The sequence below is a fragment of the Macaca fascicularis genome, chromosome 7 (assembly GCF_037993035.2).
Source record: "Macaca fascicularis isolate 582-1 chromosome 7, T2T-MFA8v1.1".
Taxonomy (NCBI): domain Eukaryota; kingdom Metazoa; phylum Chordata; class Mammalia; order Primates; family Cercopithecidae; genus Macaca; species Macaca fascicularis.
This window is the reverse complement of record NC_088381.1, coordinates 148,146,907-148,218,995: the sequence shown is the minus strand read 5'-3', so window position 1 is coordinate 148,218,995 and position 72,089 is coordinate 148,146,907. Positions and strand designations below refer to the sequence as shown.

At 37.8% G+C, this 72,089-nt stretch overlaps 1 protein-coding gene across 4 annotated transcripts; it reads left to right on the top strand.

The window, feature by feature from the left end:
* The first annotated feature begins 31,043 nt into the window (after positions 1 to 31,043).
* DIO2 (iodothyronine deiodinase 2) lies at positions 31,044 to 45,033 on the top strand. Of its 4 annotated transcripts, XM_015454047.4 has the most exons (3): positions 31,044 to 31,297; positions 36,229 to 36,336; positions 39,257 to 45,033. In XM_015454047.4, exons 1-3 carry the CDS (start codon positions 31,076 to 31,078, stop codon positions 39,854 to 39,856), a joined length of 930 nt encoding a protein of 309 aa, XP_015309533.1. In that variant the 5' UTR covers positions 31,044 to 31,075; the 3' UTR covers positions 39,857 to 45,033. The 4 variants fall into 4 exon arrangements, with proteins under 4 accessions (XP_015309533.1, XP_073854636.1, XP_045252764.1 ...); XM_073998535.1 differs by lacking the exon at positions 36,229 to 36,336; XM_045396829.3 differs by lacking the exon at positions 36,229 to 36,336 and having other exon boundaries at positions 39,257 to 39,839.
* Positions 45,034 to 72,089: the final 27,056 nt, after the last annotated feature.

Here is a 72,089-nt window from a genome sequence, read left to right as displayed (position 1 = left end):
GGTGGATCTGAATGTTCCAATCTTTTAATCACATAGTGAATTGCCCCTGGCAACCAGCCCTTATCCTGAGGCTACCCAGAAGCCCACCAAGAACTGCTTCATGAGAAGAAAATATTATCCTATCACCCAGGATATTCCAAGGGATTGGAAGGAGCTCTATGTTGGGAACCAGGGGGCAAAGGCCAAATTTTAGAACAGAAGATTCTCCCAGCACCCTGTTCTACAAGAGTATCAGGAGTTATGTCTCAGGAACCAGAACAGAGACCACACATTAGAAGAAATAATTCTAGCACCCCTATTGCTTAGGACATTATAAGAGTTTTTAGAACTCTGTGCCAAGTACTTCAGACAGAGACCATTATGTATTTTTTTTTATTATTTCACCATTGTAACTTAATCTGAATATAGTATTTAGATTAATATAAATTTATTCTTAAATTTATCCATTGGATTCTTAATTTTGATTATTGTAATTTTTATTTTGGAATTTTGATCCGATTCACTTCTTTTGTGATTTCTGAGAGGTTTTTAGGAAAATATTTCCAATCTTGATTTATTTCCTTGCACATATTTGGCATAGTTTTCAATAAGTCCACTATCTAGTTAGCTGATTCAACATTTAGTTTTGATAACTTTATTATCTTGATATTTTATTGCTTTGTTTCTATTAACTAATTTCTCTCTTTCTTTCTCTCTCTTTCTCTCCTCCTCCCTTTCCCTCTCTCTCTCCTCTCTCTCTCTCTCTTGCTGTCTATCTTGTCGCAATTTTTGTCTCTGTTTTGTGTCTACTTATTTTTGGTTGAGCACAAGATATCGTATATAAACCATTCTGGAAATAATAAACTAAGATAATGTTCTTTTTCTTCAGTGAAGCTTTACTTTTGCATCTGACAAGTGGCTGGGAACACAAACAATTGGGATAACCTTAATCTAATTTCAGGGCTTGAGATTATTGAACTTTCTTCATTTTCTTGAGGGTTGGTATATTACTGAGTTATCCTTGTTCTTAAGGTACAGCTTTTGGGGTTCCTAATATAAAGCACTGGAATCTTGGATTTCAAGTTTTGTCTTTCTACCCTATGTTGTTTAAAAATTCTTCTTAGGTTCTGAGCTGCTTAGCTACTCTTCCAGAATCTATGCACCCTCTTACATTTGAAGTTGCCCCAAATGCTAGGTTTGTCGCTCTCTTCCTTTTTCTCCTACATTTTTGGTTTATAATTTTTTAACAGCTTCCTTATTTCTCATAGCTTCAAGTTATCTTGTAAAAATTATTTTGTCTAACTTTTCTATTTGTTTTTAGTGGGAAGATTTGCTTGAATTACCTATTTTGCAAATATTGCTGAGCAGATTTTAAAAATAACTATTGTGTTAAATTGAAATTTGGATGCTTGTAACAGAAAACTCAAATCAGATACTAAAGTAAGAGAGACCTGTATTTCTTTCACATTAAAGAAGTCTAGAAATAACCCATTCAATGCATGCTTAGCATTTCTATGGTCATTATGGACCCAGGACATTTTTATACTTCTGTTCTACCAGGCTTAGCATGTGGTTTCCATTCTCAAGTTGTCATGGGGTCTAAAATGCCTGTCAGAACTCTATCCACATTTGAAGCACAAGTAAAAGAATGAAAAAAAGAAAATTTACCAGTTTTCTGTCTTTTAAAGGGGTGTTCTCTGAAGTTCCACTCAATAAATTTTACTTTTTTTCTGCTAACCAGAATGTCTCATAATCATCTAGCTATTAAAGGAAGCAGGGAAATGTACTGTTATCTGGGAAGTAGCTTCAAATAGAATTGGGGTTATGTTGCTAAGGGTAAAGTAGAATAGATATCAGACAAGTAACTGGTAATCCCTGGTATAGCTTCGTAGTATGCAGTCATGTGATGTTATAGAATTTATTTGTTTTTGCACATTCATGTTTTTTTCTAACATTTTCATTAACATAAGCACACTGTGAGGAACTTGATTATGTAAGATTGTCCATATGTAAATGTTCTTATGTCCTACTTTAAAATATCTTTATATTATACCTTAGGCATGGTTTTATGATGTTGAACATTATTAAAAAAACTATGACTGCAAATTATTTATATATATATGTGCAGACTGTAATTTACTATATTATCTTTTATTGTTGGACATGTAGTTTGCATCCACTATTTTGCCACTACAAGTATGGTAATATAAACAACATTTCCCCTACACTTTTTTACATCTCTAATAGTTTCTTAGGATAATTTTAAAAGTAAAAGTATTTGTTCATAGATATTAACACTTTTGACCCGGACATCTTTGGGGGCTGTTATTCAACATACTGCAATATTTATACCAATTGAAACTCCCACTAACAATATGATGGAATTGCTCTTAACATGATTTCACCAGGACTAAACTCTGCCTTTAAAACAATTAATTTTTGTAATTTTGTAGGTGAAAAATAATCTCACTGATTGAATTTATATTTAAAAATGTGTGTTCATATGTTTTGGTAATATCTTTCTTTGGTGAATTATCTATTGCTGTCTCTTGTCTACTTTTCTATTGGATTACTAGATCTTTTCTTTGCTAATTCAAGTAACTCTTTATATAGAAATTGTATTTACCCTTCATCTGCAGTAAATGTGTTGGAAATTTGCCCCTGCTCACTTTTTGGTTTTCAATTTAGTTGATAATAGTTTGTGTGTAGAGTTGAGCTTAATTGTAATATACTTAAATCTATAGATTTTCCTTTGTGGTTTCTTCTGTTATATGCTATAACCATCTTTCCTCCAAAACAGATCAGTTAAATATTTCCCGGTCTTTTCTTGGAGGCTTTTTTTTTTCATGATTTCATGCATTTTTAAGTAAGAACATATTTCTTTCTCATGTGTGAATTTGAGTTCACACATTATCCTTAAGATGAGGACTCCACAGAAGGCAAAGTCCAGAGTGTATATCTCTAACACCAAGTACAATGTGATATGGTTTGGCTGTGTCCCCACCCAAATTATATCTTGAATTGTAGCTCTCATAATCCCATGTGTTGTGGTAGGGACCCAGTGGGAGATAATTGAATCATTGGGGGGTGGTTTCCCTCATACTGTTTTAGTGGTAGTAAATAAGTCTTACAAGATCTGATGGTTTTATAAGGGGTTTCCCCTTTCACTTGGCTCTCATTCTCTCTTTTGGCTGCCACCATGTAAGACATGCGTTTCACCTTCTGACATGATTGTGAGGCCTCCCCAACTATACAGAGCTGTGAGTCCATTAAACCTTTTTTTAAGAAAATAAATTACCCAGTCTTGAGTATGCCTTTATCAACAGCATGAAAACAAACTAATACAATAAACTGGTACTGATAGAGTGGGGCACTGCTGTAAAGATACCTGAAAATGTGATGGTGACATTGGAACTGGGTAACAGGCAGAGGTTGGAACAGTTTAGAGGGCTTAGAAGAAGACAGGAAAATGTGGGAAATTTTGGAACTTCCTAGAGACTTGTTGATGGGTTTTGATTAAAATGCTGATAATAATATGGACAATGAAATCCAGGCTGAGGTGGTCTCAGATTGAGATAAGGAACTTGTTGGGAACTGGAGTAAAAGTGGCTCTTGCTATGTTTGAACAAAGAGACTGACTGCATTTTGCTCCTTCCCTAGAAATTTGTGGAATTTTGAACATGAGGAAGATGATTTAGGGTATCTGGCGGAAGAGATTTCTAAGCAGCAAAGCATTCAAGAGGTGACTTGGGTGCTAATAAAAGCATTTAGTTTTAAAAGGGAAACAGCACATAAAAGTTTGGAAAATTTGCAGCCTGATGATATGATAGAAAAGAAAAACCCATATTCTGAGGAGAAATTCATGCCAGCTATAAAAAGTTGCATAAGTAACAAGGAGCCAAGTGTTAATTGCCAAGGAAATGGGGAAAATGTCTCTGGGACATGTCAGAGGTATTCACGGTAGCCCCTCGCATCACAGGCCCAGAGGCCTAGGAGGGAAAAATGGTTTCATGTGCTGGGCCCAGGATTCCCATGCTGTGTGCAGCATAGGGACTTAGTGCCCTGCATCCCAGCCACTCTAGTCATGGCCCAAAGGGACTAAGGTATAGCTCGTGCTGTGGCTTCAGGGATGCAAGCCCCAAGCCTTGGCAGCTTTCATGTGGTGTTGAACCTGCAGTTACACAGAAGTCAAGAATTGAGGTTTGGGAAGGCCAGGCATGGTGACTCACACCTGTAATCCCAGCACTTTAGGAGACTGAGGTGGGTGGATCACCTGAGGTTGGGAGCTTGAGACCAGCCTGAGCAACATGGAGAAACCCTGTCTCTACTAAAAATACAAAAAATTAGCCAGGCATGGTGGTGCATGCCTGTACTCCCAGCTACTTGGGAGGCTGAGGTAGGAGAATTGCTTGAACCTGGGAGGTGGAGGTTGCAGTGAGCTGAGATTGTGTCATTGCACTCCAGCCTGGGCAACAAGAGTGAAACTCCATCTCAAAAAAAAAAAAAAAAAAAAAAAAAGGAATTGAGGTTTGAGAACCCCTGCCTATATTTCAGAGGATGTATGTCTAGGCAGAAGTCTACTGCAGGAGCAGAGTCCTCAGGGAGAACCTGAGAGAAATGTGGGGTTGAAGCTCCCACACAGTGTCCCCACTGGGGAACTGACTAGTGGAGCTGTGAGAAGAGGGCCACTATCCTCCAGACCCCAGAACAGTAGATCCACTGACAGCTTGTATGGTGCACCTGGAAAAACTGCAGACATTCAATGCCAGCCCATGAAAACAGCCAGGAGAAAGGCTATACCCTTCAAAGCCACAGAGCGGAGCTGCTCAAGATCATGGGAACCCACCTCTGGCATCAGTGTGACCTGGATGTGAGACATGGAGTCAAAGGAGAATATTTTGGAGCTTTAATATTTGACTGCCTTGCTGGATTTCCGACTTGCATGGGGCCTTTAATCCCTTCATTTTGACCAATTTCTCCCATTTGGAATGGGTGTTTTTATCCAATGCCTATACCCCCATTGTATCTAGGAAGTAACTAACTTGCTTTTGATTTTACAGACTGATAGGCAGAAGGGACTTGCCTTGTCTCAGATGAGATTTTGGGATGTGGACTTTTTAGGTCATGCTGAAATGAGTTAAGATTTTGGGGGACCGTTGGGAGGACATGATTGGTTTTGAAATGTGAGGACATGAGATTTGTGAGGTGCCAGGGGTGGAATGATATGGTTCGGATTTGTCCCCACCCAAATCTCATCTTAAATTGTAGCTCCCATAATCCCCATGTGTCATGGGAGGGACCTGGTGGGAGATAATTGAATCATGGGGGCAGTTTCCCCCATCCTGTTCTTGTGGTAGTGAATAAGTCTCATGAGATCTGATGGTGTTGTAAGAGTGTATTCATCTGTTCTCACACTCCTGATAAAGACATACCGAAGACTAGGCAATTTACAAAAGAAAGAGGTTTATTGGACTTACAGTTCACCATGCCTAGGAAGACCTCATGATTATGGCGAAAGTCAAGGAGGAGCAAGTCACATCTTACATGAATGGCAGTAGGCAAAAAGAGAGAACTTGTGCAGGGGAACTCCTCTTTTTAAAATCATCAGATGTCATGAGACTTATTCACTGTCATGAGAACAGCATGGGAAAGACTTGTCCCATGATGCAATTACCCCCTACTGGTTCCCTCCCACAACACATGGGAATTCAAGATGAGATTTGGGTGGGGACACAGCCAAACCTATCAAAAGTGTTTACTGTTTCACTTGGCTCTCATTCTGTCTTGCCTCCCTCCATGTAAGATGTGCCTTTCACCTTCCACTATGATTATGAGACCTCCCCAGCTATGTGGAACTGTGAGTCCATGAAACCTCTTTTTCTTTACAAATTACCCAGTCTTGGGTATGTCTTTATCTGCAGCATGAAAAGGGACTAATACACAATGCTTGGTCTAACAAATATGTAATACGTACATTGACATGAATGTGTACAGAATTAAGCTGTCTTTGTGTATTTATTTCTCCAAATGTTCTGTATCTGTGTCATTGATTTTCCCAAGATCCTATGTATGTGTTGAGTGTGTGCCTAAATCCTCATGGTGTCTTCCTTTGACAATTAATGTAGTCATTCTCATGTTAAAAATTTTCTGGCAGAGTCTACATAACTAACTTTCTTGCCAGTCACTTTGTGGTAAAACAAGTTGGGAAGTTTGGGGAAAATTAGGGAGAGATGAGAGTGTTGAACAGGGTGCGCAGCCTTTTCTGTTTTCCCTATAGCAGATTTGTGCTGATGCTAATGAAGCTAATCTTCAAGCCCTTCACTTTCAATGTATTTACGTAGTCATATATTTTTGCAAAATTTAGAAAAGTGAGGCATTTTGACCATAATTGAGTGAAATAATTGTCTTTTTACATCCTGACTTTTGCTCCTTCATACTTTTTGTGTTCGGTGGAGTTGAAGAGCAGCAATTTTAGTGGAAATACATTTTGTTTAGATTTAATGGTATATGTGTTATTTGCAGTCATAGCTAATATGTTGCTATCTGTTCGAGCATGGGGATCCTTCTCGGCATACTGTATTCTGTGAGAGATTGCCTGGTATTGTGACAGCAAGGTACAGAGCAAGAGGACTAAGAAATGTGGTTGTGGAGGAAAAATAAGGTTAAAAATGTATTAAAGCCAAAGCTCATACTTGAAAATCCAGACTTACAGCTCTCATATGAAAGAAAATGTAACATCCATAATAAAATTTTACATTGCCTTTAATGAGTTGTAAAGTTGAAATAAAATATTCTAAACAGCCAATAAGAAGGAACATTATTCCTATTTGCAGATTTACAGAAAAGACTATTATCCTTTTGCTCTTTCTGTAGAAGATTACATGACAATATTATTGTATTATGAAGAGATGACTGAAGAAAATGCAGTCACAAAATGTAAGAAATGTATAGGTAATTAATTTTAAAATATTGTGCATTTTTTTCTGGGCTTTGTGATGTTTGTGGTACTTCTCAGGATTTTAAAGTTTGTAATTTGTTGCAAGTTTTTTTTCACATTCTGAATAACTATAGACTTTGTACCTAATTTTTGTATTTATAAATGTGTAATATCTTTTTCCTCAAAGAGGGCTCCCAAATTATAGAAGCTTCAGGCCTCAGAAAACCTGGATTTTCCCCCATGTTCTTCCATATCCTACCGTATTCACTAAGAATCACTGTTAGAGGAATCCTAATTTGTCAACCAAAGTCCTCAGATCTGCAAAGTCAACAAAACTCAGAGTACCTGAGATTTCTATGCTCCTCACTTACTTTTGAGCAAGACGGGAAGAGGAGGAGCGATACTAGTATTGCGGCAGGTGAAACTGCTTGCCTGAGCCTTGCAATGACAAAGATTGCCTGCCTCTAAGGCTGGGACAGTCTCATCAATCAACCTGTGCTTGAACTATTAGCACTGTCAACTTCCACTTGAGAGATGATAATTCAAGGGTAGCCTTCCTCATCCACCGAAACTCCGTCCATCAACAGAACAAAACCCTTAATCAGAAGGAGGGGCAGGAGTGCCTATCTCTGGCAAAAACAACTGGCCCCGTCTACTTTCAGTCTACACTTCTTGAACTCATTTTTGCATGACTCTGAAAAAGATTCTCAGTAGAAGCCCTTGACTTGCTGGTACAGGAGTTGAGGCAGGGTTCACGTCCTTTGCCTTGGAAGGGAGTGGTTGTGATGCCAGGAACAGGAAGGTTACAATATTGCCTGTATGATGATGTCTGATTAAAAAGAATAATCATGAACACATGCCCTTTTTTTTTTTTTCTTTTTTTTTTTTTTTTTTTTTGCACATGTATTATCTTTGTGGGATGGGCAGACATGAATTGCTGGCTGAGTGTATGAGAAATGAAAGGCAGCCAATAAGCTTTGCCCTCACTTGGTAACAGGAGGAAAGACTGTAATGGGCTGTTTCTGGGAGTTATGAGAATTATTTACATCTGAAAGCAGGGTTGTAATTTTTTGACCCTAAAATAAATGGAATACGCACCTACAGAGTATCATGTAACCCCTGATATTATTAAAAATATCAAGCATTTACATGATTTGAAGAGAAATCACAGTGCAAGTAGACACTTCATAGAGTCCCAGCCACTAGGATGGTTATCATTTCTACGAAGATTCACAAAAGTTTATGCTACTGATGGATAATTTTTTTTAAATTGGGGTACTTACATAGTTTTAAAAATTATTTTGAAAATAAAGGCCTGAAAATCTGCTTCCCAAGTTTCTATTTCTCTTAAAGGTTATGATATCTTATTGCAATGGGGAGCTCTATGACCAATATCACTGAGTTTCATCTCTGTAGAAAAAACAGAGATTTCTCTTTTGGGGTGAAAACAGGGGAAAGGGATCTCAGTTGGCCTCTTTCTAAGTCCTTTTCTCCTTACCTCCACTCCTAGATCACCCAGGGAATTAAAACTCTGCCTGTTGGCCACTTAAATTAATGAAATTGCTCATGTCTAATACAGAAACATTGCCTCTGTGTGCTCTAGATACATATATGAATAGCACTTCTGTGGATGCCTCCCTGTCCTGGGCACCACGGTAATCCATGTAAATCATAGATTGGCATTTTTTTTTTTTTTTTGACAAATAACTCCATTTTATTTTATTTTATTATTTTTTTTTAATTTATTTATTATTATTATACTTTAAGTTGTAGGGTACATGTGCATAACGTGCAGGTTTGTTACATATATATACTTGTGCCATGTTGCTGTACTGCACCCATCAACTCGTCATTTACATCAGGTATAACTCCCAATGCAATCCCTCCCCCCTCCCCCCTCCCCATGATAGGCCCCGGTGTGTGATGTTCCCCTCCCTGAGTCCGAGTGATCTCATTGTTCAGTTCCCACCTATGAGTGAGAACATGCGGTGTTTGGTTTTCTGTTCTTGCGATAGTTTGCTAAGAATGATGGATTCCAGCTGCATCCAAGTCCCTACAAAGGACTCAAACTCATCCTTTTTTATGGCTGCATAGTATTCCATGGTGTATATGTGCCACATTTTCTTAATCCAATCTGTCACTGATGGACATTTGGGTTGATTCCAAGTCTTTGCTATTGTGAATAGTGCTGCAATAAACATACGTGTGCATGTGTCTTTATAGCAGCATAATTTATAATCCTTTGGGTATATACCCAGTAATGGGATGGCTGGGTCATATGGTACATCTAGTTCTAGATCCTTGAGGAATCGCCATACTGTTTTCCATAATGGTTGAACTAGTTTACAATCCCACCAACAGTGTAAAAGTGTTCCTATTTCTCCACATCCTCTCCAGCACCTGTTGTTTCCTGACTTTTTAATGATTGCCATTCTAACTGGTGTGAGATGGTATCTCATTGTGGTTTTGATTTGCATTTCTCTGATGGCCTACAGAATGGGAAAAAATATTTGCAATCTACTCATCTGACAAAGGGCTAATATCCAGAACCTACAAAGAACTCAAACAAATTTACAAGAAAAAAACAAACAACCCCATCAAAAAGTGGGCAAAGGACATGAACAGACATTTCTCAAAAGAAGACATTCATACAGCCAACAGACACATGAAAAAATGCTCATCATCACTGGCCATCATAGATTGGCTTTAAAATTCTCATCACCAGAAACCCACAGTGAGAACGGCTGAAGAGACATAAAACATGAACAAGCTATCCTTTGGCCACAAAATTGGCTGATTGAAAATAAACTCCCAATTATTCTTTTTAAAAAGCCTGTCTTTCATGTGAAGGGGGGTCCTTGTTGGCCTGCTTCACAACTTTCTTATTTTTTTAAAGCAAGACCAATGAAAAAGAGAGTTTAGTCCTCTTCTTTTTTTTCTTAACTTATCCCTTTTCAGCCAATTTGTTGTGCTGATTAGTATTAATATGTGTTCTAAATGATGGGGATAATTTTGTTCGTCAGGGGACATCTGACAATATTGAAGACATTTTTGATTGTCTTAACTGGGTTGGGGATGGGGTGGTGCTACTGGCATCTAGTGAAGAGAGACAAGGGATGTTGCTAGACATTCCACAGTATACAAGACAGCCTCGAATTATCCAGCCCAATATGTCCATAGTGCTTAGTTAGAGAAACCTAGCCAAAAATACCATACATAAAGTAGAAAGAGTGAAATCCTTTTGATGATGATATGTTGAAAACGTTTTATAGGCAATTGAAAATGCATCCTTTCTACCATGAGCTCCCAGGTCTCTTGTGTCATTGTTAGATATGGCTATATCAATTAGCTTGAGTAAAACAGGTTCTGATTTTGGAATCCTATTTTTATTTTTACTTAAGAAAGAGAAATGGGTTTGGATGGACAGCCTCACCTCTATTGGCTATCCTAGGATGGAGTAATGCAGTTGCTGTTTTAGAGTAATTAGTCAGTTGGTATAAAATCTGCCAGAGCTTAGGGCATGTGAAAATATCTGTAATTTTTATAACTTTTGTAAATAGGCTAGAGATCATGGTGTCTCCTGCATTTGTTGTTATGCAAAAGTCTTATTTACTCTCACTTAGGAAACATTTGTTGTTTCAATTTGTTATATAACCTTATAGATTAAATTCTAAATATAGAAGTCACAGATGATATTTAATAATTTCTTGAGAGTCTGGATGACTAAAAGCAACTTCATGGGCTTGCTAGGAATGCATCTGAAATATATAACCACTTGTAATAGAAGGATTTTGATGAAATTAACCTAATTGTTTTTTTTTAAGTTAAAGATCCAATATCCACTTGTAATAGAAGGATTTTGATGAAATTAACCTAATTTTTTTTAAGTTAAAGATCCAATATTAATCTTAAATCACACAACACATCTACCTCATTCAATATGTATCTTAGTCTCTCTGTTACACTCATGTTTTGAAAAAAATCAGTTAATTCAAATCTTGGGACCATTCTTCGGTTTCACAACTACACTGGGATATTAGAGGAATACTAGAAACATGATTATAATGCCAGAAATTAGTCTTGTAAGAAAGAGACCAAATGAAGGAGCATAATTCAGCCTATGGAATGTAAAAGTGATATGAAATCACTTAGAATATGGAGGCCTATTGGAAAGGGCAAAAACAAAGGTAATATCTACTTCTAAAGAAGGCAGGCAAAAGGACATGGATGATGTATTAATTACAAAGAATATTTTTCGAGAGTGAGGTGGTCAAATGTAGTATGTGATGGTTAATACTGAGTGTCAACCTGATTGGATTGAAGGATGCAAAATATTGTTCCTGGGTGTGTCTGTGAAGGTGTTACCAAAGGAGATTAACATTCGAGTCAGTGGTCTGGGTAAGGCAGACCCTTAATCTGGTGGGCACAATCTAATCAGCTGCCAGCAAATATAAAGCGGGCAGAAAAACGTGAAGAGGTGAGACTAGCCTAGCCTCCCAGCCTACATATTTCTCCTGTGCTGGATGCTTCCTGCCCTCAAACATCGGACTCCAAGTTCTTCAGTTTTGAGACTCAGACTGGCTCTCCTTGTTCCTCAAGCTTGCAGACAACCTATTGTAGGACCTTGTGATCATGTAAGATAATACCTAATAAACCTCCCCTTTATATACATCCCATTAGTTCTGTCCCTCTGGGGAACCCTGACTAATACATATTTTGGTATCAGGAGTGATTCTAGAGGAACAGAATATTAAAGATGAAATTCTTTTGATGGTTTTGGGATTTCTAGAGTTGGCTGCTTAATATGATTAGAACCAAAAATGCTAAGGACTCTACTTCTCACAGTATGGAGAACACTGATAGTCCTTGACATTAACTGTTTAGAGAGTTATGCAAAATTAATGCATTTGCCACTCCTGATTCACAGCTCATGAGAGGTAAGGAGTTTAGTGACTCTGTACATCATACCTTTGACCATATGTGGAGAGTCAAGGAACATAATGAAGCTGATTGGTTCCTCCTAAGTTCAGTGGCCAAAGTGATGAAAGAAAATGATGAATTCAGGGATTCTGTCTCCTGGCCTTAGAAGCAGATACTGAGCCTCAAATCTGCTAAGATTTCCCTGAGTGAGAGTCTTATCTCCTATAGAGAAAGAGCTGAAATTGTGGAAAAACAGACAAGCTCTTATTATACGAGCTGCTGACCTGCAATGAAAGGTGCACGCACAGCCTCACCAGGTGTCTACTGTTAAAGTGAGGGCATTGACTGGAAAAGAATGGGACCCTGCAACTTGGAATGGGGACGTGTGGGAGGACCCTGATGAAGCTGGGAACACTGAGTTCGTAAACTCTGATGAAACTTCTTTGCCAGAAGGAACAACCTCCCTATCCTCAGAAGTGGCAACATCCCCTCCTTGACCCATGCTGCCATTAGTCTTTCCACCTTTGTCTGAGGAGATAAACCCTGTGCTGCCTGAGGCAACAGCGAAGGCATCCCCTGAGGCAATTGCCGGAAAAAATAATGTTGATTCTCCTCAGGAGCCACCCGCAACACCCCTGTTTACTTCTAGACCTATAACTAAAGTCCTGGCAGACCCCTAGAGCTGAGATTGGGAGTGTGACCCCTGAGGAGGTGCACGACATTCAAAAAGAACTGTTTGAGTTTTCTAATTTATATAAATAGCAATCTGGAGGACAGGCATGGTAATGGATATGAATGGTATGAGATAATGGTGGAAGGAACATAGAGTTGGATCAGGCTGAATTTATTGATTTGGGCCCACTAAGTAGGAACTCTGCATTTAGTGTTGCAGCTTAGGGAGTTTAAAAAAAATTTCTAATAGTTTATTTGCTTGGTTAGCTGAAATACAGATTAAAAGATGTCCTACTGTGAGCAAGCTGGAAATGCCTGATCTTCCTTGGTTTAATGTAGAGAAAGGGATCCAAAGGCTTAGGGAGATGGGATGGTGGAATGGATTAGTTACTTCAGACCTACTCATCCCAGCTGGGAAGGTCCAGAAGATATACCCTTGACCAATGTCTTGCAAAATAGATGTGTGAGGGCAGCACCTGCATCTTTGAAGAGCCCTATAATTGGTCTTCTTTTATGTCAGATCTAACAGTGAGAACCACAGTCACTAAACTACAAAATTTAAGTACAATGGGAATAATTGGATCCCAAGGTGGCAGGGGCCAAGTGGCAGCACTCAACCTCAAAGGCAAGGTGGACGTAGCTATTATCATGGACAGTAGAGACAAAGCAGCAATCAGGATAGTCTGACTTGTGTAGAGCTCTGGCATTGGCTAATTAATCATGGTGTTCCTATAAGTGAAATTGGTAGGAAGCCTACTGCATTCCTACTTAATTTATACAAGCAGAAAACTTCTAGGTCGAATGGACAAAAGACTAATTTGAATTATAAAAACAGAGAATCATGGCCCCTCAATCAATTTCCAGACTTGAGTCAGTTTACAGACCCTGTACCCCTTGAATGAAGGGGAGGCTGTATCCCCACTACGTTATGGACAGTTTATGCAGTGAATCTTTCTCCCATCCTTCCCCAAGGAGACCTCCAGCCTTTTACCAGGGTAGCTGTACAGTGGGGAAAGGGAAATAATCAGACATTTTGGGGACTATTGGACACTGGCTCTGAGATGATGTTGATTCCAGGGGACCCAAAATGTCATTATGGTCCTTCAGTTAAAGTAGGGGCTTATCAAGGTCAGGTAATTAATCGGGTTTTATCTCAGGTCCAACTTATAGTGCATCCAGTGGGTCCCCAGACTCATCTTGTGGTCATTTCCCCAGTACCAGAATGCATAATTAGTATAGACATACTTAGCATCTGGCAGAACCCCCACATTGGCTCCATGCCTGGTAGGGTGAGGGCTATCATGGTGGGAAAGGCCAAATTGAATCCATTAGAGCTGCCTCTACCTAGAAAAATGTAAATCAAAAACAATATCACATCCCTGGAGGGACTGCAGAGATTAGTGCCACCATCAAGGACTTGAAAGACGCAGGGGTGGTGATTCCCAACACATCCCTGTTCAACTCTTCCATTTGGTCTGTGTAGAAGACAGATGGATCTTGAATGACAGTGGATTATCATAAGCTTAACCAAGTGGTGACTCCAAATGCAGCTACGGTACCAGATGTGGTTTCATTGCTTGAGCAAATTAACACATCTCCTGGTACCTGGTATGCAGCCACTGACTTGGCAAATGCCTTTTTCTCCATTCCTATCCATAAGGCCCACCAGAAGCAATTCGCTTTCAGCTGGCAAGACCAGCAATATACCTTTACTGTCATACCTCAGGGGTATATCAACTCTGGCTTTGTGTCATAATCTTATTTGGAGCAAACTTGATTGCTTTTTGCTTCTGCAAGATATCACACTGGTCCATTACATTGATGACATTATGCTGATTGGATCCAGTGAGCAAGAAGTAGCAAACACACTGGACTTATTGGTGAGACATTTGTGTGTCAGAGGATGGGAAATAAGTCAGACTAAAATTTAGGGACCTTCTACCTTAGTAAAATTTCTAGGATTCCAGTGGTGTGGGGCCTGTAGAGATATTCCTTCTAAGGTGAAGGATAAGTTGCTGCATTTGGCCCCTCCTACAACCAAGAAAGAGGCACAATGCCTAGTGGGTCTATTTGGATTTTGGAGGCAACACATTCCTCATTTGGGTGTGCTACTCCAGCCCATTTATCTAGTGACTTGAAAGGTTGCCATTTTTGAGTAGAATCCAGAACAGGAGAAGGCTCTGCAACAGGTCCAGGCTGCTGTGCAAGCTGTTCTGCCACTTGGGCCAGATAACCCAACAGATCCAATGGTGCTTGAAGTGTCAGTGGCAGATAGAGATGCTGTTTGGAGACTTCAGCAGGCCCCCACGGGTGAATCACAGTGGAGGCCTCTAGGATTTTGGAGCATGGCCCTGCCATCTTCTGCAGATAACTACTCTCCTTTTGAGAGACAGCTCTTGGCCTATAACTGGCCTTTGTGGAAACTGAACGTCTGACTATGGGTCATCAGGTCACCATGTGACCTGAATTGCCTGTCATGAACTGGATGTTTTCTGACCCATCTAGCCATAAAGTGGGTCATGCACAGCAGCATTCCTTCATCAAATGGAAGTGGTATATACATGATTGGGCTTGAGCAGGTCCTGAAGGCATAAGTAAGTTACATGAGAAAGTGGCTTAAATGCCCATGGTCTCCAGTTCTGCCACCCTGCCTTCTCTCCCCCTGCCTACACTGGTGGCATCATGGGGAATTCCCTATGATCAGTTAACAGAGGAAGAGAAGACTAGGGCCTGGTTCACAGATGATTGTGCACAATATGCAGGCACCACCTGAGAGTGGGCAGCTATAGCACTGCAGCCCCTTTCTAGGACATTGCCAAAGAACAACAGTGAAAGGAAATATTCCCAGTAGCTAGAACTTTGAGCAGTGCACCTGGTTGTGCACTTTTCATGGAAGGAGAAATGGCCAGATGTGTGATTATATACTGATTCATGGGCTGTAGTCAATCATTTGGCTGGATGGTCAGGGACTTGGAAGAAGCATGATTGGAAAATTGGTGACAAAGAAATTTGGGGAAGAAGTATGTGGATGGACCTCTCTGAGTGGTTAAAAACTGTGAAGATATTTGTATCCCATGTGAGTGCTCACCAATGGGTGATCTCAGCAGAGGAAGATTTTAATAATCAAGTGGATAGGATGACCCGTTCTGTGGACACCACACAGCCTATATCCCCAGCCACCCCTGTCATCGCCCAATGGGCCCATGAACAAAGTGGCCATGGTGACAGGGATGGAGGTTATGCATAAATTCAGCAACATGGACTTCCATTCACCAAGGCTGACCTGGCTATAGCCATTGCTGAGTGCCCAATTTACCAGCAGCAGAGACCAACACTGAGTTCTTGATATGGCACCATTCCTTGGGGTGATCAGCCAGCTACCTGGTGGCAGGTATTATATTAGACCTGTTCCATCATGGGAAGGGCAGAGGTTTGTCCCCACTGAAATAGACACTTAGTCCAGATACAAGTTTGCCTATCCTGCATGCAATGCTTCTGCCAAGACTACCATCACAGAATGCCTTATCCACCATCATGATATTCCACACAGCATTGCCCTTGACCAGCACTCACTTTACAGCTAAATAAGTGTGGCAGTGGGCTCACACTCAAGGAAATCACTGGTCTTACCATGTTTCTCTGTCATCCTGAAGCAGCTGGATTGATAGAATGGTGGAATGGCCTTTTGAAGTCACAATTACAACACCAACTAGGTGACAACACTTTGCAGGGCTGGGGCAAAGTTATCCAGAAGGCTGTGTATGCTCTGAATCACCATCCAATATATAGTACTGTTTCTCTCATAGCCAAGATTCGTGGGTCTAGGAATCAAGGGATGGAAGTGGAAGTGGCACCACTCACCATAACCCCTAGTGATCCACTAGCAAAATTTTTGCTTCCTGTTCCGGTGACATACATTGTGCTGATTTAGAGTCTTAGTTCCAGTGAGAGGAATGCTACCATCAGGAAACACAACAATGATTCCATTAAACTGGAAGTTAAGATTGCCACCTGGACACTTTGGGATCCTCCTACCTTTAAGTCAGCAGGCTAAGAAGGGAGTTACAGTGTTGGCTGTGTTGATTGACCCCGACTATCAAGATGAAATCAGTCTACTTCTCCATTAAGGTGTCTCTTAGTATTACCATGCCCTGTGATTAAGGTCAATGGGAAACTATAACAGCCCAATCCAGGCAGGACTACAAATGGTCCAGACCCCTCAGGAATGAAGGTTTGAGTCATTCCACCAGGAAAAAAAAACCAAAAAACAAAAAACAAAACCACGACCTGCTGAGATGTTTGCTGAAGACAAAAGAAATACAGAATGGGCAGTAGAAGAAGGTAATCATCAATACTAGCTATGACCATGTGACCAGCTGCAGAAACGAGGACTGTAAATGTCATGAGTGTTTCCTCCTTTTGTTAAAAACATTTGTGAATGTATACACTTGTACTAAGATAATATCTTCATTTTATTTCCTTTTCCTTTATCAGGTAGCATAAGATTTACTGACCTTATATCAGCATTTAAGTATTGTTAACTTCATGTAATAGTATTTGGTTTGGGATTGGTGCATGTCTGGTTGTAGGAAGGAGAGTTACATTAAGTTAGGCGTAATTATGACCTTATTATTGTCTTTATTTGAAGACTATGTATGAGCTCAGGTGATGTGTATGGGTACAAGTTGGCAAGCGGTGGATTTGTGATGGTTAATACTGAGTGTCAACCTGATTGGACTGAAGGATGCAAAGTATTGTTCGTGGGTGTGTCTGTGAGGGTGTTGCCAACAGAGATTAACATTTGAGTCAGTGGGCTGGGGAAGGCAGACCCACCCTTAATCTGGTGGACACAATCTAATTAGCTGCCAGCAAATATAAAGCAGGCAGAAAAACGTGAAGAGGTGAGACTGGCCTAGCCTCCCAGACTACATCTTTCTCCCATGCTGCGTGCTTCCTGCCCTCAAATATCAGACTCCAAGTTCTTCAGTTTTGAGACTCAGACTGGCTCTCCTTGCTCCTCAAGCTTGCAGACAGCCTATTGTGGGATCTTGTGACCGTGTAAGTTTATACTTAATAAACTCCCTGTTATATATATCTATCCTATTAGTTCTGTCACTCTAGGGAACCCTGAGTAATACATAGTACATTGCTGAAGGAAGAAATCTAAACTCTCCTCTTTAGTTTTACAAAACAGGAACATTTAGCTTGTGTTCAACAGTTTAAATATTCTTCAAATTGCAGCCCATATTAGTTTCCTGTGGCTGCTATAACAGATTATCAAAAATTGGTTGGCTTAAAAAAATCATTGAAAATGTATTCAATCACAGTTCTGGAGGCCAGAAGTCTGAAATCAGTGTCACTGGGCCAAAATCGCTTTTCAAGTCTCATTGTGTTCTATCTTCTCATTGTTGTCTTGTGTGTGCGTGCGCGCGCGTGCGTGCGTGTGTGTGTGTAATATCTCTCTGCCTCCATTTTATAAAGACACATGAGATGGCATTTAAGGACCTTCAGATAATATAGGATAACTTTCCTATCTCAAGATCCTTAACATAATCACATCTGCAAAGAGTCTTTTTCCAAATAATACCACATTTACAGGTTCCTGAGATTAGGATTTAGTGTTGGTTATAGGCGATGGAATTTTTAGCTTATCATACAAATTGAGAAACAAACTAGTTGATTGCTTCATGGTACTTCCAGCATAAGAATTCTGTGATTCAAAGATTGTGACCTTTGGCAATTTACTTCACCCTTCCCTGAGTATTGGTTTTCTCATTTACAAAATGAGTCTAATAGTAGCAGTTAGGCCATAAGATTGTTATGAAGATTACATGACTTAATGCTACTAAAATATTTAGAAGAGGGGCAGGTATATAATAAGTTCTCACTGAGAGTCAGCAATCCTTACTTGTTGGTGCAGTTTGTGTTGATTATTATCATTATTATAAAAGGAGGATTATGTGAGAAGATAATTGAGTACTTGCTTGGTGGCCTGTGATATAATCCATATTTCTTTACTGTTACTTTGTTTTGATATATTTAATCAAGGTGGATCACAAAAGTGATTACAGTACTGACTTGGCATCTAAAGAATATGTTTAACCTGCTTTGTGGATTTTGTTTAACTTTGTCTACGACATGGGCAGACTAAGCCAACTCCCAAATTGAGTAGGCAACTTAGAAACCAAGTCTTACGAAAGATTCCCTTAAGACTAATAGCCTTAGGAATAGCAGAGATATGCTGTTCCCTCAGAGAAGAAATTATATTCTACTCTAAAAATATATAATTCACTTTTTCAACTTTTTATGAATATAAACAAAAGCTCAAACTTTTAGATTGTAACAGAAGTCCTTTCCCGCTGACTTGAATGCCATACCTAACATAACTTCAGTTGAGTCCATCCCTGGTTAAGATTGCCTTTCTACCTCTAAAACTTTAAATTGTCCCTTTCCTCCCATTACTATTGCAGTATAATTCCTTCACATTTGTTAATAGCAACACAACATATTGCCTACAAAACATTTTCTAGGCCAAAATTTTACTGAGTTTTAACATGCTATGTTCTAACATATATTTTAAGTGTACTCATTTTAAAGAAGGCACTATTGTGCTTGACATACTAATTGGCAAGGTATGTAACTTCATCCAGGGGCTATATGTTAAGCTGATAACACAGTCATTGATGGGTGAGACTGAAAATATTATTAATGGGTTTTTCACCATTAGTATGATACAATTAAATAAAATTTCAAATAACAATGTCAAGCATGTACCAATAGAAACAGTATTTCCAGGCTGGGCATGAAGGATTATGCCTATAATCCCACCACTTTGGGAGGCTGAAGTGGGAGGATCGTGTGAGCCCAGGAGTTTGAGACCAGCAAGACCCCATCTCTACAAAAAATAAAATAATTAGCTAGGCATGGTGGTGTACTTCAGTAATCCCAGCTACTCAGGAGGCTGAGGCAGGAGGATTACTTGAGTCCAGGAGCTTGAGGCTGCAATGAGCTATGATTGTGCCACCGCACTGCACTGAAGCCTGGGCAATGAAGCAAGACCCTGTCTCAAAAAAAAAAAAAAAAAAAAAAAAGATGTGCATTTCACCAATAAATAACCATATATAGTTCAAGTAGAAAGGCAATCTATAAACCTTTTGCTATTTAAAATTAGCAAATAGTTAAACCATATGAAATTGCTGTTTTTGTAGGTTAAGAAAAGGTTGAATGTGATAGTTTCATATGGCACAAGGTAAACAAACAGTATCCCTGTGAAGAGGTTCAGTTTTTCAGAGCTATTAAATGAAAGTTGCTAAATAAAACATTCAAGAATAAAGGAAATTTTTGCATTTTCCAGTTACTTATATTTCTCCCAATAAATACAAACTGAGTCTTGCTTCCTGTCTTCTACTTTAATGTCAATGATTATGGGAGCAAACATTATTAAAAGAAGAAAAATAAGCAAAAGAAATTCATAGAGGGGAAGGCTAGTAGATAAAAAAAAAACAATGAAAAATGCAGATTGTTACAACTTTGTAATCATTTCTGTTTGACAGTGTTTATCTCTTTATTTTCTTACTCATTTTTATTTCATTTTTATGTGTCTCATAAAGTTGGATATCACTCAATGTTTAGTTCTTTGGTGTCTGATCATAGAAAGCAGATTGCCCTGGCATTTTTAAGTATTGTAGGAAAAGAAAGTCATTTTCATGTATTGAGATTTATTATTTGAATACATTTTTCAATATAGCAAAGCACACCTACAAAATTTAATGTACATGCATATGCAAGTGCGCTATACTTGTAGAGCATCCGGTAATATTTTATACCTCTGTTAGAGAGAATGCAGAGAATCAAATAGTTGCACACACTTCTCCCCTCCCACTTTCCACCTCTCTCTTAGTAATCGGTGATATGGGGAAGGGTATTACATTTTCCATAAAAACCTCCCAAATATCCATTCATCACTTTCTGGGCTTGGGGTTGTTCTAGAATGGTAAGTAGTTGAGAAGATGACAGATCACTGATGAAAGAGATTATTACTTGTAGGACAAGGTCAATGACTCAGGAAGGGGAATGGCTTTAGAGAGTAAGGTGCACAAACCTATTATGAGCTGCACTAAGAAGTTTGTAGTCATACAGTATTTGTTTTATGGTAAATTGCTTGTTTTTTGTATCAATGAAGTTTCATTATGAGAAGCTTCTCATTAGGAAACACATTAGTTTGGTATTGATTACTTCCATGAATTCTTATCATCTGCTTCTGTTTTATCACAGTTGTCAGATTCTTATGACCTGGATGACAATTTCTTGTCATACCTTGTAGGACATTGCATTTTGGGATAGATGTAAATGAATAAACTGAGACCACCTCATAATTTTAAAAGCAATCTTACTCTGAGTCAGCATGTGTACTGCATACCATTAAAAATGAATGGGAAAAAAAAAGGAATTGACTGTGGTTCAATACTTTATGAAAATGTTATGGTTTTATTATTATCTGTCTCTGCCTTTTTTAAAACACCTATCACTGTAGCATATAGGTACTCAGACAAAACATTGGTTTCTAGCTCAGAAATGATGGAAAAAAATTTCTATTTCCCATATGTTTCTTAGTAGCTTGATGGATGATTGTCAAAGAGTGAGCAAAAAGGTAGATATGAAAGAAAAAAAATCAAGTAGCCAGCTAATTTATATAATGCTTTCTGTAGACAATAATACTGTTGTAGATATTCTGGGAAAACCAAAAACTTCACTGGAACGTCCTTCAAATTACATAGGAAGCAAGAAGTCACTAGGGATTATAAAGATGGACACAAGATTGGTTAGGAACTTATGCTGAGTAGTTCCTTATACACATCATTCTACTTTTGCATGTTTGAAATTTTTTCATGATAAAAAGTTTTTAAAAAAATCTCAGGATTTAACTGTTTCCCAGTAGCAATTTATACTCTGAATATGGAAATAAGAATGTTCATTGTACACATATACGAGACTCTGTATTTCATAAATACTTCCTATTTTCATGAAATCTTGATCTCTACCTCTTTCTTGAGATGGCCTATACAATTCCACTACCAGTAAACATCCTCAAAGTCTCTAGCCGTGCCTCCTATGCACTGTTCAGGTAACTTGCCATGAGAGGACAGAGGTAAGAAGCACCACAAATAAAGAAGCAAGAGAAATTTCCTGAGGTTTAGACTGAGGAGAATTGGAAGAATGGAAATGTAGATTAAAATCATTTTTAGTTATAAGCCCGTTCCCCCCACAAGCAGCATTAATATTAGTTATTATATTAGCACTAATATTCATACTAATTCCAAAGGCTCTAATATTATCTAGTCACTAATTTGGAATGTCAACATGTTTTATAAAAATGTCTTGGTGAGGTACCTGGCCAACCCCAAAATGAAAGGAATGGCTCCAAATTATACAAGTGTGGCTATGGAGAACTAAAACTTAATTGGTTGCTGCTATCTTCACCACTAATGTATTCTTTAACTATAAATGAACAGCATTGCCAAGAACTGCTTCCTAGTTTCCATGCTCTGTAACATCTAGATGCTAAGACTCATTAAGGTTGTATGTACTAACTTTCTGTTAATTGAAAAGGAGACAAAGGATGTACCCAGGTCCCTGTTCCTTGCTGATACTGATAGGGTCTGTCAAAAACAAAGATTGTGTGGTGGTGGGCGCCTGTAGTCCCGGCTACTCGGGAGGCTGAGGCAGGTGAATGGCATGAACACGGGAGGCTGAGCTTGCAGTGAGCCAAGATCGTGCCACTGCACTCCAGCCTGGGCGACAGAACGAGACTCTGTCTCAAAAAACAAAAACAAAAACAAAAACGAAACAACAACAATAAACACACACACACACACACACACACACACACACAAAAGATTGTAACGAACTTCTTTCCTTTTGTTGATCTCTATCAACTTTATGCTTATTGAGAGAAGGTCATCCATTCCTAATTATGTTCTAAGGTCAAATGCCACGTAAATTCCTCTCATAGTGATTTATAATAAAATGTTACAAACACGATGTATACAAAACAATGATTTTAAACTTGTTCCATGATCAGATACCACATGAATGAATTTCATTTTGCAATATTCCATTTAGCTGGGCCTGTGCATTTTCTTCATTAACCCTTTCTTGACTCTGGCTTCACACAGATTTGGGTAATTCTTTCTCTATACTCTACGGTACGATTCAGTTCTATTATAGCACATATTATAGCACGTAAAGAAGCATCATGTTGCCTTCTTTAGTTTGTATGTCTGTCTCCTCCTACTGGTCTCTAAATTTTTTTGAGACCCAGGATTATTTTCAATGCCCAGCACAATGACTAACTTTGTAGCTTTCGACAAATGTTTGTTGTAAGTAAATGGCTAACTCAACCAAAAAAATAATAATAATAAAAATGACTTATAGTTGTCAGTCCTTTGAGTGATTTTGAGTAGATTTTCTAATGTAAGTCGATGTCTCTTAGCTTTTTCCTTTTCCTTTTCTCACATATCCCATGTCTTTACACTGGGGCTACAGATAGAAAGGGAAATATTTTGCCTATTGACTTTCAATTTCATATCTTGCCATTGAACTAACCTCTCCATTCTTTATATTTCTCTACTTTTCTAATATTTAGCATCTATTGTGATCAAGGCGATCAAATACTATTTATTATTACACTGCCCTCAAATTCCTTGTGACATCCATTCATCTAAATCCAGCCCTACCTTCCATCTTTCTGCTTTGCCATTTGCCTTTTCCAACCACTGGTACCCTCTAAGTCCTTCTAGAAGAGTGAGTCTGTTGTATAAAAAGACAATCTTTTGAGATCCATAGTTTTCAGGTCCCAGGACAGTAGGGAAACATTTCTGTGTAGGATGATTTAAGTGACCTCTTAAAGAGCATGCAAAGTAGTACCCAAAGTATTGGCAGACATTGCATTTTTTTCTTTTTTCTTTCTGAGACAGAGTCTCCCTCTGTGGCCCAGGTTGGAGTGCAGTGGCCCAATCTCGGCTCACTGCAACCTCTGCCTCCTGGATTCAAGCGATTCTCGTGCCTCAGCCTCCCGAGTAGCTGAGGTTACAGGCATGCACCACCACACCATGCTAATTTTTGTATATTAAGTACAGATGGGGTTTTATCATGTTGGCCAGGCTGGGCTCGAACTCCTGGCCTCAAGCGACCCACCCATCTTGGCCTCCCAAAGTGCTGGGATTGGAGGCATGAGCCACTGCGCCGGGCCCAAACATTGCATTTTCTTGAGGCTTTACTTTGATAAGCACATTGTCCATTAAAATGTCAGTGATTTTTCTCCTACGTTTTTAAAAGTTTTTCTACTCCTTTCTGGTCCAGGAAACTTAGAGAGCATTTGTTTTCCAGGGTCAGGAATATTTGGCCAGCTTTTATTTATACTTTCCCTTGAATCTTGGAAAATAAAGGGAATGTTATGTCGTAATTTAGAGGTAAGGAACATACCTCTCCCGAGGGCTCTGCATCAGGTTCAGTTTAGGGTTGAGTTTAAGATTCAGGTTGATTATTATTATTCTTTAGGCAAAGAACCCACCCATAGAGTTCCTAGTTACAGATAATTTTTTCTATTTTCTACTACATCCAAAATCTCCATCAAGTTAGGTAGAACAGGTTGGTAATTCAAACTAAAAATAATATGTGGCCTGCCTGCCAGGATCTGTTTTTTAGTTGTTTGTGTGCTTGTGTGTGTGTGTGTGTGTGTTTCTTTTTCTTTGTTTCATTCTTTCTGTTTTTGTTGTTATTTGTTTGTTTTTACAAAGAAGGTTTTATTAGAAGGAATCTATTGACTTAGGCAATTCCAAAAAAACTTGTCAAGATTTTTTTTTTATATTACATATTTTTAGAATAAAGCTAAGTTTCTCATAAACTTGAATATATTACCCATGAACATGGTATAAATATGAGAAAACATTTTAACCTCCATTTTGCTGGTAGAAAAATAAAATCAGAGATTTGTTTCTGGTCATATGGGCCTCTATGGCCCCAGAAATAGATTCTGTGACTTATGAAGTTCACCAGAATGTGACATCTCTTGATAAAAGGTAAATGCCAAATTGGTGAGTGAGTTGGTATTATTTAACATTTATCAGAAAGCAATAGAGATATTTGCTTTGAGGAGTTCGAGGTCTTAGATTGGTGTATCATTTAGCTCATTACTGACATAAAAATCATAAAATGTCATGGTTTTATTTTGGGAAGGTAGCTATAGAATCTTTAAAACATAACAGAAAATTTCCCTGACATAGTAAAGCATGACTATTTGGAAATTTGTTTTTACATCTGTTTTGAAAATAATCATTTAGCTAAGTGGTCACATCTTGATAAAAGACTCCCAGTGTCCATCTAATAAATGAGACTGGATGAAAAAATAGATTCGAATTTCATGCCTTATATTTTGTCCTTGGAAGACACACTAATGCTTTCCTGTCTACCACCTCTTAGAAAAGCATAAGGATTCACTTAATCTGACAAAAAAAATTAGTCTTTAAAATTGAAATGGAAACAGAACAATAATTTATAAATTATTGTGTTCCGCCAGTTGCTCAGTTCTGTTGTTTATGTAATGTTATGTAGTAACTTATTCTGAACCATTATTTTAAGAGTACCACAAGCTTGAAAAGGTTTTGAGAGAGAATTTTATTAGCCTACCTTGAGAGTGAATCCACTGATAACATTTTCATAACCTCCCTTGGTAACACACTCATTATACAATCATCCTTATTGCAGGTATTTTATCCTCTTACCAAACAGGAATTTTTCATGCTACAGTTAATTCTATTAGCTTCCTCATTTCCACTAACGTTAGAATAGAATATCTAGTTTATTTCCTTTGAGCCTTACTTAGTGTACTGATTCTTGAGAGAGGAGGTGTGGCATCCTTTGCTCTCAGTGGGAACAAACTATACCATTACCTCTGAAATGGCATGAGCCAGCATGTTTCTTAATATATTTTGCCATGCTTGGTGTTCACATATTCAGCATGTGAGGGAGGTGATGGATAAGTGACTTTTTTAAAAAGCTGCTGTAAAGCCTTTTATAAAGAATGACCTATTTTATTTTAAAACTTAATATCATCCGGTGGTTTCCTATGGGCCGAGGAATGAAACAAAGTAAAGGAAATGTTGTTCCAGAGATGATGGCTATTTTTGACCATTTTCCTTTGTTTCTTTTGGTCTAGTGCATTGGGTCAAGGATTTAGGGAGAAAGAAGAGATTGAGTCATAGTTTCAGAAAAGAAAGGGTGAGTTCAATTTCCTCATTTTGAGTTTTTCTTTCCTTTTTTTTGGTTATGAATGAATTCACCATGTATAACTTTACAGAGCCTTCTTGATTCCCCTACCATCCCTCTTCCCACACCATCCCCAACTCTGGGTGTCTCTAGAGGTTGATAAACTGTTCTCAAAACCAAGTAATAGTCAAGGCACCTGGAGAGGTTTGGGCAGCAAGGGGAGGGGATTGGCTATCCATGTGGATCTAGACAGGCCAATCGCCAGTGAAGGCTACTGTTGTCTCCTAACAGCTGTTCTGTGGCCTCTGTGAAATGCGGTGGTGGCTTTCATCCAGATACTGGGCAGCTGTTGCCTCACAAAAAGGATTGCCACAGTTGGCATTAATTGGCTCTCTGTTGGTGGCCTCCACTGGCAATTCATTGAATCTTTTCTTTCCCTGCCTTTCTCCTACTGTCTTTATCTGCCTTTTTCTCTTCATTTTTGCTTTCTCTCTCCTTTTTATTTCCTTTGTCTTCTTTCCCCCCTCTGTCTTACCAGTAGGTAGCCTGGAAAATTAAAGAGAAGCCACAATTCCTGAGGGAAGAATGCATTAACACCTCAGATGGGTGCTGTCTGCCAGCACTGGAGAGGAACCTACGGAGAGAGCTGCTGGGAGACAATGCTCAGACTTCCCAAGGCATCAGCCTGCCCTCCCGCCCCCAAGTTGCTTTGCTCAAGGTGTGTCAGAGTTTACTGTGGGACTGTGTATTTTATCCATTGAGCTTCTCCTTTCATCACAAGGCAGAGAACACGGCTGTGTTTATAGAATGGATGGGCCCACGGGGAATTTTGAGTGATTCAGTAGTTGTGGTGTAAGCCCTTTATCATAACTCCCTGTCAGGCACAGTCACTAGAGGCAGAAGGTTCTACAGTTTGTGATTCCTTGCCCTGATAAGAGCAGCGCTGTTTTAGGGGTTGTGTATGGCAACCATAATCTCAAATCCAAAATCAGCATACCTGCTGTTTCCAGACATTTTTGGATTTATAGTGTATTTATTTGACAAGTTTTTAATAAAGTAAAAATGAAATGCCTTTTTTTTTATTATGCACTTGACAAATCACTTGATTTAGAAAGAATAAAATTCCACAAAACAAAGACAGCTTGAAAGTCCATGGTATGAACCGTTAAAATCACAGAACTGTCTGGATGCTCTTCTGCTCCTTCAAATATAAAGAGGAAATAGTAGTGGCAACTGCTGTGCTTAAAATTTCCAAGACTGCTTTCAGATTATCCAACTTTATTTTCTCAATCTCAATTTTAGAGTCAAGAAGAGGACTAAAGAAAAGCTAGTGACTCATATACTTGTTATTTTCCAACCAGAAAGAGGCAACAGTAGGACATGATGCTCTTTTACTATGGGAATATAAAAAAGTTAAAACAATTTTGCAAAGGTTTTTTCATAAAAAGTCCAAAGCATTTTGCCCGAGGCTGCTTCTCTTTGGAATTTAAACCCCATGTACAACATCATACGGGGAAATGCAACCAACATGCCACTCATTTCTTTGCATTTAACTCATTGCATGTTGATTTCTAAGAACACATACGTGACCAAGAAGATATCCAAGCTGCTAAGAACACATATATGACCAAGAAGCTATCCAAGCCCTTTGAAAGAACACATGAAATCTAAACAAGGAGCCTCAGTCTGGACAGTCTTAGATGTGAAGTCCTCACAGCCTTTGCCATTTTGAAGATTAAATTACTAGCAAACCACTTTCGACAAGGGTTTTAGTTCTCAGAGTAATGACCAGGACCCATAACAGACATTAAAGAAAAAAAGTGAAGCTTATTTAGAGTTAGGGAAAATATTCCAACACCAGCTGGGACTTCCTAATTTTGGTAATCTGCTTTCTCTCATCTATATGATGGGAAAAATCATACTCTGTCACCTTAGGATTATTTTATTACTTAATGAGTATAAAATTACTTGAAAATCAATATGATAAATACTCTTAATAACTGGAACAAGCAATTGTGGACCATGCATAAAAAAAGAAATAGCTTTGGAGAAATGTAATTTCTTGGATGGACAGATTGTCTATCTGCTAGAGGAATGGCCCACAGTTTTGTGATTTGTTTATTCATTCGTTTAGAAAAATGACAGAAGAAATCTGAGAAATGACATAATCAGATTGGCTGTGTATCTTTTTGTTCTCGTATTTTTAAAAAAATTCCCTTCAAACACATCTAACCTCAATAAATAAATAAAAAGAAACAAAAGCCCCCAACAGAGTCCTAATTCTAATTTATAACCATTTAAAATCTGGATATGCTTTGAACTTTGCATTTAAAAGAAAGGTTTTTCTGATTTTCTATCAATCCCTCTCCTTAGCTTGCAATTCACAAACGTACTTTTCTCCTTCAGAGCTAAAGCGAGTAAGAGACAATTGGTTTAAAGCTGCTGAAGTCTCTACTGCAGGGGAGCACTGGTTTAATTCAATCAAGGTAGAATGAAGGTCTGAGAAGGGGAGAGATTTTAAGGCTTGGGCAGTGAGTGGAAGCAGCATTTCCTGAGTCTACAACGCATTCTGCCATTGTTGGTGGGAACTATGGCAATATAGCTTTCGTATCTCCACCAGTTAAAATAGCGTGTTGTCAACTCCCTGCCATTCTTCTTTCTTTTTTCCCATAAGGACATTGAGTAGTTGGAGAAGATACGTGCAGTAAATGTACATTGTATATATTAGTAATATTCTTTTGCTAACATTGTACGCTAGTCATAGGGAAAATATAATTTTTCTATATGGTTTATATTATTTTTCTAAGCTTTGAAGTATTTAACAATTTTGTCCATGAGATACAAATTCAAAACTCATCGGGAGCCAAACTAAGGAAAAAAAATGAAATAATTTGTAGGGAATGCTGAGAATTGTGTCACAAGAGAGGGCATTGCACAAGGCCACCACGTTTTACAATTCCAGGGCACCCCCCATTCACATCCTATTGTATGTGAATGGTGCCCCCTAGTGTAGAGCAATGCAGAAGCCCTCTACATGCCCTGTTCATTCATTCATTCAGAACATCCACATTGAGCTGTGCGCCAAGCATGGTTCTAGGTGTTGGGGAGGTAGCAGTGAACAAAGTGGGCAAGAATCCCTGATCTCACAGAACCTAAAGGCATTCTCTTTTGATTATTATTTTTTAAAGGCAAAAAGCAACCTGCCAACCAAACAAAATGCATCAATATGCAGAATTCAGCTCACAGGACCACAAATTAATGACTCTTGTCTAGACTTCTGAATTATTTCTGTGATCATGAAGGTTTTAGCCACATGGAAAAAATACACAATACACTAACCACAAGCTTGCATCTACTGCTTAGCTTATGCCTAATGAGAGCTCTGGCTACATAGAAAACTCAGCTAATTAATTTTCAATTACAATTTTACACCCCATCCCGAAGTCTGTACTTGCCTTACCTTCTTCCAAGAAAACATAATTCCTAGAGGTGATCTGTTAGGTAACACAGGATGAAAAAGTAGAATAAAATGGGGGTCATGCCATTCTCCCAAAGCATTGTCTGCCTAAATATCTATCCTAAAGACTCATGGGAGAGGCAAGCCATTGAACAATGGTCAGGGTGGCACCTTGAGCCAATTCAGTCTGCTCTTAACCTCCTATACATTTAATTAAATTTTTTTTTCAAACAAAAAGGAAGATTCTTTAAAGTATCAGGTCTCTTAGGGGTTATGCTAACAGAAGCAGGTGAAACACCAAATTTAAAGAGCTTTCATAAATAATTAATTTCTCAGCCTTTTGGCTTCTTAATGCTAGTCAATGGAAAGTTTTAATTTTATCTGCAAAATGAAGCTAAAACAATGTCACCTAGTTCCTTCCCTGTCTGGAGGAATTTGGATTTTTTTTTTTTTTCATTAGAAGCTTGGGTAAAACTAAAAAGAAACCTGTATTCGAGTTTCTGCAAGAAGCTTTAAAGAAATGCCGTGATGGTACTGAAATAGTTTACAAGTTTTCCACCTACAACTCACTTTGCATTTTCTTAAATAAGATAATGACTCAAAAAAATTTAAAGGACCTAGGTCAGAGATCTTACGAAGAATTGGAGTCATGGTATAAAGGTGTAAAGATTGTATATAAACATTCATATTTTCCAAGAAACAGAGCAAAGACCACCTGTGATAACTCTTCGTCTTTTCTACCTGCCTTCCAGGATCCTTTCTTTCCAAAATCCCTCATAAATTAATGATAATGATAATCGGAAGAGAGAGTGTCGGCCAAATCAATCTGCACATTATATTAAATTACTTTTCCCAAAGTTTGGAAGCATTTCCTGAAAGCTGTCAAGGGTATTAGTTTTCTTCTCTCTCTTTAAATCACAAAGCAAAATTCCACTGTCTCTCCCCCACCCCTTCTAAAAAAAAAAAAAGTTGTCGAGTTTTGCTTTTCTATTCACTGCAGTCCTGGCCAAAGTAAAGCCCTCTTTCTCAATGACGTCAAGATCTTTACCAAGATTAGGCTTTCATTTCTCTATTGCAGCAATTAGCCAGGGAATGTATAAAAGGCGTCAGGGAGACTCACTGGGCTGCAGAGAGAGGCACTTTGCACCACAGACAGCTAGCAAGAAGGGAAAGACAGAGAGTGAGAAAAAAGAGGAGTCAGTCGCTCCTGGGGAAGAAAGTGAGACTGGGAGAAAGAGAAGCACAGAAAGTGTGTGTAAAACGGAGTAAAGAAAGAAAGAAAAAAAAAAAAAACTACCCTTAAAGCACATTAAAAAAAAAAAAAAACAAAAAAACCAAAAAAACTGGCAATTCAAGAAAGAAACAGGCTACGTTTAAGGATCATAGAGACAATGAAAGGCTAAAGAAAATTTTAAAATCTCTGCCACAGTCTCATAGGTGCTTGGAAATGAAAGTAGAACTGCCTGTCTTTAACGGACTCTGACAGGGGTAACTGGATTAGGGACGAGTACGCCAGTTTTTTTTTTTTTTTTTTTTTTTTTTTTTAACATCTTAAATCCTGAAAAAAAAAAAAAAAAAAAAAGCAGCAGCTCCGAATTGAATGAATTGATGGGCACACTCCAACTGCCGGGCTGGAGAGACTGGACTTAGTCTTGCCATTTCTGCTTCTTTGAAAGAGGAGACAACTTGGGCTTCCTTTTAATTTAGTTTTTTTTCCCCCTTCTCCCCCAACCCCCAACCTTCCCCCTTACCTCCCCCACCCCCTTTATCACCACCCCCCTTTTAAATAAGAGGGTGAAGGGGAACCAGAGCGCACAAGGGAACTGACTCAGGAGGCAGAGAAGATGGGCATCCTCAGCGTAGACTTGCTGATCACACTGCAAATTCTGCCAGTTTTTTTCTCCAACTGCCTCTTCCTGGCGCTCTATGACTCGGTCATTCTGCTCAAGCACGTGGTGCTGCTGTTGAGCCGCTCCAAGTCCACTCGCGGAGAGTGGCGGCGCATGCTGACCTCAGAGGGACTGCGCTGCGTCTGGAAGAGCTTCCTCCTCGATGCCTACAAACAGGTGAGCTGAACTGAGAAGGGCTTCTCCTTAGGTCTACAGGGGCAGGGGCTCACATGCTGGGGACCAGAGGCCATTGGGAGCACGGGGGTGAGAGCTGTGAAGCCCTATTTGTGGGGCTGCCAAGTGAGCCTCTAAGTTTACTTTCTACACCTGTTGCACAGGTTAGTTTGGGAGGGTGACAGCTATTAAGCCATAATAACTCTGTGTGACCTAATAAGGAGTCTTTCTACTAAGGGTTATTCATATCTTGCTGTGATTTGGGAGTAGAAGGCATTTGTGCTGGTACAATAACTTGGGAAAAGTCAGAAAAATGATCGGGAAGAGGAGACTGCTGCATTTATTCTGCTCTTGCCGTAAACTGGAATTTTGATTTTTTGCTTGATACGAGGCTATCAAGTGAGGTACACTGAGGAAGTATGCTCGAGGGGTGGGTACTGAAAAGCAAGAAATGGGAAATGCTACTCAAAACTCTCAAACAGCTGACAAAATAAGAAAATGGTCATAGAAAGTGTGATTGGGCATCATAGCTGCTTGGTTTCTGGTCGAGGTAAGAGTTAATGAAAGCAAGCAGCGGTGTACCACCTCCTCTACATTGATTCAAACTTGAACCCTTTGGAAGCGATTTTCAGGCAGTGAGTCCTGAGTTACTAGATACCAACTTGCAAAAGAAAAATCTGAAAACTAGCTGTCAGAAATCCAGCATTTGCAAGGGGAGCCTCCTTTACTTTGTTTCTCAAAAATAAAATATGTTGCCCTAGAAAGAGATGATGGGTCTATGCTTCATGAAATCTCAGAGCTGTTATGAGCATTAGGGCAGTGGTCTCCCTTACCTGGTCAGGTAGCGTCCAGGGGCTGCTCTCTCAAAATCAGAGGTGGTGATCTTAGTTTCTAAATGCAAAATACTATGTTCCAGGCTTTTTGCTGGTTAGAGATGTTGGTAGAGCATTTTCAACTAAGATCTTCAGGGGCATAGAGGAAGATTTTGGCCCTGGTCTTTTGTCAGTTTTCTGCTACCTGCTATGCCCATATGACTTCTAAAGTTCCCCTCCACCCCCTCAACCAGGCTTGAGAAGAATGAACTATTTTGGCAAAAGTAGTTATCAAAATAGACAATCTTGGTTTCCCTAAAAGTGTAGTGGGACCTTGCCCAAGATGCCAGAAAAAGGAACTGTACATCTGTATTTTAGAGGAATATAGAAGCCAGGTGTTCAGTGAAGTGGTGTGCTTTAGGCAGGCAGCACCTTAGAACCAGAGACGGGGAACTTGAAATAGTAGAGGCACAAGGGAATGCGTCCTCCATAAATAAACACTAGAAAAATAAAACCATGCACCAGGAAAAGAGAAGAAGTAACTTGTAAAATTACAAAGAATTCAGGACAGGATTGTTCTTCTGAAAATCAGATGTTCGAGAAGAAAATATCTGCTGTGAACTAGGAAAATTTTACCACAATACATGTCTTTATGACCGATAGTAACCTAAAGAGAGTTTGTGTTTATTGTTGTTAAAAATGTGAATAGCAAGAGCTCTTTTTAGGAGATGGAAATTCTTTTATGAGAATATGAATTGGTGCTCAAAGTTCTAACAGTAAAAACTCGTTTATATTGTGCATGTCAGAGAGGATGGGAGATCTAGAGAAGTAGATATTGAATTCATCATTTCATTTCCACAAAAGTATACATTGAATGGGAAGTTTTTATGGTTTGTTTTAGAGGAAGGCAATTTGGAGGCAGGTGGAGGAGTACACAAGTATATCAGACATTAATTAGGAAGTTCCCTGTTCAACATCCTATTTTATATGTGTTAGCAGACACCATGGAAATATCAGTGGTTTGATCTCAGTATATTAAACTCTTACTTTTTGGAAGGACAATTGCCTTTTGTCTATAAAGTAAAAAAAAAAACAAAAACAAAGCACTTATTGGAAGAATTTTACTTATATACATAGATTTCTTATATAAATGTCATGTTTCATTAAGAAAAACATGAAAAAAGTCATCTCTCACATAAACAATGGGGGCTGTAATGTTACCCACAAATATTAAGTGAGGTTATTTCTCCCATTAAGCAGCTTATTGAACATAAAATGGAAAAACAAACAAATACCTCTTTAATAAAGTTTATTGTTTTTTTCACTAATGTATAGTGTTCCATTGTGTTGCAATATGTTGTTATTCCTATTCCAGGAAATTGGGAAGGATGAGTGATTTGTTTTTTCTTTTTGCATATGGTTTGTATATTCCTCTTCTGTAATTTTTGTCCCTGCCTACTGATTTGATTAGTCACCAAGTTCACGACTGATGTTATTACGTTTGCTTTTGATGATTTATGTAATAGCTACCATGTGTAGAAGCAACCTCAGGACCCACATGTCCAAAGACAAGACTGGAGTGGGTGTGTGATAAATGGAAACATTATGAACACAGCTGGAACTGAATGATGGTCTCTTTCTGTCTTCAAGTATGGCAAGGGTAGTGGTTTCTCTGGTGGCATTTGAGGGTCACTCAGAACCTCTCAACCAGGTTGAATCACTTCTCTGAATGCTGTTGTCATCTGTGCCACTGTCTTTGGGTGTAGTCATTTCTAGAGACATTGTAGGAGGTTCTGTTTGAGATGGCATCACACTATTTCATAATCCTGATTTGCATTATTTCAAGGCTGCCCATCCCTAGAAGTGAAGTTTTCCAGGATGAGAGGGGTGTGTGCCCACGTGATAAAACTAGACATGTGATTTGCCGTTATTAATTCTCCTTGTTGCTGCATGTCAGATGCCCAGAAACATACGTAGAGAAAGTGGAGTAAAAGTATTATCCCTGTGCTTTGCCTCCACGAGGGGCAACACAGAAATAAAGAAAGAACAAAAGAAATTTTTCTTTTCTTTTTATTTTTTTAAATAAACCCTTTCTTCAAAGGTTGAAAAGGATTTGAATTAACTTTATGGAGAAGCCTTTAAAGATAATGTGAGTTTAGTAAGAGATGGATTCTGTGTACAATTTTGATTGAAAGGAAAGTCTATAGACACTGGTGAGAGACCCTGAGGTGAATAAAAGGTGTTTGTTATTTAAGTTTCTTCAGTCAGTGTCATTGCATCTGAACAGTATATCCTTGTGTTGGTGCTCAGAGACTAAAAACATGCGACCAATAAGCAAACTGCTCTGTCTGGGAGCCTGGCTCTTACCTAAATGAAGTGTAAAAGTAAACACACAGTATAGATGCTGACAGGCAGTTTAGCTTCTGCACGGTTAATATTGCAGAGGTACAGAAAACATATTCATTTGAACATATAATTTTGGTTTTGAAAGGGTCTCTTTAACATTCTCCTCCTCCTCTTCATTCACCTCAAGCCTTTGACACTAGTTTCCACAATGGAAAATGGCCCTTTTAAGAGAGAAACAGTCCCCAAAGAACACAAAGCAGGCCACAGCCAGAGCTTGTCCATCACTTGGATAAAACATTGGGGAATGATAGAGCTTAGAGCTACATTTTCAAGGTACAAATTAAAAAGAGAATAGCTAAAAGGGAATTGAGCTCAGAGGAAGGAGTACGTAGCCTATTCTTCAACTCTGATTTATTTGGCCAATCTGAATATAAATGGTTAAATCTCTGCTTAATGATAGTTTGGCCATGTTTCTAAGGACATTGATGTAGCCTGGTCATTATGTCAAAGAATTTGAAACTTCCTGATAGTTAATAAAGCCATTTTCAGGGCTTTGGACAGCAAGAAGTATGTGTGAAAATTCTGCTGCCACACACCCACCCTTCATTTTTATAATTTGCTTTACATTCTATTATGAGATTATGTGATATATTGTCCACAAGCCTTTCTCAGGCTGTGGAAAAGAAAAAGAAATAAAACTCCAAAACAAAAAACAAGGTTAGTAGTATATGCTGTATTTTCTGCTTCTACTTGATGAATGGTTCTTTTCTCTCCCTTGCCCTGCATTTCACAGTCCACATGCTAAAGCGGCATTTCCTTTTTCCCCATGCACTGAACACTGAACATCATCAAGGGAATCAAATTTTTATATATGCTATATGTTTACGTTCATGTTCATACTTATAAAGATGTCCATTGCAACATCTGAACTTGGCCCAGAGATGTCTTCTGTTGTAAAAATGCAAATCCTTTATTTACCTCCTTTGTTGGTGTTGTGTTGATGTTGCTTGCAAAATCGTAAGAAAGGACCACTGTAATAGTGCAGATGAGAGAGATAAAAGTCAGCGATGACAATATCACATTTTACGTATGTCCTTTCTGATCCTTGCAGAATAAAGGGACCCTTTGGGAACATCGGAACTTCAAGACCAATTAGTGGAAATGATGCTTCTTGTGTTTGGGCATTAAATACTGGGCAGGGTTCTCTTTAGAGCAGCTAATGCTGGCAGGGAAAGAGGTACCGACCTAATTACTCTTCCGCAAGAGTAAAAAATGCCTTTTGAATGCCTCTTTGGCAAATATGTCTCATTAAGGACAAAAACCAAACACAAACCCTCTAAGAAGAAGAAATTAAGATGATAGGTAACTTGTGGCCAGACTTTCTGTGCCACTGTGGGAAATTAAAACAAAGTTTGGGAGTACCAAGGGATAACTTGTTTTTGTTGAGCTTCTTTCCTGCAGCCTAAATGTTATTATGGGACCGACTTTATTTTCTTCATCATTTTGGCTCTGTGTCAAGGAATGCTTTGCTCCTGGGGAGAGCAAACAATCTTCCATCATCGAAGACAATGGTGATTCTCCCAGCCTGTCTCAGCAGGGCGCATAACCCAGCAAACCAAGAAGTTCTCCATTTGAAACTCTGGTCTGTTAGGAATTTAATTTTTATGGTGACCAAATGGGGAGATGAGAATGAACAGTAATATCCTTTTAGAATATTTTCTTTTAGTTTAAAGGAAACTTCCATATCTAAAAAAAGTGTTTTTTTCTTTATTTTAGCTAAATTGTCCTCCATCAGGTTTTAGCAAAGATGGACACATTTTATGACTAGTATATGAAGCTTATAAAAGCAGACTACTGGTCTACTCACATTTGGATTTATGGATGGTGGGTGTGTGTTTTTCCTTCTTAGTTTTATTAATAATATTAATTTTATCTATGCATTTTCTCTTGTCTAGGCACCTTCATGAATAAGAATATCCATTTATGACATTATAAGATTCAGTAAGGGACCCTGGCTGCTAAAAAAAAATAAAAAGAATAGGCCACAATTGTTTTGTGCACTGACCAGATGCGACAATCAAGGACGGATCAATGACACTGAGTGGTGATTATGGTAGTACTCTACGAGACAGCTCCAGGATTTGTATTTCTAAATTTATCTGCCTCAGTGAGCTTATCCATCACCCAAATATGATTATGTTCATTGCAGATCAGGGTGATGATTATGTGTAAAATTCTTCACTGACCTAGGATTATAACAACTAGCATTCATTCAATAAAATAAATACTTCCCTGTCTAACCCTAATCCTAACAAAATGCTAAATCCCCCACATAAAGAGCATTATGAATTTGGTAACTTTCCTAATTTTTCATTTTAGAGTGACAGTGTTATACTTACTCTAAATTTCCCAAGGCAAATTAGTCTGTGTTTTGGAAAGAATTCTGCAGCTGAACTATACATTGTCTCTAAGAAAGAGAGGGTGCATTAACTTCCCAAGAAAATTTACTGCAGGTAACAAGAGAGCCTCCTGTGACAAAAGCATCAGATTAGATTATTCAGTTGAATAATCAGACATAATGAAAGGATCAACAGGTCTGCTTGGATGAGTCGGGGGTTAGAGGCCCATTTATCAAGGCCACATAATTGTTCATAGGTTTCAAAAATGATTCCAAAATGCAGATGCATGTTTTTACCTATCAAGAACCTACAAGTGTACAGGTTGCTTACTTAACAGGAAGTCACTATAACAGACTAATCTGAATGCATTTAGGTCTTCTTATCACAGTATGTTGAGGTACACAGTACACATGATATTGTTAAAACATCCCTTCTAGAATCATTACTATTATTTCAAATGGGAAAGATCTAAAGAGAAGAGGCTGCTACCCACTACCTAGATCTATAAAAAAGGAAGTACAAAAATAATCCATGGATTAAAATGTTTGTAATACCTTCAACATGTATATCTTTAAATTTGATGTATATTTTCACGCCTTAAAGACTAGTGTAGTTCATATGAAAGAATCCAGCTAAATGTGCTTATTAGATTTCTCCATCTAGTGTCACTTGCAAATTAACCAAGAAAGTTAGTATAAGTAAAATAATTTTCTCTGTGGCGGTGACTAAAAAACAAAATGTACTTACTTAAATCACACCAGCATCTTCCTTTCTAAGAAGGAAGATTATTACCATAAGATTTCTCTTAGAACACTAATAATGCTTATTTCAAACATGCCCTGCTAGGATTTTTTAGAAGGGAGAGAAAGAACTTTAATTCTTTCTCTACAGTTAAAATGAGTTATGCATTAACAGTAGATAGAAGCTTCTGACTAAAAGCCCTTGAGTGTGTTATATCAGTTTGGATTGTTACATCTTTAACAATTCACTTCTAAGTGACTTCAATTAACATTAACATTATGTGTGGCTATATGTATATGAGGGAAATAAGTCGATCAAGTTGGAAGTATATTATAATATTAAGGATAGTATATAAAAATCAATTGTACTGTCGTAAGTTGTCCCTAATGTTATGGGCTTTGATTAAACCATTCCAAGGAAGATCCAACTGTATTAATTCAAACTGAAGTAATTGGCTCTTTTACTGTTGCCTGCTTTTTATTATCAATTTACAGATTCAAAGGCTGCAAACTTTCCTTCATTCTGTTTTCAACTATTTAAACCATGTGCAAAGGGAACACATGAAACAATTTTTTTCTCTACCTCTTCTGCCCCAATATTTTATGATTCAGAGGAGCTTGTTAACAAATTGTGGGGTAGAAAAGTACTTTTTAGTGTGACTGCCTAGATAAAGAGAGGGAAACAAGCACACTTGGAAAATGAGAAATTAATATAGAACTCTGGAGTAACCATTTTTGTTTCTTTTTGTCTTTTTTTTTTTTTTAATGGAAATTGTAAGTTTGGAGTGGTAAGAACCACCTTGTAAGCAGTGTCAGTAGGAGCCTCCAGGGAGGATGCCATATTGAGGAGAGTTCAAAGCTTTGCTCAGGATAGATATATATTTTAAACACAAAATTGCCCAAGAATGATGATGTTTTATTTCACATGGTGGGGTAGCATCTGATAAGGGCAACACACACCCATATAATTACAGTGCACAAAGAGCTCTTTTTCTCTTGTTGCCCTCCAGTTGCCATATGTGGAAGACAGGCATTATTATTTCCATTTTACGGGTGGGAAAACTGAATCACTAAAGAGGTTAAGTGGAAGTAACCCTTCTTATAAATGGTAGACCTCAGGTTTTCTAGGTCTGGCCAAGAATAGAGCCCACTGGTATCATTGGCCATTGGTTGAGATTAAATGACTTAGTATCATGCAAGAAAATAAAGGTCCTGCCTGGTGTTTCAGAATTCAGAAGGAGGCACCATGTCCCAAGACCCTGATAATTTGTCTTAAAGTAGACCATTTGCTTCTAACTTTTAAAATGAAGTCAATTAATTATTTGTTATCGAATGCATGTTAAGAATTGACAGCAAAATAAAGATAGTAAAGAATACCAGCCTTGGCTTAATTATAAAAAGAGTTAACTCCAGTGCCTTCAGTGATGAAAATAATTACCTTCAGTGACTATACAGAATAAAAAAGACTTTTATTCTCTTTTGGGCCATTCTTTACATTACCTGCCATGAAGCCTCTTTACTCAAATCGATACATGTTTACCACATAGTCTGAAGGAAATACCATACTGTGTTAGAGCCAATTGTAACTATTTAATGTGAATTGAAGTGGCAATGTGTTTAATGTGATGTTCTCACCTTCTTTTTTTTTTTTTGTTTTACCCTCAGGTGAAATTGGGTGAGGATGCCCCCAATTCCAGTGTGGTGCATGTCTCCAGTGCAGAAGGAGGTGACAACAGTGGCCACGGTACCCAGGAGAAGATAGCTGAGGGAGCCGCATGCCACCTCCTTGACTTTGCTAGCCCTGAGCGCCCACTAGTGGTCAACTTTGGTTCAGCCACTTGACCTCCTTTCACGAGCCAGCTGCCAGCCTTCCGCAAACTGGTGGAAGAGTTCTCCTCAGTGGCCGACTTCCTGCTGGTCTACATTGATGAGGCTCATCCATCAGACGGCTGGGCGATACCTGGGGACTCCTCTTTGTCTTTTGAGGTGAAGAAGCACCAGAACCAGGAAGATCGATGTGCAGCAGCCCAGCAGCTTCTGGAGCGTTTCTCCTTGCCGCCCCAGTGCCGAGTTGTGGCTGACCGCATGGACAATAACGCCAACATAGCTTACGGGGTAGCCTTTGAACGTGTGTGCATTGTGCAGAGACAGAAAATCGCTTATCTGGGAGGAAAGGGCCCCTTCTCCTACAACCTTCAAGAAGTCCGGCATTGGCTGGAGAAAAATTTCAGCAAGAGATGAAAGAAAACTAGATTAGCTGGTTAAAGGTATGATTATAAGAGAGCTTATTGTTTTAAAAAGTTGTATAAAGGCAAGGACATTAAGAACTGAATCCCTATTTCAACAGAGCCCTATTGGCTTACTGAAAGACAGGAGTTTATTGGAAGAACATGAATCTCTAACAGCTCCATACTTCTTTCACTACTCAAATGGCATTGGGCTAAGTAGTAGCCGTATCACCTCTCTTCTTAGTAAAAAGCCCTATGTGAAAAGATCCCAAGACGGAGAGGAAGAAACCCTGATTCAGCGTGTGTGCATTCTGCATTGAGAAGGAACTGATACAGCTGATGCATGCTTTGAGACCAGAGGAAAAGACTTACCTGAATAATTACTACATTAGGGAAGCCACTGTCTACGTTAAGATAAAGGGTATTGCCTTGGCTCTATTTGGCATGGATGGAGCCCAGTTGGAAAATTCCCAAATGTTACAAGTTCTTGAGCCCAGGCCATGTGGTTAGACATTGGTGGTGTGATTAGACGTTGGTGTTAAGGTTAGACCTTATGTTAGAGTCATTTCTGATGTTCCAGTTTCTAGCCATGTAGTGCTCTCAGTCTTTATATCCCAGAATTTATTGTTATATTTTAGATACCAAGAATGATCCCTCAATCTGGGAGGTTAGAATGATCATCTGTAATCTGATGGTTAATTTCTAGGCAGGTGGAGAGAGTGCTAAAAAAGAAATGAAATCGACAAGCTAGGGAGCAGGAGGCAGAAAGATTTAGAAAATTCACAGTTTCTAACCTTAAGCTGTAGAGAGTGGGACTCATTTCTTAACCACAAAAACGTAGAAACATACACAAGGCCAGAAAAAGAAGAAGGAGCTCAACTAAAGGTGGCACAGAGAATACACATATAAAAACAATATATTTGTCATATGCTCCTAGAGAGGAGAAAGGGGAGATGGAAAGAAAAGAAATACTTAAATATTTGTAATTGTGAGGGGTTTCTTTTGGAAATAATTATTTTTGAACCATGTATGTGGTATGTATATTTTCAGTGGGTTAATTATACCCCATGATACCTATTAAAGGAAAACCAGTGGGTCTGGTGGTGCTGGTGTTTTCCTCTCCATTCCTACAATTACTATGTGGCCCAAGTCATTCCTAATCTCAGTCTCTATAGCAGTGTTCTCTCTGAATGCTGCGTTGAAGAAATTATACATACATACATACATACATACAAATATATATATATATACACACACACACACACACACACAGCTGCTGTGGGAGGTAGGTACCATGGCCATTCAGCACAGCCTTGATTTCCTCCCACAGTAGGTGAGCTATAATGAAGAATACGTGCAAACAAACAAGCTTACTTCCATTGCAAAATAGAGGAAGAGGAAGTTAGAGATAATTCCGATCAACCATTTTGGAGGCTTTGTTATAAGGCAACCCCCAGTATCATGGAATTTCCATTGACCTTTGAATTTGGACTTGGATCTTCCTTTGGTCCCATTAGCTGAGGTTTAGTTCCTCAGTATCTAAAGTCCCTATAGTATATGATTATAATGCTATTTTAATATATATATTTTTTCTTTTTAAAATAGACACTATAGTTTTACCCATAAGTAATATTTAAGATTATAGCCCCCAAAAGAATAGACCAACCAATTTCGTATCATAATTTCTTTTGTAAATGTGAGACTATTATGAAATCATAGTATATGATTGTATTTGATGGTACAGTCAAAGGATCTTTTGTCCATTCCATTAATAACTGAATAAAAAAATAAAATGGATAGATAAAAACTAAAGTTGAAAATACATTCTTAAACTAGTTGTCTGAAATGAGAAAAGCATGAGAACTAGGTGTGCAAGAACCAAAAGTATTTTATTTTATTTTATTTTTTAAATGGGAGCAACATATCAGTCACGTCACTAGCTGGTATATTGTGTAAATATTAAAGCTCCGTTGTGACTGATTTTTCATGGCAACATCAGCTTTCTAATGTTTTAAATTCTATAAAAACCACCCACAAAGAAACAAAACAAATTTCAAAAATGTGATGTTATCTAATGAGTTGCTGGAAAATCATACTGAGAATAATCATTTCCGATTCCTCAGTTGTTAACCTCTACATTCAAGGCTTATCTCGGCCCCCATTGATTTTTAACCTCAAAATGGTGTTGAGATTTATGTGGGACGCTAAAGCAGTAACATAAAGAACCCAGTTGCAGCACATTCACACTGTTGTCCTTAAGCTTCCCCTTTGTTCTATATGTACGATAATGTAACAGTATGTCAGATAAGCCGGTGGGGGGATGAGATTTGGCTGAGGCAGTGCTAGTCAACTGGGGAAAAGGATGATGGAAATATCACCCAGTTGTGCTATATTTTTAAAGAAGGAGGTCGTTTATGTGTGTGCAGACAATTCTCCCTGAGGATAGCCCAATGGAGAAATGAAGCAGAGGAAGGAAACATAGAAAGACATAGGCTACCAGGGAGGAAGATGTTCAATAGAACATGTAAGAATTTTCTGGAAGAAAGGCTGTGGAAGGGCCAATGGAGAAAATGAATGGACAAAGCTCAGGAATCCTACACTATGTAGAATGCCTTGGTGTTATCAGGGTTAAGTCTGTAATTATGTAACCTATTTATCGCAACATGAATTTTTATGATTTCTTGTGGTGTATTCTTTTATGAAATTAACAAGAACTCATTATTTTGAGGTAGAGGAAAATCAATGCTTTAGCTGATATGCTGAGAAATTATTAGTTTGCCAATACTCACCTACCTATCATGTGTTTTATAAGGTATGTTCCTTTGAAGAATTGTAGTTCTTAGTCTCACAGGGAAAAGTATATCTATTTATATATCATAGTATAAATCTATGATATATTTATATCATATATAAAAGTCTGAGTTCTCTTTCTTATTCCCTAATCATGTTTCTCCCATAGGCTGTGTTTACATGGAGCTATCAGTTAGGCCTTTTAAGCTGCATTAGCTTGTCTATTATTGAAATAGTTTCCAAGAAAATTTAGATATTATCATAGCATCTGGGTTTACTCAAACACTTATTGTTTGAAAGACTTATGTCTTGGAACTATCAAAAACTGACTTTATTTATTGCTTAGTGAAAATACTAGTGGGATCAACAATGATTTTCTTGAACGGGCATGAATGGAGATGCCTGCATAGTAATGTAGAAGTGTTTCATACAGCTATTAAAATGTAACTGACCTCCTTAGAGGCAGATTAGTAACTGTTCCTGCTTTGTATAGCTAAGTGACAGCCACTTAACTTACATGACTTTCTTTTTTCACATTGGGTCTCTGGTCCTGTGTCTTCACCTCATTTATAGAACGTCTCCTTGATTTTTGGTAATATCAACTTCCCAGGGGTCTGCTTAGTTAATTTTTTCTCCCATTAACCAGGAAGTGCTTATTCTCTCATCAAGGTGGGAAGAATAGCCTATTGTCTTTCATTTTGCCTGAGTGTATTTTACTATTTGGGCTCTTAAATAAAAATTATGAAATATCATGAGGTCACATATTGGTGCTGCCTTGCTGCACAAAATTCTAGAGGGCAGGTTAGAGAAAATATGTATGCCTTTGGGAAAAGCCAAAGGTGGATTATAAGGTGTTCTCAGCACGCCCTGTGGGCTATGTGCAAAGCAAGAGGGATTGACTGATTTACAGGATGTCCCTTTATGTCAATCATAAGAGGATGGATGAATCTGGACATTTGTTCCACCCGACCTCTGACTGATGGTTTGGAAAATAAGTTTAATTAGAGTCATATGACCATTGAAAAAGGAAAAATGTAGACACTGACTTCTGTCCTACTGAAGGATTAATGAAAACCTTTACTAGCATTTAGAGCTTTTCAGAACATCCCCAATGTCATGTGTCTCAGCAGTGGAGACTGACAGTAAGGCTTTTGACTTTAGGAGCCTCTTTTTTTTCCCCCCTTAATGGTATTGCCAAAAATTAGAGTTAAAATATATATAGTTAGATTCCAACTTCCTCCTTCACTCTAAAAATAGAATCCAAACCCACTCTTCATATATACTTCCGGAATGGGGCTTGAGTACCAATGTCTGCTTTGCAACTGGCACAATCTTGGTCATGTCCTGAGGCTCTCTAAGAAAAGAGAGGATCTAGGGTGGGAGAGCTAGAAAGTTGCTAACTGGGAAGAACAAGGCCCTGAGGGCTTGGTCTACAAATCTGGGAAGATTTGAAAACAAACTTCTCACAACTGAAGGAAGGCTGAAGGCTGCTGCAAGTCATTGAGTGACTTTAGGATGAGCAAAACATCGGGCCACTTCCTAATGCCCTATGTGTATAGTACCAGAAGCAAGGTCTCAGATTTAACAGACCCAGCTCTGTTCCAAGGTGAGTCTGAACCAATAGAAGGCAAACATGTGCAGATATCCAAACAAGACTGCTCATGCAAGTCAGGGCTGACTGCCCGTCTTAGGCAGCAACAGCAGAGCTCCAGGGAGCTTATTCAATATTTACTGAGACTTCGAAGACCCAGCAGATGTTTAATGAAGTCACTATTTTGGCTCAAACCCTCCATTTCTCCCCCTCCCCTGAAAAAGCAAACAGGTAAACACATGAATGAAAGAAACCCACAGAAGGGGATGGGAAATAAAGAAAATTCTCTCAAGACTTCTCCAGGCCCATGTCACTGGTCAGTGTGGGTTTTATGTGTGTTAGGATTGGGGGATGTAAAGAAATAAGTATCCAGTATTTTATAACCAAAGCAATGAAATGATATTGGGTAGGGAATGTTGGCCAGTTTTGTTTAGTTTTGCATCACATTGTCACCAGACTCACTAGCCCAAGTAATCGGGCACCCGAAGAGGGAGACAGAGATGTGCAGAGTTGACCAGTGTGCGGATGATAACTACTGACGAAAGAGTCATCGACTCAGTTAGTGGTTGGATGTAGTCACATTAGTTTGCCTCTCCCCATCTTTGTCTCCCTGGCAAGGAGAATATTCGGGACATGATGCTAAGAGTCCTGGGTAAATGTGGTGAGAATGCATGCGTGCATATGCTACTCATATGTGCTTCTCAGTTGCAGAAAATGAACTGCTTTGGAGATTATCAGTAGAAAGAGTGCTATCATATGGGTGCTGAGTGGTATGTGTGCTTATACAATTTGTTCTTGTATTTTAATAAACTTTGAATAAAAGAATAAAGCTACTCTTTGGTTCTATTTGTTTATTTTAACATTTCTCCCTAGAACTTACCCCAGGCTGGAACATATTCATGGTTGACAAGGGAAAGAGAATCCATCATTCTAATATTTATTCCTTGGTATTTGTGGGCAAAGGAGCCAGCAATGCCAGATTATTTTAATCTCATGCTGTGTGCCAGAGTCTTCAAGGAAATCAAGACATGTAAAAAGAAAATCTTCAGATACTTTCCATATTTATGAACAAGTTACACACAGAATTCATAGAAAGGGGCCTGTTTAAGAGACCGTGGAGCCAACTTTTACTTTGTTAGATTTACATCTCAGGTTTTCTAAGTGCAATTAATATACCTTCTAAGAAGTTGGTTAAACTGACACACACACACACACACATGCACACATGTACTATAAGCACACACATCTACATTATTTGTTATATGATTGGCAGTGTATTAATATGTGATAAATTTGAATACATTTATATCAAGCACTTTTCACTATGACGAGGTATAAAGGATATGTTATATGGAGGCAATGGACTGTTAATGAAAAGGAATATGTTCATAACATGTTTAAATATGTGCATTTTTTGGAAAACAGGCAACTTAAGTAGGAGTATCTCTTGAGACTCTGAACTTGCTCATGATTTCCTACACATAATAATTTTATTAATATTAACATCTTACATACTATTCCAGAATTTCAAAAGGAAATTTAAAAAATCATTACTTTGACAACTATTTGTTGAGTTTCTATTCTTTGCAGGGTCCTGTGCTAGGTACAATGTAGTGTGTAAAAACAATATAACCAAACTCATGAAAACATCACTTCATGCCATGGTTTGAATGCCCCCTCTAAAACTCATGCTGAAATTTAATTGCCGATATAACAGTACAGGGAAGTGGGGCCTTTAAGAAGTGATCAGGTTATGAGGGTTCTCCCTTCTTGAATAGATTATTCCATTATGGAGGGAGTGGGTTAGTTAATGCGAGAGTGGGCTTCTAATAAAAGGATGAGGTTCAGCCCCCGTTTCTCTGTTTTGTGCACTCTCGCCCTCTCTCTCACCATGTGATGCCTTCTGCTACGTTATGACACAGCAAGAGGCTCTCACCAGATGTGGCCCTGAGATCTTAGACTTCCCAGCTTCCAGAAATGTGAGCCAAACAAATTTCTATTGTTTAAAAATTACCCAGTCTGTGGTATTCTGTTATAGCAACAGAAAATAAACTAAGACACTCCCTTAAGGAGCCTGTTGTGGATTCATTAAGACCCTGCAAGTGACCAAGTCAATCTAAAAAAAAAAAATTAAAAAGTGGAACTTATTGGCTGAAATAACCAAACTCTGCAAATGATTGGGATAAAACTTGCCTTAGTAACAACTGGATTCAGGAACATAGAAGCCTTCAGTGCTTGCCAGATCTTTTGTCTTCACTCTTTTTTGGGTGCCAGCTTTTTCACCCAGAGCAGCTTCTCTGGATGTTGGGTGATCTGGCTAGGGGAAGCCTCTGACTTACAATTTCATTATAAAGTGGTTCAGAAGGAGTTTGACCTTATTCCCAGGGAAGAAATTGGATTGGACCAATTTGGGTAACATGCCCACTCTGTTGAATGGGGGTAGGATCCGTTACTAGAAAAAAGGAGAGCAAGAAGAGCTCTGAATATATAGAGGTGTCAGACATTAACTCAGTGGCTTTTTGTTGTTGTTGTTAGAAAGAGACTTTTTATTTTTTAAGAGCAGTTTTATGTTCCCAGCAACTTTCAGAAGAAGGTATGGAGATTTTCCATATACCGCCTGCTCCGCACAGGAATAACCCTCCCCTATTATCAACATCTCTCACCAGAGTGATATATTTATTACAGTTGATGAACCTACATTGACACATCATTATCACCCAAAGTCCATAGCTTACATTAGGACCATTTTATACATCCTATGGGTTTGAACAAATGTATAATGACATGTTATCCATCATTATAAAACGGAAAAAGGTATTTTTATTTTCATTGCCCTAAAAACCCTCTGTGCTCTGCCTATTCATCTCATGCCACTCCCAACCCCTGGCAACCACTGATCTTTCTATTGTCTCTACAGTTTTATCTTTCCAGAATGTCATATAGGAATTGTACAGTACCTAGCCTTTCAGATTGACTTCTTTCACTTAGTAATATGCATTTAAGGATTCTCCGTGCCTTTTCATGGCTTGATAGCTCATTTCCTTTTAGTGCTGAATAATATTCCATTATCTGGCTATACCAGATTTTATTTATCCATTTACCTACTGAAAGACATCTTAGTTGCTTCCAAGTTTTGGCCATTATGAATAAAACTGCTATTAACATCTGTGTTCAGGTTTCTGTATAGAATAGGTTTTCAACTCCTTTGAGTAAATATTGAAGAGCATGGTTACTTAATTGCATGGTAAGAGCATTTTAAAGTTTTGTAAGACATTGCCAAACTGTCTTCCAAAGTGGCTGTACCATTTTGTATTCCCACTGGCAATGGATCAGAATTCCTGATGTTCCGCATCCTCACTAACCCTTGGTGTTGTCAATGTTCTGGATTTTGGACACTCCAATAGGTATGAGGTGGTATCTTATTTTTTAAAAATTATTTCACAGTCCATTCCTTGTCTGTATTTGTTCTTATATTCTGTTAGGTTTAGTCTTCATGTCTGAAATGATTTTTACTTTTTTAAAAAAGATAAAATTTTTGTTTTAGAACAATTTGAGACTTACAGAGAAATTAAGAAGATAGTACAGAGAGTTCTTATAAGCTCCATGCCAGCTTTCCCCTACTATTAACCTATTGTGTTAATTTGTACACTTATTATAGCTAATGAGCCAATAATGATATGGTATTATTATGAACTAAAGTCCATACTCTACATTCTAATGTGTTTTTTCTGTTCCAGAATCCACTCCAGGATACCATATTACAATTAATTTGCATTTCCTTGATAACATATGATATGGAGCACCTTTTCATGTTATTTTCCACTTGTATGTCTTCTCTGATGAGGTGTCTGTGAAGGTCTTTGGCTCATTTTTGAACCTGGTTGTTTGTTATCTCATCTTCTGTTGAGTTTTAAAGAGTTTGCTGTATATTTTGGATAACAATCCCTTATTATATGTGTCTTTTGAAAATATTTTCTCCCAATCTGTGGCTTGTCTTCTCATTTTTTTGACATTGTCTTTCACAGAGGAGAAGTTTTTCATTTTAATGAAATCTAGCTTTTCAATTATTTCCTTCATGGATGAAGACTTTGGTAACATATCTGAAAAGTTATCACCATACCCAAGATCATCTAGATTTTCTCTTATGTTATCTTCTAAAAGCTTTACGGTTTTGTATTTTACATTTAGATCTATGATCTACTTTGAGTTAATTTTTATAAAGGCTGTAAGGTCTGTATTACAGAGTGATTTGTTGAAAAGATTGTATTGCCTTTGCTCCATTGTCAAAGGCAACTAGACTACATTTTTGTGGATCTATTTTTAGGCTCTCTATTCTGTTCCATTATCCTTTTGTCTATTCATTCATCAATATCACACTGTCTTGACTACTGTAGCTTTATGGTTAAGTCTTGAGGTTAGGTAGTGTCAATTCTCTCAGTCTGTACTTCTCCCTTAGTATTGTGTTGGCTGTTGTGTGTCTTTTGCCTTCCTATAACTTTAGAATGAGTTTGTTGATATCCACAAAATAACTTGCTGGCGTTTTTATTTGCATTGCATTGAATCTATAGAGCACATTGGGAAGAACTGATACCTTGACAAAATTGAGTATTCCTATCCATAAACACCGAATATCTCCATTTATTTATTCTTTGATATATTTTGTCAAAGTTTTATCATTTTCTACATATAGAACTTATATATATATATAAAATATATATATTTTGTTACATTTATATGTAAGTATTTCATTTTTGAGGGACCTAATTTGATGCATTTTGTTTTCAATTTCAAATTCCCCTTGTTTATTTATGGTATATAGGGAAACAATTGACTTTTTATATTAACCTTCTTTCCTGCAACTTTTCTATTCATATAGTTGCTAGTTAGTTCTAGAAGGTTTTTTACAAAAAAAGTATTATTTCTTATTTTCTATAAAGACAAATCATGTAATACGCATCCAAAGACAGCTTTATTTTTTCCTTCCAAATCTGTATACCTTTTATATTCTTTTTTGTCTTATTGTATTAGCTAGGACTTCTAGTACACCGTTAAAAAGAAGTGGTGAGAGGGGACATTTTTGTATTGTTTCTAATCATAATAGGAAAGCTTTGAGTTTCTCATAAAGTATGACATTAGCTGTAGTATTTTTGTAGATGCTCTTTAACCTATTGACAAAGTTACCTTCACTCCTAGCATACTAAGTGTTTTTATCATGATGTGGTATTGGATTTTGTCAAATGCCTTTTCTGTATTTATTGATTTGATCATGTGATTTTTTTTTTTTAGCTCCTTGATGTGATGAATTACATGAATTAATTTTTGAATTTTGGACTAGATTTTAGCATTGCATACATGGGATAAGCTCCACTCAGAATGGTGTATAATTCTGCTTATACACGTATAATTCAATTTGCTAATATTTTGTAGAGGATTTTTGCATCTGAGTTTATGAGAGATATGGGTGTGTAGTTTCTTTTTCTTCTGATGTCTTTAGTTTGGTAGGGTAATGTTGGCATCAGAAAATGAGTTACAAAGTATTCCCTGTACTTCTATCTTCTACAAGAGATTATAGAGGATTGGCATAATTTCTTCTTTAAATATTTGGTATAGTTCACCAGCAAACCCATCTGTAACTGGTGCTGTCTTTTTCTGAAGATTATTTAATTGTTGATTCAATTTCTTTGATAGATGTAGGACCATTCACACAGTCTATTTTTCCTTGAGTTTTGGCAGATGGTGTCTTTCAGGAAATTGGCCCATGCCATCTAGGTTGTCAAATTTGTGGGCATATAGTTATTTATACTATTCCTTTATTATCCTGTTAATGTTCATGGGATCTGTAGTGATGCCCCATCTCATTTGTGATTATTTGTAATTTGTGTCCTCTCTCTTTTTTTCTTGGTTAGCCTGGCTAGAGGCTTATCAATTTTATTGATCTTTTTTAAAAACCAGCTTTTCATTTTATTGATTTTCTCTTGATTTCCTGTTTTCAGTTTTTTTGATTTCTTCTTACTTCTTTTCCTCTCCTTACGCTAGATTTAATTTACTCTTCTTTTTCTAGTTTTGTGAGGTGAAAATTTATTGATTTAAGATCTTTGTTCTTGTCTAATATATGTATTCAATGCTATAAATTTCTAAGCACTAGTTTCACATCCCACAAATGTTGATAAGATGTGTTTTCACTTTCATTTAGTTCAAAATATTTTAAAATTTCTACTGGGGTTTTTAAATTTATCTCGTGTTGTTTAGAAGTGAGTTTAATCACCACATATTTTGGCACTTTCCAGTCGTCTTTCTGTTATTTATTTCGAGTTTGATTCCCTTGTGGTCTGAGAGCAGACATTATATGATTTGTATATATTTTTTTAATGTTAAGGTATATTTTCTGACCCAAAATGTGGTCTATTTGGTAAATATTTCTTGGAGCTTGAGAAGAATCTATATTTTGCTGTTGTTTGATGAAGGAGTCTGTAGATGTCAATTATACCAGTTGAATGATGGTGTTCCTGAATTCACTTATGCCCAACTGATTTTCTGTCTGCTGAATCTGTTCACTTATGATAAAGGGGGGTTTGAAGTGTTCAGCTATGATAGTGGATCCAACTATTTCTCCTTGCAGTTGTTTTGTTTTGTTTTTTGTTTGTTTGAGACAGAGTTTCACTCTTGTCACCCAGGCTGGAGTGCAATGGCACTATCTCAGCTCACTGTAATCTCTGCCTCCCGGGTTCAAGCGATTCTCCTGCCTCAGCCTCCCAGGTATCTGGGATTACAGGTGCCCGCCACCATACCCAGCTAATTTTTGTATGTTTAGTAGAGACGGGGTTTCACCATGTTGGCCAGGCTGGTCTGGAACTCCTGACCTCAAATGATCCACCCAACTCTGCCTCCCAAAGTGCTGGGATTACAGGTGTGAGCCACCGTGCCTGGCCTCTCCTTGCAGTTCTATCAGTTTTTGCCTCATGCATTTTGACACTATTGTTAGCCACATATACATTAAAGATTGTTGTCTTCTTGGAGAACTGGCCCCTTTATCATTAACATAATATCCTTCTTTGTCTCTGATAACTTTCCTTCCTTTGAAATCTGCTCTGTTTGAAATTAACTTAGCTAGTTCTGCTTTCTTTTGATTGACGTTAGCATTACATATATATTGTTCTTCATTTGTTTACTTTTTTCTAACAGTGTCTTAATATCTAAAGTAAATTTCTTGTATAATACATCCAGTTGGGTCTTGTCTTTGATCTACTCTAACAATGTGTGTCTTTCAACTGGTATATTTAGACCACTGATTTTCAAAATGATTAAAGATATAGTTGGATTAATATCGACCATAATTATTACTGTTTTATATTTGTTGACCTTGCTGTTTGTTCCTATTTTTGTCTTTTACTCTCTTTTTTCATTTTGTGGTTTTCTTTCTTTCCTTTTTTTTTTGAGTTGGAGTCTTGCTCTGTCGCCCAGGCTGGAGTGCAGTGGCGCAATCTCTGCTCACTGCAAGCTCCGCCTCCTGGGTTCACGCCATTCTCCTGTCTCAGTCTCCTGAGTAGTTGGGACTACAGGCGCCTGCCACCACACCCGGCTAATTTTTTTGTATATTTTTAGTAGAGACGGGGTTTCACCATGTTAGCCAGGATGGTCTTGATCTCCTGACCACGTGATACGCTCGCCTCGGCCTCCCAAAGTGCTGAGATTACAGGCGTGAGCCACCACACCCAGCCCCTTTTGTGGTTTTAAACTGTACATTTTATATTATTCCACTTTCTCCCTTTTCTTAGCATAACAGTAATACTTTTTCTGTACTTTTTGAAGTGGTTGCTGTAGTGTTTGCAATATATAATCACAACTAATCTAAGTTTACTGTCAAATAACGCTATACTACTTCACAGATAGTGTGGGTACCTTATAATAACAAAATAATTCTTATTTCTCCCTCCTATCCCTCCTAAGCCGATATATAATAAGGTGTCTACATAAGCATACATAGTTAAATACATGGTTGCTATTATTATTTTGGACAAATTGTTATCTGTTAGATCAGTTAAGTACAGGAAAAATGAAAGTTTTTACTTTATCTCCACTTATTCTTTCTTCATTGTTCTTCCTTTATGTAGATCTCAGTTTCTGACCTATATTATGTTACTTCTGTCTAAATAGCTTCTTTTGACATTTCGTGCAAGGCAGGTCTAATGACAATAAATTTCCTCAATTTTTGTGTTTCTGAAAAAGTATTTATTCTTCCCTTTTGAGGGATAATTTCACAGGCTACAGAATTCAGATTAGTGGCTCCTTTCTCTCAACACTTTAAGTATTTCACTTTATTCCCTTTTTGCTTTCCAGGTTTCTGAGAAGAAGGATGTTATTCTATTGGTACTCTATAGTTTGTTTTTTTTCCTCCCTCTAATTTCTTTCAGGACTTTTTCTTTCTTTTTGATTTTTTATAATTTGGCAATAATATGTCCAGGTGTAATTGATTTTTGTTTGTTGGTTGGCTAGTTGGGTTTCCTTTTTTTTTTTTTTTTTTATTTTGACATTTATCCTGCTTGGTATTCTCTGAGCTACCTGAATTTTTGACTTGGTTTCTGACATTAGTTTGGAGAAATTCTCAGTTATTCGTCTAAAATACTTTTTCTTTCCTTTATCTTTTTCTGTTCCTTTTGGTACTTCTATTACACATACGTTAGATATTTTTGCAGTTGTCCCACAGTCTTTGGATATTTGGTTCTGATTTGGTTTTTTTCAGTCTTTATTTTTTTTGGCTTTTCTGTTTTGGAGGTTTCTATTGGTATATCCTCAAGCTCAGAGATTCTTTTCTCAGCTGTATTCAGTCTACTAATAAGCCTGTTAAAGACATTCTTTATTTGTGCTATAGTGTTTTTGATCTCTGGAATTTATTTTTAGTTCTTTCTTAGGATTTCTGTCTGTATGCTTACATTGTCCATATGTTTTTGCATGCTGTTTACTGTATCCATTAAGGCCTTTAAACTATTAACCACACTTGTTTTAAATCCTGGTCTGATAATTCCAAGATCCCTGGCATATTTGCTTCTGATGCTTGTTCTGTCTTTTCAAGTTGTGTTTTTTGCCTTTTAGTATGCTTGGTAACTTTTTTTTTTTGATAGCTGGACATAACTTACCAGATATATGGAACTGTTGTAACTAGACCTTTAGTAATGTGATGGTAATGTGTAAGGGGAGGAAAAGTGTTCTATAGTCTTAAGATTAGGTCTTTCAGTGACCCCAGGCCTCTGGGTTATAAATTTCTCAAGTATTTCTCAATATTTTTCTTCTTTCTTAGATAGGACAGGATGGCTACAGTTGGATAGAGTTGAATATTTCCCTTCTCCCATATGGAACGCGAGAGCTGGCTGGAGTTGGGTATTTCTCTTCTCTCAGGTCATTTAGGCTCTGATCATACCCCAGCAGGTTGCATTCTGGTTAACTAGTTTCTCCTGAGGACAGGCCTTGTTAAAAGAACAGCGTGCTCTAGTATATTTCAATTTCTTTTTTCTCCTCTCCCTGCAGGAAGCTGGATGGAATTTTTCTCAAGTACTTACTCTAAGAAGAATCTGGAAGCTCCTGGAGGCAAAACTCTCAAAAATACGAGAGCCTCCCACGTCTAGGTCCTTCTGGAATTTTTTAACTCTCAGACTTGCTCACACAGAGCCTCTAGCAATTTGTTAATTACAGTTCAGTTTTTTTTTTTTTCAACTCAGGCTATGGTTCCTGCAGTGATTTCCACTTGTAAGTTTCCTGGTAAGCTTGACTTCCTGTATTTGCCTATCTCTCTAATCTTAGGAACAGTGTTTTGTCGTATGTCTTAACCTTTCTTATCAATCTAAGAGGAGTTACTGAAATCCAGAAGTCTTAGTGGCCATTATTTTTAACTTCCTTCATAAGAATCATTAAATAAGAATATAAGAATACCTTGATTAGTATTAGTATATAGAGTTGATAAGGACAGGCCCAGAGGAAGGAAGGGCCCTATGGATAGAGCTCTCAGAGGTGACGTTGTGGAGTTTAAAGGGACTTGGATTGACCTAGAAGGATGGGCAAGCTTTAGATAGAGAAGATGGGTGGTTTTTCATTTAGAAAGTCAATTATTTACTAAATATCCGTTTTTGTGATTAAAGAGGACAAATAGTCAAAATGCAAGGCACTAAACTATGTCAATCATCCTTACAAGGGAGAATTCAATTCAGTAAAAGAACCGAGGATATGAGCTATGTTTTATTTTATTTCTCCCTCTTGAATGAACAGACATTGAAATAACTAAAATACAACAACGATGAATGTTTTGAGCACCCATTAGTTCACAGATAAGCCACTAGTTATTGTAAGGCACTACAATATAGTGTGTATACACAAATAATATAAAATATGGTTTCTTACAATATAAGCGTTTCGTGTAGTTGATAAATAAGAAATCCAAACATAAAGATATCTAATGTTCCTGACATAACCTTCAAATGTACTGAGCCTTAAAATCTTGAAGGTTTACTCTTTAACTCTATCTCCAAGGACTGTGAGAAAAGAATTGGAGGAGAAACAGAAAAAAAAGGAATTTATAAAATAAGGGAGTCTTCTAGCTAGCATTCAGCCCTTGAAATAAATATTTCAGGAAGTTATATAATGAAATTGCCTAGAGTAAGGCATTCTATCGGGACTTTCTCTAAAGGTATTCACTGTTCTTTTCTGGATTTACATGGGTGAGGATTCCCTGTGGCTTAATCATCTTAGTCAACTGTAATGGCCTTGATTTGTGCAAGATCCAAAAGGAAAATAAGCTAGAGTCAGAGGCATAGAATAAATCCCCACCACACACTAGTCCAGAAAGTTGAAAACTTTCAACTGGGAAAATGCAGGCAAGGATTGTAAGGTTAATGAGATGTCCTGGGTGAGCCTGCACATCTAGACACTGGGTCAAGGGGTCTACGTGTAGGAGACAAATTCGATTCCTGCATGCTGACATTTGCATTTTGTAGTTCAAATATTCAGGAGGAACAATTCTGGGTCGTGAAGCTGCCTAGGTCTTCCAGAGTAGTGGCAGAGATTCCAGGTACCTCTTGATAAATTATGGTTACATTAACTGATCCAAACCAGGGAGATTTGGCCGAGAGGATTCTGTGACAGCATGATCCCGTCCTCTTCCATTCCTGCTGCAGAAAAGGGAATTTGACTTCTGTTTTCTCTCCTGGCTTCGACCTCCCGTACTACATATTTTTCCTTTCCCTTCAAAAAAGGCAACTTTTTTTTCAAGGAGCATAGAGATAGGATGGCATGGAGTGCACTGTATAGTTAATATAATTTATGTAATCAGGTAAAAATCGTGATTTATCCACTTTAGAAATGTGTGAGGTGGCTGGGCGTGGTGGCTCACACCTGTAATCTCAATACTTTGGGAGGCCCAGGCGGGCGGATCACCTGAGGGTGGGAGTTTGAGAGCAGCCTAACGAACATGGTGAAACCCTGTCTCTACTAAAAAAGCAAAATTAGCCTGGCGTGGTGGCGCATGTCTGTAATCCCAGCTACTCAGGAGGCTGAGGCAGGAGAATTGCTTGAACCCAGGAGGCGGAGGTTGCGGTGAGCCGAGATCACGCCATTGCACTCCAGCCTGGGGGACAAGAGCAAAACTCCGTCTCAAAAAAAAAAAAAAAAAGAAAGAAAGAAAAAAGAAAAGAAACATGTAAGGCAATTTAGGCGATTTGTTTACACCTGTGCAGACCCTGTATCTACGTGTCCTCATAGGTGTCCACCTCATAGGTCTTCACTGCCGTAGGAGGCAGCATCCTCACCTCATGTGGCAGGAAAGTTACTTATCAGGCATTTCTGCTTCAGCCACCAGGCAGGTGTTAGTGTCTTTTGTGTTTCTGTTTCTGTTTTAATACCTCATAGGTTACCTTTGTTACCTTTACTGTTTGAGGTTTAAGTGCTGTACTCATTCTACGGGAAGGAGGAATGCATTGTAAACGATTGACGTAGTAAATTTTCTGTAAAGTGAAGTAAATTCTAAGGGGAATTTTAAAAATTCCTGCCATCTGATGGCAATAGGGGAAGCTAGTCCTCTATTTCCAATCAGATCATCTTATGGAGACAAACCTCCCTCGCTTTTGTAATAACTACACTCGTCATCAAACCCAACACTAATTTTTTTGGTCAACGCTACTACTAAATCACTAAATCTACCAAATTAAGTATGCTTCTTTTTAAAAGGTATTTTAAATTAATATTTCTTTTTTCTTTTCTTTTCTTTCTTTTTTCTTTTCTTTTTTTTTTTTTTTGAGACCAAGTTTCACTCTTGTCACCCAGGCAGGAGTGCAGTGGCCCAATCTTGGCTCACCGCAACCTCCTCCTCCCGGGTTCAAGTGATTCTCCCGCCTCAGCCTCTGGAGTAGCTGGGATTACAGGTGCCTGCCACCACTCCTGACTAATTTTCGTATTTTTAGTAGAGACAGGGTTTCACCATGTTGGCCAAGCTGGTCTCGCTCTCTCAACCTCCGGTGATCCACCCGCCTTGGCCTCCCAAAGTGCTGGGATTAAGGGCATGAGCCACCACGCCCAGCTAAGTATCCTTCTAATTATACTTTAAGGATATATGAATATAGGCTATTGTATGTTGCAATGACTGAAATCCCCTAAATTTATTCTTTATCAGTACTTCTTAAGAAAAGTTTTCTTCTGGTATATGTGTTTTTAGTTCATGCACACATTTTCAAAAGCAACTCCCTTGGGTATGTCAAAGAATATGTACTCATAATTTGCAAAGTTCAGCACTGTGGCCTGCATTCACTTCTGTTTCCCTTGTTCTGGTGCTCAGGGCCTCTGTACAGAGATTGGTGAATGAGATATGGCTCATATTCTTGTTATACCTTTAGGACATTTGTCACTTTCCATTACACATAAACACTTATATATATATATACATATATTGCCAATAATAGTCTTTACAGTTCATTCCATGGTATGCAATGGTTGCCTTCTAAAGCCTAGAGGAAAAAAAAAAAAAAAGGATTCCTTCATATAGTTAAGCAGAGAGAGATAGACAGAATTCCAATTGAATTGGCAGTTGCCATTCTAGTGACCAGATAGAGTAGACCAGGCATACTTCTATTAGGTGTGTACCATGATGATGGAAAAGACATCAAAAATTTATCAAGGGTAAAGCTATTTCTGTGTTTTGATGATTCCGGTATACTTAGTTACACCGGTAGTTCAGAAACACTAAACATGTATGTCTCCTCATTTTGTGTTGAGCTGGATGGCCTCCAAATAATGTGCACGTGCCAGTAATCCCATGAGTGCTGTGTTGCTTCATTGGCTTCCTGGTCACTATTTGGAAACAGCTCTCTAAATCACCACGTGACATCTTTGCAATCCAGACAAATGCAGGAGTTATTATTTCTTTTTCTAGTCCTCACTCTTCACATTTCAGTAGCATTTGGCATTTCTCTTACAGCTTTTTCTCCTTTATTGTTCTCTCTTCTCATCTAGTGTATTAAAAATGAATATTTCTATAAAATTATTTCTATGTATTCTGCTTTTCTCTCTTGCAGTTATTTTGAAGTAAGGAGATTAGAAATTGGAAATCCAGGTTTTAAAAAAAGAAAATGAAATAAGGAGAGAAGAAATGCCATTGCAGATTGCAGTTAGCATTCGGTTTGACTGTGAGGAATAGAGACCTAAAATAATAGTGACTTAAACAAGAAAAAAGCTTATTTTTTTCTCTCATGTGAAAGTCTCAAGCCAGGCAATCTGGAGTGGTATGGGAGTTCTGCTCCATACAGTCCTCAGAGATCTAGGCTCTCTCAAGCTCTCTGCTCTCATCTTATGATACCTTATTGCCCCTTATGTACTCATAGTCTAGGCAGAAAGGTAGACAAAGGAACAGAAAAATAAGGGCAAAGTGTGTGTGTACCATCTGTCTTTTAAGGAGGTCCTTGGGAGCTGCTTTATGGATAGGTCCACTTATATCTCATTGGCAGTACTTTGTCATCCGGTGATCCTGCTTACCTGCAAAAAAGGTCAGGAAATGTAGTCTTTATTCTGGATAGCCATATGCCCATATGAAAATTTTATTACTATAGGAGAGGAAAATAGATATTTGTAAAGACTTTCTCCTATATTTTCTTTTACCAGTTTTAATATTTGCTCTTTATAAGTATATGTGTTACACATGTGCATCTAGTTTTGTTTATTGTATTAGGTAATAAACCTAATTTGACTTTACTTTCCTATCAGGTAATTATTGAAGTACCCTTTATTAATTTTCTCCCAATGACCTATAATGGCCTTTCTGACAGTGTTCCCAAATATGCACAGATCTGTCCCTATATGCTCTATTCTGGATTTTCCTCATCTATTGTCTTTCCTATACCAGTACCATATGACATCTTTATTGTGAGCTTAAATCATGACAAATGGCCAATATTTGTTTTGGACCTGTAAAAACTCAGTTTCATGTGATTCAAAATTAATGCTACAGTTTTATAATAAGCTTTGTTATAGCCAATTACTTCCCTAACTTTTCTCATGGACACTTTCTTCCTAAGGAGTATATTGATTATTATTGGCACCATACCTTTTTAGATATACTTTAGAATTGGCTTTCCCTGTTCCAAAAAAAGAACACTTTTAGCATTTTAACTTGAATTTTGTTGAATTTATACATAATTTTGTGAGATAATGGACATCTGTTTGGTATTCCATCTTCCTATCTGTGAACATAGTATACATTTACATTTATTTAGGTATTCTTTGATGTTTTTCAATTAAATTTTGTAATTTGCTCAATAAATATCTTCCACATCTTCTAACATATCTTGGTGTAATATTTTAGTCCTATCTTACTCACATTACTATAATTATTTTACATCCTGTCATTATTTGTATTCACCTACATATTACTCAATTTATTTGCTTACCATTTCTTCTCAAATACCAATCCTACTTCGTGAACTGACTTTTTTTTCTTCTTGAAGAACATTCTTCAAGTCTTCCTTTGGTGAGAAAGTGTTGCTACTGAAGTTTTCCTATTTTATTTTTTTTTGTCTACAAATATCTTTATTTTACTCTTGTTCTTGAATAAAAGTTTAGGCAAAGATATAGGTTGTATCTATATATAACTGTATAATATCTATATATATTATATCAATCTATGTTAGATTGCCCATTATCTTCCTTGAACCCTTTGGAAATGTTACTCTACTGGTGTTTCCAATATTGCTGTTGAGAATCTGCTGACAGTCTGTTACCCATTTTTGTGTGTGTCTATATGTATATATGTATAGACACACACATATATTTCTCACCAGCTGCATTTTAGGTTTCCACATTGTCACTGGCACTTTGAAATTTCACTCCCTACCATGTATTAAAGTGTGGGGCCGAGCGTGGTGGCTCACACCTTTATTCCCAGCCCTTTGGGAGGCCCAGGCGGGTGGATCATCTGAGGTCAGGAGTTCCAGACCAGCCTGGTCAACATGGTGAAACACCATCTCTACTAATTTTTGGGCAAAACGTGCCCCAAAATTAGCTGGGTGTGGTGGCACATGCCTGTGAATCTCAGCTACTCGGGAGGCTGAGACAGGAGAGTCACTTGAGCCTGGGAGGCGGAGGTTGCAGTGAGCTGAGATTGTCCTACTGCACTCCAGCCTGGGTGACAGGACAAGAGTCTGTCTCAAAAAAATAAAACTATATAAATAAATAAAGGATGGATTTTCTTTTACTTACTTTTATTGGTGTTTGTTGTGCTTTCTGAATTGAAGATACATGTCACAGAGACTGAAAAATTCAAAGCTATTATTTCTTTCTTTCTTTTTTTTAAGATAGGGGGTGCTCTTTCTTTTTTTTTTTTTTCTTTTTTTTTTTTTTTTTTTTTTTGAGACGGAGTCTTGCTCTGTCACCCAGGCTGGAGTGCAGTAGCGTGATCTCGGCTCACTGCAACCTCTACCTCCTGACTTCCAGTGATTCTCCTGCCTCAGCCTCCTATGTAGCTGGGACTACAGGCGCAGGCCACCATGCCTGGCTAATTTTGTATTTTTAGTAGAGACGGGATTTCACCATGTTGGCCAGACTGGTCTTGAACTCCTGACCTCAGGTGATCTGCCCGTCTCAGCCTCCCAAAGTGCTGAGATTATAGGTGTGAGCCAGTGTAATCAGGTGTGAAACACAGTCTGGCCATGGTTCTTTCCCCCAGGCTGGAGTGCAGTGGTGCCATCTCAGCTCACTGAAACCTCTGCCTTCCAGGCTCACATGACCTCCTGCCTCAGCCTACCAAGTAGCTGGGACTACAGGCATGTGCCATTGTGCCTGGCTAATTTTTGTTTGTTTGTTTTTTATAGAGACAGAGTCTCACCATGTTGCCCAGACTAGTCTCGTATGCCTAGGCTCAAGTGATTTGCATGCCTCAGTTTAACAAAGTGCTGGGATTATAGGCATGAGCCACCACACCCAGCATCAAAGCTATTATTTCTTTGAATGTCAACTCTTCTCCATTTCTCTGTTTTATTTTTCTTTGTAAATTCCAAATAGATGTATGTGTGTCCTGATCATTCTGTTCTCAAAGTCTCTTATACTTTTTTAACTTCAAAGATGTTGCATTGTTTTTAGTTTCTTCAGATTTTTCTTACAAGTTCTTCAATTCTCCCTTCAGCTGTGTCTAATCCATTGTTTAACCAAACTGCTGAGTTTTGAAGTTCAAAATTTACACTGTTCATTTATACAAGTTATTTTGAGTTCTTTTTCAGATTTGCTTGGTTAATTCTTGAAAGTACGTTGTTCTGTTGTTCTTATTTTTAATTATCCTTTTCCCCCCCAAAAAATTTAAAGCGTACTTTAAAATAATTTGTACCTGATTCTTCAATATCTGAAGACCATGGATTATTTTTCTACTGACTCTTATTTTTAGTACATTATTTAATTGAGTTTTCGGTAATTTTCTATTGTATGCTTTCCTTTGGCTGATATTAATTTATAGGGATCCTGAGGAACCTAGGTTAAGCAAATGTATCTCCACACAGGATCTGTGTTTCCTTCTGCCAGGTGTCCTGGGCCACTATCAGCCTGGAAACTCTTAAACATTAATTTTGCTTGTGGTCTACTAGAATGCAAAGATAATAAATGTTCAAATCTCCAACTCATGTGAGGGCAGGCTTATCATTATGTTTTTTTGTTTGTTTGTTTGCATTGCTTTTTTTGAGATGGAGTTTTGTTCTTTTTGCCCATCCTGGAGTGTAATGGCACGATCTCGGCTCACTGCAACCTCCGCCTCCAGGATTCAAGTGATTCTCCTGCCTCAGCCTGCTGAGTAGCCGGGATTACAGGCGTGCGCCACCATGCCCAATCTCATTATGAATTTTTAAGGGAGGCTTATTTTTTCTTTCTACCACGACCTAAGGCAAACTGATTCCTCTGTTCCTCTCTTTCCCAGCAGATGAAATCTTTTCTGGCTTACCTTTTTTTTTGTATTGAGGGAATATCGCTTCAAGTAACCCAACTTTCTCCAGAAGGCTCAGATTTGACTTATTACCTTGAGCCAGACTGAAGGCTTTCTCACTTTCCCTGGTTGTAAACATTAAAAAACCCAAGCATCTAGATTCCTGCTCTCAGGAGATGCTCTTGCACAGTCTGTGAGTTTAGCATTTGCTCACATTAAGTTTCAGGCTCTTTTTAGCCTTTTTGAACCTGTGAATTTCTTCCACTTTCTTTGCTGCTCATTAATGCATTTTAAAGTCTATTTATTTTATTGTATCCAGAATTTCTTAGGGTTTATGGTAGGTTTTTCCCAGAGTATGTAGCCAATCATATTGTCAAACGCTGGTTTTCGTTCCTTTGGAATGGTATCCATTCCTAATGATGAGCATCGTCAATTCCTAATGGTGAGCATCATCAATTCTATGCTCATGACAGTGAATCCTACTCCATACCTTCAGATTTCAACTCTCATCTACTTTCTACTTCCCAAGGCATTTGGAAATATGAACTGGCAACTTCAATATTTTATCAGCTGTTAAAGCTCACAAGGTGTCCAAAATAAAATTTATCTTCTACAAATTGATTCTCCCATCAAATATTGCCATTTTGTTTTTATAACATGTCAACATTATTCCTAGTTTTTTCAAATGTAAACCTTGAAAATACTAGAAATGATTACTGAACTTTAATATATTTCATGCAATCTGTCACTGACTCTTCTTTGTCCCAATGCCTGTATTATAAATGATCATTTCTAATTCCCACCCAGAATACAAGGTCCTAACTACCTCAATTGAGATTAATTCCATATAATTTTAATGCAACTAGTAGATATCGATCATCTGCTTTGTGAAAGGTAATATGCAAGCTGCTACAGATTATACAAAAGACATACATTATTTGGTCATTTTCATCAGGTTCTTAGTTTCACAGGAATAAAAAAATATGATATTGCTGGGCACAGTGGCTCACGCCTGTAATCTCAGCACTTTGGGAGGCCAAAGTGTGTGGATCACTTGAGGTCAGGAGTTGAGACCAGCCTGGCCAACATGGTAAAACCCTGTCTCTGCTAAAAATATAAAAATTGGCCTGGCATGGTAGTAGACACCTATAACCCCAGCTACTTGGGAGGCTGAGGCAGAAGAATTGCTTGAACCTGAGAGGCAGAGGTTGCAGTGAGCTGAGATAGTGTCATTGCACTCCAGCCTGGGCAACAGAGCAAGACTCCATCTCAAAATAAAAGATATCTACTAAATATATTATTATTATTTAATTAAGTATTAACTAAATATAATCAATTGCCTAAATATATGGGTCAGGTAACAAATGTATGAATGGGGGAAAGAAAGATTCCATTGTTGACTGAATTTAGGGAATGAAATGAAAGACAACACACAAAAAAGCAGAGCTGGGAGCTGAGTGAGAGGGTTTTCTGATGACATTATCTCAGTACCTAAATCTAGCTAACCAAGCCACTGAATTCCCCTCTTCCTTTTCTTTATTTTTCTTTAGTTTTTTCTGGCTAACTTCATTTTTTACATTTTTAAAACAAATTGGCTATTTTATTCTAGCCATCTTTCTTTCCCCTTTGGGGGTATAATTGGGATTTAATTTCAATAATAAAAAAACTTATTTCTCTATGTCTGGTGAGGTTTTAATCTTGCAGTGCTCTGAGATGTTCGCCCCTTCCTCTGTAGTTACTATTGGTTCCTCAAAGCTTATTGCCCCCTTGAAGCCCACCTTGACTTCTATCACTGTTTTCTTCCATTTTAAGGTATCTATTACATTTATTTTCTAGGGATTTTGTTTTAGAACAAAAATACAACATGTAGCTAAGCATGAACTATTTTCTATCTGTCTTAATTCCTGTCCTTAATGAACATTTAATATAGGAAAGTAAATGTTTTGTAGTCGTCTTTCTATTCTTCTAGTGATAAACACAGTGACTGATTAATAGTGCTTAATACATGTTTATTAGAGTAAATTTTGTGGAGAAAGGACTGTTCCCTGGGAAATAAAAACTAAAACAAAAACAAAAACCACTTCATTCCTCCTACAGCTGCCACCAACTACAGTGAAGTCTGATTCATCATGCATATTTAGAAGACAATTTATTTGAGACTTTATGGGTGGCCGAGAATTTTTTTCAAATATTAATATTCTTGCATCAGAGGTATACTTTAAAATTAACCTTCAAACAGAGAAACTAATTATTGGCTACAAATGTAGATTATTAAAAGCATTTTAACTCAGTTCCAGATAATTTGTTCTATCATTGGATTCATTAATTTACAGACTTTGAGTCCTTGATTCTAATTTGCCACTAGTAATATTGACTTTTTAAAAAATCATGAATTATGTGTGTTATATTTGCTGTCCTCTATAAACTATAAAGAAATTCTGCTTTAGATCTGGAGAAACACATGTTTAGGTTACTCACTGTTGGCAATTCTATGACAATGGTACTGCTAATGTATGACTATGGAGGCAGAGATCTTATTTGTCTTGTTCATTCTTTTTATCCTTAGTGAGTTTCCAATATAGTTCCCTGAACATGATAGGTTCTCAATAAACATTTGTTGAATAAGTGAACAAATTAATGTGTATATATATTAAGGACCAACACTTATGTTTATACAAGCTGAATCTTGTACAATATACCATTTTCAGAATGATATTGATATATAGTCACACAAGTAAATTGGCATCACTATTGCAAAGGATTTCTTTCTTGTTCGATAAGGTAATGCACTAACGCAAATAGAGAAAAATGAGAGGCCGAAGAAACATGAGAACAGCAGGCAGATATTTTATAACACACTTCACATTTTTAAATTACTAAAGAATGCAATTTCATGAGAGATCCTTGTTTCGTTATGAAGTTTGTCAATAAACTGAATGATGGCCTGAGGGGTTAGAATATCTAGATTTTGTTGTAGTTCTGCTGTTTACCACCTATGTGACCCTGGGTTATATCGTATCATCTAAAAAGTCTGAGTTAATTTTGCTAAGATCTCTTCCAGCTTTAATTCTCTGTATTTGGTATTTACTTCACATATGTTGTATGCCCCAAACTCACTGGCCCACAGTTGGAGGGACTATCCCTGCTGCTACTCAACTTAAATTGGGGAAATAAAATATAACCAGTAGATAGTTTTCATGCAGGAATGCAAGTCCAGTGAGATCAGATCTTCATATTATTTTTAAAAAAGAAGCCAGAAATATGATTTTTATGTGAATTTTAAACTTCTAAATATTGGCTATGAAGTCAAATAGCTTTAAAATACTGTTCAATCCAAACAAAACATAACAGCAAGTTGGGCTTGGCCCATGGGCTGTCAGTTTATGCTTTAAAATGATTTTTCTGCCCTTATCATCTTCAATTTCTACTTTTCTGGTCAGCGAACAACAGCGGCTGTACAATATTTTTCTGCTGCCTTTATAAAAGATAGATCAAGCCTAACAGAGCTGGGTCACAGTATGTGCAGGTTGAGTGTTCTGGGATGACATTGTAGTTGTGACATGAGGAAAATGATATTCTTGAGCAAATTTGACTTCAGATTCTCAAGGCATAATATGGCTAAGTTATTTTATGTGCTTATAATCAGAGAATTCTCAAATTATTTAGGAGAAAAAAAGAGATATCTAGGAGGGGTGTCAGAAGTAGTACACCAAGCAATTCAGTAGAAACCTTGGGGTCTATTTCCCATTTTGAATCAATGAGAGAATCTATAAAGTGGACTCAGTGAGGGAGGAATGCTGTTTCATATCTAACCCAATTCTATTTCTTCTACAAGTTTTCTGCCTGGTGAGGTCATCCCAACTTAATTAACATTTAATTGAATCAGAATGGTGTGGCAGAAAATCACATGGACCTTGGAATCAGACTTGGGTGTGAGTCCCATTTCAGTCACTAACTGGATGACTTGAAAGTTATTAATCTTGTCTGTGCTTCAGATACCTCTTTTACAAAAAGAAATAATACTTCACTCTGAGATTTGTTGAATGGACTAGAAATACCATATATACTGATATGGAGTGTATAATAGATGATAGCCAAACTTACCCTAAACTTACATTTCTTTTTGGAGCCCTTGCTATGTAAAAGTTTCTGTTGTGCCTTATAGAGGAAATAAACATGAACAAAGCATTATTCTTATCCTCAAGGACCAAATTCTGTAATTGGGGAAATAAAATATAACCATATATGGCTATCAGTCATGGCAGACTTTAATATACATGAACCGACAGCATGAGAGCACACATGGAGAGAGTTCTGTATTACCTCATTCATGAACACTTTTGTTAACCATCTAGTTGAAAATTGAGGTTTGGTTATTTCCATAGGAAGAGCCAGGTTGAGAAGAAATACTAGGAATGATTTTCCTGGAGCAAAACACAGCCTGAGGAAATGCATATTTCCCAGAAAGCGTAGGGCATATAGTAAAGATATTGATAGAAAATTATGGAAGAGATAAAAGATTGGAAAGCAAGGTTTTAAAATGATGGTGGCATTCACAGAGGTATACAACTTCCCCATCAATGGATTTCAATAGGTCAAGGTCATGTAAGAATGTGGTAAGAGTATAGATTGTGAGATCTACCTTCTAAAAACATCATGAAATTTCAGATAAAGTTCAACAAAGGGCAAATGAAATAAAGGATAGAAGAATGACCTAAAATTTCGCCTCCTATGAAGAACAGGTACTCTGTCCTTGAAGAGGTAGAGACTGAAGGAGGACTTGGTAGAACGTATTGATGGGACTGTAATTTAGAGAAAGGGCCAACTTAGGTGAGAAGTTACAGGAAGGGAAAATAATTAGAAGATCAAAAGTTTTTATCTTAGGGATATGGAAGAAGTCCTATCTCCTTTGGCTTCTACTGTTCTAGCAGAGGCCTAGTATGATTGACTTTCTTTCTTGAGCTATGAGGACATTTAAATAGGAACATATCATCACACACATAAAAAATAATGCTGCAATTCAAAAGGGTGGTGCTATCTTTTCTTGGGTGGAAGAAAATTAGAAGTATTCTCATTTCGATTATTGACATGATTCAAGAAGTTGTCACAGGTATAAAAATTGAGCATCAATTGTGAAAAATGAATATTCTGAAATCAAGAAAGATTTTATAAGAATTTTCAAAAATGAATACTTAAAAGGAGGCCGTGGAAAGTTGATTGAATACTCTAAAAACTGTTTCAGATGTTTGAAACTGAACATTTCTGCAAGAACCAAGGAAATTAAAAAATTGGAATTCGTGAGAGACAAAAAAGTAAAAATTAAATACAAATTTAGAAAAAAAATCCACTTGTGAGTGCAAATTTAAAACAAATAATGCACACATAAAATGCAGAGTAGCAGAACAGAAAGAATAAGAAAAAAATAAAAGAAAATTGTGCTGAACTGACAACTCAAGTCTTTGAGAGGATTCACCAATTATTCAGATAATTTTAACGGAAATATACCAACACCTATTTATAGCTTGTCGAATTTTTATAAATCAAAGATGAAGTAAACTTAAAAGCACAGAAGCTAATTAGGTTAAAAAAATCACCAAGATGAGACTGGCATTGCATTTCTCCAAAATACTAAATATAAGAGGAGGGAGAATGAGCAAAAGTGTTTTGAATTTTAAAGAATTGTTACACAACACTATATATATATATATATATATATATATATATATATAAGTGTATACTTCCTGAAAAATATTACTTGCATATACATTCTGAGAAGGCAACTGAAAATTAAGACAAAATCATGAACTCAAAAGTAAGAGTGCTGGAAAGGAGGCCAAGGCAGGCAGATCACTTGAGCCCAGGAGTTTGAGACCAGCCTGGGCAACATAATGAGACCCTCTCTCTACAAAAATACAAAAATTAGCCACGTATGGTGTTGTGCACCTATAGGCCCACCTACTTGGGAGACTGAGGTGGGAGAATCACCTGACCCCAGGAAGTCATGGTTGCAGTGAGCTGTGATCACACCTCTACACTCCAGCCTGGGTATCTGATTGAGACCTTGTCTCAAAAAAAAAAAAAAAAAAAAAAAAAAAAAAAAAGTAGTGAGCTATAAAACTAGCAACAATTTGGGGGTGATAAAACATTTTGCATATAAAAATAATCTTTAAAATAGAAGTTACATTCTAAAAGTGATAGTAATTGGCTTTAAAATCTGAACTGAGATTATATCATAAAAACTGGGAAATTGATGAAGAAATGAAAGAGTGATAAAATAAAATCATGTCATGTAATACAGTGGGGGCATAAGTGGATACTTTTCATTCTCGATTCTAATAACTAGAGAAACTAGTTTCTAATATCTTTTTTAAGATAGAAGTTAATTAGTTCATCATTGCTAGAAAGAAAACATTATGTAAGTCTTCCAAATCACTAGAGAAAAAAAGAGAGAAATGATAACCTCAGATAAATCCTATGATATAGTATTAAAATTAGGAGTAATTTTATATACTAAAATGTCAACAATGGTGAATTCTATGTTATCTAAGTGTGAAATGCATTGACTTTTTTACCTATGTAGTCTTGTTTGTACCTTACATTTTACAATAAATACAGATCATTAGATAATAAAAACAGATAATTTATTTTTGAGTCAGTGTGGCAAATGATACAGAACAAGCAAAACTTATTTTTAAATACAGAGAAATGCTACTGTGATATACTATCACATGAAAGAAACCAGGACATTTCCACTTTTGCAAATAAGGACACATGTACATAGAACAAAATATCTCTGAATGGAGAAAATAGGGATGAGATTTTTATCATTTGTCATAATTTTCGGCAGAAATTTCCTATAATTACCTGGGGTTGTTTAAAAAATAACAATAACAATAAAAAAAAAACCAGTCAAACAAAAAATGTCATAGAGAGGGTTTGGCTGGGGCTGCAGTGGTGAAGGACTTGAATACCAGGGTAAGGGTTTTGGGTGCATTCTTTAGTCAATGGGGAGCCACTGAAGCTTTTAAGATTAAGACAGAAGTATTGTTATTGTTTAGGTTGGGCTCAAGTGGAAAATTGACTGGAATTTATTGTAATTGTCTAGACAGGAAGTAATAAGGGCCAGAACTACATTTTGCAGAAGGGATAGGAAAGAGAAGAGACATTTGATCAGAGAACGGAACAATCAAAAGGACTTGGTGGCAGTATTCAATGACAAAGAGTACAGGAAAGAGAGAAGCCAAAGTATATGCAATCAAAGTTATCGAGGTTAATTGGTACTCATAGCAGGGGTGGATAGTGAACGGAAGCAAGAAGAGGGGAAAGTTTAGAAAAAAGGATGATGAATTTGATTTTAAATATATTTCTGATGCTGAAGAGATATCACATTTTTGGGATTTTTACGAGATAATGGGTGCAAATCATATCTTATGTTTTAATAAACTGCATCTAGAAAGTCTGCTTGAGGACCTGTAATGGTCTCATTGAATCATCCTTCCCTTCCTTGACAGCACATGGGCAAACAAAACAGAGAGTGCCCAGTCCTCTATGGCCAGTGACCCACACCATGCTTGCTGCCTTCCCTGCCAAGAGATTGGAAGCATAGCTCTAATTCCAATGCCAAAGATCCCACCCAGGTCCAAGAGTCCCTAGGTGATTTCTGACATTTCCAGCCAGAACTGCTTTTAGACCTTAGCAACTAAGTTCCCTTCTCTGGACTTGGAACTTTAGAGGGTTGGCCTTTCCCATAGGGTGTAAGGAGTTTGCAGAGCTCCCCTCTCCTAGAACTGCCCCACTTCTACAGGGCTCTAGGAAGCTGAGATGCTGAAGCCAGTTCTCAAGGCTTGCTCAGCCTTCTTCCCCAATTGGTCCTCCCAGGAGTGGGCTGTGCTGTTGCTGTGTTTTTCTTGACCCAAGTGATGGTTAAGAGGTGACTGTTTGGGAGGAGAAATATGGGTTTAGATAGGTTTCAGTGTCCACTTCATTGGCCTAAGGCTCTTTGTGGTGAAAGATGACAGTGTGGGAAAAGAAGATGGGTGGACCACAATATGAAGTTTTCTTTATACTCTGGCCATGAATCATGCAGTCCACAGGGGCCATTCAACCCTGTGTAGAGAGCAAGCTGAGGCAACAAGCAGAGCAATTAAAGGTGAATTAAAGTCGAGGAATATCTTAATATTTTGGTTACTGGTCCTAGTATGCTGAACATACTGGTGGGTAAGGGGAAAATTAGGCACAGATTTTTAACAAGGCTTTCTCCCAAACCACAATTAGAGGCCCATTTGAGGAATCTTCCTATCCCTTTGTGACTCACAGTAGACTCTAATCACCATTTCCTTTAGTAGCCTGTGATGGGAAACACCAAGAAAAGGGAGGAGATGCATCACACTTTGGCATTCCCTGGTTTTCTGCTTTATTGGTGTGGTTCTTAAATGAAGAAGACCACTGTCCTCCAGCTCCTCTTAAACCATGCTTTTTTTCCACATCCTTGGCACCACTCATAGGCCCAGAGTGGCTCTCAAAGGGTAGATTTAACCAGTTAGGTGACTTTTGTACCTCTGCCTCTGCACAGAGCCCTTCTTCCTTCTTTTATCATGTGACCCTATATATAATGGCTATAGCTAATTGGATCAAAGGGGAGGTACATGCAACAATGGTTCCAGGCACTAAAGCAGGGGTGTCCAATCTTTTGGCTTCTGTGGGCTATGTTGGAATAAGAAGAATTGTCTTGGGCCACACATAAAATATATTAACGCTAATAATAGCAATGAGCCAAAACAAATTGCCAAAATAAAAAACTTTTAAGAAAGTTTACGAATTTGTGTCTGGCTTCATTCAAAGTCATCCTGGGCTGCATGTGGCTCACAGGCCATGGATTAGACCAGCTTTCACTAGAGAGTAGTGATGGTGCATTGTCTAAAATGCCATATGGGACCATATGTGGCCAAAGGAGGTCAATCAAGATACAAAGGTGATGGGAGAGGCAAAGATGCACACGGCCATGGTGCCCAAGAGAAACAAAAAGATTGCCCTACTCCTGGACTTCCCAGTTCCCATTCTTGTCCTTGTGTGGCTCTTCTCTTCTTTGTCTTCTCTCAACTGCCAGTGAAATTTTCTTTGCTTTCTTATAGTATAAATATTTTGCATAAGCTTTCTAGGTCTCTATTCCTTGTAACAATCACAAAGACACTCGGGTCAGGTTACACGTGGGAGAACTTAATCTTTTATCTTTAAGATTCAATGATTGACTACTAGATTTACATCATGTTGACCTTTCCTCTCTCATGAGAGTTTATACAGATTGCCAAGGCCACTCAGACAACATATGGCAGATTTGGGTGAGGAACGTTGGCTTGGTTTTCTTTCAGCAGCTATCCTCATACTAAGCTCTGTTCGACAAGTCAGTGCCTACCTCCTAAATACTGATAAATAAGATCAACAATAACTTATCAAACATATCCACAAATCCCTCGGTACAAGGTTCAAATTCAAATTTTCCCAGTTAACTAATTTTTTCTCTCCTTTCTTTTACAGTCAGTCCTTCTAGCTCATTGTAGATCCTATGCTGAATTCAGAGGACAGTGAACAAGATTCTGTATGGATCCTTTCAACTCTTCTGATTACACATCACTCGAACAGCTTCATGGGAAGGTAAGATAATAAAATTTACATTATATTCAACCCAGTAATTTGAAAAAAACTATTAAAACATTTAAACAGTGCATCACAGCTGTCCCACTGACCTACGGTCTCAAAATTCAAATTGTTCTTCTCTGTGGAAATAGTCACAGGAGATGAGAGGCATGAAGCTCTCTCTTTTATCCAGTGCTTGCACCTCTGTGGCTCTGATATCTAGGGACCTCTAAGCTGGGCTACCTGAATTGCCCAGGAGAAATTCTCTGCATATCAGCCGTGGATTCCATGTAGTTCACTGTGGAATTGTACATAGCACAGTACATGGTTGGCAGGCTGACTCCAATCTGCTTCCCATATCATTTTGGCTCATGTGCCCAGATGTTGCATTATATTAAATATTTAAGCCCTCATAGCATCTATGTAGGTGAAAGAGAAAGGAACTCAATCTGTTGCTTCAAGTTTTATGCCGCAGTTCAGTTGGCAAAATACTTTCCCACCCATAACCTTACTTGCCCTCAGAAAGCTCTATGAAGTAGACACAGTGATCTTCATTTTATAGTTGAGCACAGAAGACTCAGACAGGTCAATGGCTTTGATAAATGGCAGAGCTAGAACCTGATCTCCAAGTCTAGTATTTTTGCTACCACTCATTCCTTCATTTATTTACTCAACAAACATTTCTTGACTACCTATGTGGATCGGATATTATGCTGAAAACCAGACACACAGAAGTGAACTTCTTTATCCATCTTGAGAGACCAGAGAATGCTTCCCAATAGGAGTGGTGTCCAAGCTGAGAAGCGAAGAAGTGATAGATGTTAT